Source organism: Leucopleurus acutus (assembly GCF_964270905.1).
Source record: "Leucopleurus acutus genome assembly, chromosome: 11".
Lineage (NCBI taxonomy): Eukaryota > Metazoa > Chordata > Mammalia > Artiodactyla > Delphinidae > Leucopleurus > Leucopleurus acutus.
Window position 1 is genome coordinate 8,377,893 of NC_139152.1, and position 72,089 is coordinate 8,449,981.

The 72,089-nt window shown below is 37.0% G+C and overlaps 1 protein-coding gene across 2 annotated transcripts; it reads right to left on the bottom strand.

Annotated features, from left to right (window-relative positions):
• Positions 1-10,924: 10,924 nt before the first annotated feature.
• Positions 10,925-52,385, bottom strand: LOC309969288 (pregnancy zone protein-like). Of its 2 annotated transcripts, none has more exons than XM_082850992.1 (36): positions 52,227-52,385; positions 50,010-50,190; positions 49,077-49,230; positions 48,877-48,929; positions 48,293-48,313; positions 47,663-47,831; positions 46,296-46,380; positions 44,054-44,177; positions 42,275-42,389; positions 40,539-40,648; positions 38,992-39,153; positions 38,180-38,407; positions 36,811-36,874; positions 34,226-34,368; positions 31,299-31,448; positions 28,864-29,028; positions 26,766-26,865; positions 23,878-24,040; positions 23,264-23,492; positions 22,633-22,759; positions 22,313-22,434; positions 22,043-22,094; positions 19,993-20,076; positions 19,282-19,458; positions 18,907-18,994; positions 17,154-17,310; positions 16,698-16,772; positions 16,239-16,416; positions 15,582-15,805; positions 14,449-14,667; positions 14,147-14,277; positions 13,687-13,777; positions 13,074-13,142; positions 12,567-12,669; positions 11,733-11,774; positions 10,925-11,097 (listed from the first exon to the last, which is right to left on the bottom strand). In XM_082850992.1, the coding sequence occupies exons 1-36, from the start codon at positions 52,307-52,309 to the stop codon at positions 11,075-11,077; spliced, it is 4,461 nt and encodes a 1,486-aa protein (XP_082707118.1). In that variant the 5' UTR covers positions 52,310-52,385; the 3' UTR covers positions 10,925-11,074. The 2 variants fall into 2 exon arrangements, with proteins under 2 accessions (XP_082707118.1, XP_082707119.1); XM_082850993.1 differs by having other exon boundaries at positions 11,719-11,774.
• Positions 52,386-72,089: the final 19,704 nt, after the last annotated feature.

Consider the following 72,089-nt stretch of genomic DNA (forward strand, 5'->3'; position numbering starts at 1 on the left):
GTGTCCAGATAACATTTATTCAATATTGCACCAGAATATTTCTCTCTGCTTTGTGTTGGCTTTACAATCATGTTATCTTCTTTTAAGTTAAAAATATTTTATCACTTTGATTAAATAATAGGTAATAAAGGATTGCTTCCCCTGTTTAATCTAGATAGCAGTTGCAATTTAGCAACTCTCTTTTTCCTTCCAAGATTGAATCCTAAATTAAAAACAATTAAAGCATAGTTTTCATTATATTTATTAATTAGCTTATTAGTGTTGTAAGAGATACATGGGAAAAATGATCAAATTGGAAGATACACTCAGCCTTCCCTAGGTTAAGTTTGTATAGGTAGAATATTATTAATATAAATATTTCAGAAATTGTACCTTTTATGTGAAGGTTCTGGAGATTTGTCAATGTCTTCCCTGATAATAGTATATACTTAAGAAAATGTTTTCTTAAGAAAACATTGATGAAAACTATAAAATAGCTATGTGCAGTATGACTACAGAAAATTTTGCCATCCTTCATGTGATGTTATTGGTTACTGTGATAAATTAAGTAATTTTATTATCAAGCAGGTATCTGCTTCTTGATGCTTGCTGAAGGATTCTGGAAAGGATTCTACTACATCCTCTGAACTTTGATACCTCAGAGAATAGACTCTTGGATTCAGGTTTCTGAGCTGTTATTCCTTAGACAACTTTCAGACTGTACTAGTGGATCAAGACAGGATTTCCATGACTCTTTTTACTTTAAAAACAAATGTAGTGTATATATGTCCATGCCACTCTCTCATTTTGTCACAGCTTACCCTTCCCCCTCCCCGTATCCTCAAGTCCATTCTCTAGTAGGCCTGTGTCTTTATTCCCATCTTGCCCCTAGGTTCTTCATGACCTTATTTTTTTCTTAGATTCCATATCTATATGTTAGCATACGGTATTTGTTTTTCTATTTCTGACTTACTTCACTCTGTATGACAGACTCTAGGTCCATCCACCTCACTACAAATAACTCAATTTCATTTCTTTTTATGGCTGAGTAATATTCCATTGTATATGTGTGCCACATCTTTATCCATTCATCTGTCGATGGACACTTAAGTTGCTTCCATGTCCTGACTATTGTAAATAGAGCTGCAATAAACATTTTGGTACATGACTCTTTTTGAATTATGGTTTTCTCAGGGTATATGCCCAGTAGTGGGATTGCTGGGTCATATGGTAGTTCTATTTGTAGTTTTTTAAGGAACCTCCATACTGTTCTCCATACTGGCTGTGTCAATTTACATTCCTACCACCAGTGCAAGAGGGTTCCCTTTTCTCCACACCCTCTCCAGCATTTATTGTTTCTAGATTTTTTGATGATGGCCATTCTGACTGGTGTGAGATGATATCTCATTGTAGTTTTGATTTGCATTTCTCTAATGATTAATGATGTTGAGCATTCTTTCATGTGTTTGTTGGCAATCTGTATAACTTCTTTGGAGAAATGTCTATTTAGTTTTTCTGCCCATTTTTGGATTGGGTTGTTTGTTTTTTTGATATTGAGCTGCATGAGCTGCTTGTAAATTTCGGAGATTAATCCTTTATCAGTTGCTTCATTTGCAAATATTTTCTCCCATTCTAAGTGTTGTCTTTTTGTCTTGTTTATGGCTTCCTTTGCTGTGCAAAAGCTTTTAAGTTTCATTAGGTCCCATTTGTTTATTTTTGTTTTTGTTTCCATTTCTCTAGGAAGTGGGTCAAAAAGGATCTTGCTGTGATTTATGTCATAGAGTGTTCTGCCTATGTTTTCCTCTAAGAGTTTGATAGTTTCTGGCCTTACATTTAGGTCTTTAATCCATTTTGAGCTTATTTTTGTGTATGGTGTTAGAGAGTGTTCTAATTTCATTCTTTTACATGTAGCTGTCCAGTTTTCCCAGCACCACTTATTGAAGAGGCTGTCTTTTCTCCACTGTACGTTTTTGCCTCCTTTGTCAATGATAAGGTGACCATATGTGCGTGGGTTTGTCTTTGGGCTTTCTATCCTGTTCCATTGATCTATATTTCTGTTTTTGTGCCAGTACCATACTGTCTTGATTTATATAGCTTTGTAGTATAGTCTGAAGTCTGGAAGCCTGATTCCTCCAGCTCCATTTTTCTTTCTCAAGATTGCTGTGGCTATTCGGGGTCTTTTGTGTTTCCATACAAATTGTGAAATTTTTTGTTCTAGTTCCGTGGAAAATGCCAGTGGTAGTTTGATAGGGATTGCATTGAATCTGTAGATTGCTTTGGGTAGTACAGTCATTTTCACAATGTTGATTCTTCCAATCAAGGAACATGGTATATTTCTCCATCTATTTGTATCATCTTTAATTTGTTTCATCAGTGTCTTATAATTTTCTGCATACAGGTCTTTTGTCGCCTTAGGTAGGTTTATTCCTAGGTATTTTATTCTTTTGTTGCAATGGTAAATGGGAGTGTTTCCTTAATTTCTCTTTCAGATTTTTCAACATTAGTGTATAGGAATGCAAGAGATTTCTGTGCATTAAGTTTGTATCCTGCTACTTTACCAAATTCATTGATTAGCTCTAGCAGTTTTCTGGTAGCATCTTTCACATTATCTCTGTATAGTATCATGTTATCTGCAAACAGTGACAGCTTTACTTCTTCTTTTCTGATTTGGATTCCTTTTATTTCTTTTTATTCTCTGATTGCTGTGGCTAAAACTTCCAAAACTATGTTGAATAATAGTGGTGAGAGTGGGAAATCTTGTCTTCTTCCTGAACTTAGTGGAAATGGTTTCAGTTTTTCACCATTGAGGACGATATTGGCTGTGGGTTTGTCATATATGGCCTTTATTATGTTGAGGTAAGTTCCCTCTATGCCTGCTTTCTGGAGGGTTTTTATCATAAATGGGTGTTGAATTTTGTCAAAAGCTTTCTCTGCATCTATTGAGATGATCATATGGTTTTTCTCCTTCAATTTGTTAATATGGTTTATCACATTGATTGATTTGTGTATACTGAAGAAGCCTTGCATTCCTGGGGTAAACCCCACTTGATCATGGTGTAGGATCCTTTAATGTGCTGTTGGATTCTGTTTGCTAGTATTTTGTTGAGGATTTTTACATCTATGTTCATCAGTGATATTGGCCTGTAGTTTTCTTTCTTTGTGACATCTTTGTCTGGTTTTGGTATCAGGATGATGGTGGCCTCGTAGAATGAGTTTGGGAGTGTTCCTCCCTCTGCTATATTTTGGAAGAGTTTGAGAAGGATAGGTGTTAGCTCTTCTCTAAATGTTTGATAGAATTTTCCTGTGAAGCCATCTGGTCCTGGGCTTTTGTTTGTTGGAAGATTTTCAATCACAGTTTCAATTTCAGTGCTTGTGTTTGGTCTGTTTATATTTTCTATTTCTTCCTGGTTCAGTCTCGGAAGGTTGTGTATTTCTAAGAATTTGCCCATTTCTTCCAGGTTGTCCATTTTACTGGCGTACAATTGCTTGTAGTAATCTCTCATGATCCTTTGTTTTTCTGCAATGTCAGTTGTTACTTCTCCTCTTCCATTTCTAATTCTATTGATTTGAGTCTTCTCCCTTTTTTTGTTGATGAGTCTGGCTAATGGTTCATCAACTTTATCTTCTCAAAGAACCAGCTTTCAGTTTTATTGATCTTTGCGATTGTTTCCTTCATTTCTTTTTCATTTATTTCTGATCTGATCTTTATGATTTCTTTCCTTCTGCTAACTTTGGGGTTTTTTTGTTTTTCTTTCTGTAATTGTTTTGGGTGTAAGGTTAGGTTGTTTATTTGAGATGTTTCTTCTTTCTTAAGGTAGGATTGTATTGCTATAAACTTCCCTCTTAGAACTGCTTTTGCTGCATCCCATAGGTTTTGGGTCGTCGTGTTTTCATTGCCATTTGTTTCTAGGTATTTTTTGATTTCCTCTTTGATTTCTTCAGTGATCTCTTGGTTATTAAGTAGTGTATTGTTTAGCCTCTATGTGTTTGTATTTTTTACAGATTTTTTCCTGTAACTGATATCTAGTCTCATATCATTGTGGTTGGAAAAGGTACTTGATATGATTTCAATTTTCTTAAATTTCCCAAGGCTTGATTTGTGACCCAAGATATGATCTATCCTGGAGAATGTTCCATGAGCACTTGAGAAGAAAGTGTATTCTGTTGTTTTTGGATGGAATGTCCTATAAATATCAATTAAGTCCATCTTGTTTAATTTATCATTTAAAGCTAGTGTTTCCTTATTTATTTTCACTTTGGATGATCTGTCCAATGGTGAAAGTAGGATTGTGTGATTGTGTTATGTATGAAATGTATGAAAGTATGATTGGGTTACTGTCAATTTCTCCTTTTATGGCTGTTAGTATTTGCCTTATGTATTGAGGTGCTCTTATGTTGGGCGCATAAATATTTACAATTGTTATATCTTATTCTTAGATTCATCCCTTGATCATTATGTAGTGTCCTTCTTTGTCTCTTGTAATAGTCTTTGTTTTAAAGTCTGTTTTGTCTGATATGAGAATTGCTACTCCAGCTTTCTTTTGATTTCCATTTGCATGGAATATCTTTTTTCCATCCCCTCACTTTCAGTCTGTATGTGTCCCTAGGTCTGAAGTGGGTCTCTTGTAGACAGTATATATATGGGTCTTGTGTTTGTATCCATTCAGCCAGTCTATGTCTTTTGGTTGGAGCATTTAATCCATTTACATTTGAGGTAATTATCGATATGTATGTTCCTATTACCATTTTCTTAATTGTTTGGGGTTTGTTATCGTAGGTCTTTTTCTTCTCTTGTGTTTCCTGCCTAGAGAAGTTCCTTTAGTATTTGTGTAAAGCTGGTTTAGTGGTGCTGAGTTCTCTTAGTTTTTGCTTGTCTGTAAATGTTTTAATTTCTCCATCAAATCTGAATGAGATCCTTGCTGGGTAGAGTAATCTTGCTTGTAGGTTTTTCTCTTTCATCACTTTAAATATGTCCTGCCACTCCCTTCTGGCTTGCAGGGTTTCTGCTGAAAGATCACCTGTTAACCTTATGAGGATTCCCTTGTATGTTATTTGTTGTTTTTCCCTTGCTGCTTTTAGTATTTCTTCTTTGTATTTAATTTTTGATAGTTTGATTAATATGTGTCTTGGCGTTTTTCTCCTTGGATTTATCCTATATGGGACTCTCTGTGCTTCCTGGACTTGATTAACTATTTACTTTCACATATTAGGGAAGTTTTCAACTATAATCTCTTCAAATATTTTCTCAGTACCTTTCTTTTTCTCTTCTTCTTCTAGGACCCCTATAATTCGAATGTTGGTGCGTTTAATGTTATCCCAGAGGTCTCTGAGACTGTCCTCAGTTCTTTTCATTCTTTTTTCTTTAATCTGCTCTGCAGTAGTTATTTCCACTATTTTATCTTCCAGGTCACTTATCCGTTCTTCTGCCTCAGTTATTCTGCTATTGATCCGTTCTAGAGAATTTTTAATTTCATCTATTGCGTTCTCATTTTTTGTTTGCTCTTTAGTTCTTCTAGGTCCTTGTTAAACATTTCTTGTATTTTCTCCATTCTATTTCCAAGATTTTGGATCATCTTTACTATCATTATTCTGAATTGTTTTTCAGGTAGCATGCCTATTTCCTCTTTATGTGTTAGGTCTGGTGGGTTTTTACCTTGCCCCTTCATCTGCTGTGTTTCTCTGTCTTCTCATTTTGCTTAACTTACTGTGTTTGGGGTCTCCTTTTCACAGGCTGCAGGTTCATAGTTCCCGTTGTTTTTGGTGTCTGTCCCCAGTGGCTAATGTTGGTTCAGTGGGTTGTGTAGGCTTCCTGGTGGAGGGGACTAGTGCCTGTGTTCTGGTGGATGAGGCTGGATCTTGTCTTTCTGGTGGGCAGGTCCAAGTCTGGTGGTGTGTTTTGGGGTGTCTGTGACCTTATTATTACTTTAGGCAGCCTCTCTGCTAATGGGCGGGTTTGTGTTCCTGTCTTGCTAGTTGTTTGGCAAAGGGTGTCCAGCAGTATACCTTGCTGGTCGTTGAGTGGAGCTGGGTCTTGGCTTTGAGATGGAAATCTCTGGGAGATTTTTGCCATTTGATATTACATGGAGCTGGGAGGTCTCTGGTATACCAATGTCCTGAACTTGGCTCTCCCACCTCAGAGGCACAGCCCAATGCCTCGGTGGAACACCAAGAGCCTGTCATCCACATGGCTCAGAATAAAAGGGAGAAAAAAAGAAAGAATGAAAAAGGTAAAATAAAATAAATTAAATTAAAGTTATTAAAATAAAAACCAATTATTAAAAACAATTTAAAAAGTAATAAAAAAAAGAAAGAAGAGAGCAACCAAGCCAAAAAACAAATCCACCAGTGATAACAAGTGCTAAAAACTATACTAACAAAAAGAAAAAAAAGAAAAAAAAAACGGACAGAACACTAGGACAAATAGTAAAAGCAAAGCTATACAGACAAAATCTCACACAGAAGCATACACATACACAGTCACAAAAAGAGAAAAAGGGAAAAAAAAATATATATATATATGCTCCCAAAGTCCACCTCCTCAATTTGGGATGATTCGTTATCTATTCAGGTATTCCACAGATGCAGGGTACGTCAGGTTGATTGTGGAGATTTAATCCGCTGCTCCTGAGGCTGCTGGGAGAGATTTCCCTTTCTCTTCTTTGTTCGCACAGCTCCTGGGGTTCAGCTTTGGATTTGGACCCGCCTCTGAGTGTAGGTCGCCTGAGGGTGTCTGTTCTTTGCTCAGACAGGACGGGGTTAAAGGAGCAGCTGCTTCGGGGGCTCTGGCTCACTCAGGCCGGGGGGAGGGAGGGGTACGGAGTGCTGGGCGAGCCTGCGGCGGCAGAGGCCAGCGTGAGGTTGCACCAGCCTGAGGTGCGCCGTGCGTTCTCCCGGGGAAGTTGTCCCTGGATCCCGGGACCCTGGCAGTGGCGGGCTGCACAGGCTCCCAGGAGGGGCGGTGTGGATAGTGACCTGTGCTCGCACACAGGCTTCTTGGTGGTGGCAGCAGTGGCCTTAGCGTCTCATGCCCGTCTCTGGGGTCCGTGCTGATAGCTGCTGCTCGCACCGTCTCAGGAGCTCCTTTAAGTGGCGCTCTGAATCCCCTCTCCTTGCGCACCAGGAAACAAAGAGGCAAGAAAAAGTCTCTTGCCTCTTCGGCAGTTCCAGACCTTTTCCCGGACTCCCTCCCGGCTAGCCGTGGCGCACTTAACCCCTTCATGCTGTGTTCATGCCGCCAACCCCAGTCCTCTCCCTGGGATCCGACTGAAGCCCGAGCCTCAGCTCCCAGCCCCCGCCCGCCCCGGCGGGTGAGCTGACAAGCCTCTCGGGCTGGTGAGTGCCGGTCGGCCCCGATCCTCTGTGCGGGAATCTCTCCGCTTTGCTCTCTGCAACCCTGTGGCTGCGCTCTCCTCCGCGGCCCCAAAGCTTCCCCCCTCCGCCACCCGCAGTCTCCGCCCGCGAAGGGGCTTCCCAGTGTGTGTAAACCTTTCCTCCTTCAAAGCTCCCTCCCACTGGTGCAGGGCCTGTCCCTGTTCTTTTGTCTGTTTTTTCTTTTGCCCTACCCAGGTACGTGGGGGAGTTTCTTGCCTTTTGGGAGGTCTGAGGTCTTCTGCCAGCGTTCAGTAGGTGTTCTGTAGGGTTGTTCCACATGTAGATGTATTTCTGATGTATTTGTGGGGAGGAAGATTAATCTCCGCATCTTACTCTTCCACCATCTTGAAGCTTCTCCCTCCAAATAATGTTTTCAGGCATGGAATTGTCTAAGTGTAGACGAGAGATATGTGTGCTAAACCATCAAAAGCATGAAAACAGCCCCACTCTGCACAAATGGACTGTATCAGAAATTAGAAAGATCAGAATTAATTTGCTTTCTTCTTCCTGCCATTGCTTAGAAGATGGACTATCTATAATGCATCTCTGAAATAATTCTTTTTAAAAAAATCTTTCAGTGGTTTCTATCAACAAATAAGAAATATTGTTCTAGTCTTTCCTTATCTTGTAATTTTATTTTTGCCCTTATCTTTTGTCTCCTTGTATACACTGTATTATTCATTCAACTTATCTTACTATTTATGTCCATGAAATTAATCTCTAATTTTTATTTTGTAGTTCAGGCCAAATTCAGAAATTAAGTCAGAATTAGAATTCACTTCATGTGAAATGAATAAATGAACATAAAATGTGTCTGAATAGGGAAGGCTAAATATTGTAAAAAAGTTGACATTCATAATCATTATAAATTTATTAGTATTCAGTGAATTTCCAAACAATGCTCAATGTGACTATGGGGATAATTCACATCATAAAAAGATATCAAAATTTTACCTGGAATAAATAATAAGCTTAGTATTGCAAATAAAAGGTGAAAACAGAGAAATGAGAATGGACCAGCCAGAGTAATTATTAAAATATTTTATTAAGCCCCAGTAATTCAAATATTTTACTACATGTGAAAGAATAGACTAGCTAATCAATGAAATAGAATAAATCACTTAGAAACAAGTCTTAAAACATATGCTAATTTAATTTGTGATAAAGGAGTCATGTTTTATTAGCAGGGAAATATTGAATTGGTTCATAAATGATAATGGGACTATTAGAAAGCTACATACATGAGAAAAAATGTCAGTTTAGATACTCACTCACCAAACAATAGAAAACAAAATAATTTAAGATGGAATTAAATGTAAAAATTTGAACCAGGACTTTTGCTTCTACACCTGCATGATTTCATCACCACAAAGATCTCTCTAATGCTATCCCTTTGTAAGTCACATCCCTCCCCACTGGCTCTAGCCTCCATAAAGCCTGGAAACCACCAATTTATTTTCCATTTCTATGATTTTGCCATTTCAAGAATGTTATATGAAAGGAATCACACAGTATGACCTTTTGAAATTGTCTTTCTTTTCACTCAGTGTAATGTTTTGGAGATCCATCCAAGTTGTTGCCTGTATCAGTACTTTGTCCCTCTTTATTACCGACTAGTATTTCATAGTATGAATGTACCACAGGTAGTTTAACCTTTCACCTACTGATGGACGTTTTGGTTGTTTCCAATATTTGGAAATATTGTTTTCTTTTCCTCACCTTCCTGTGGGTTACTTGAACATTTTTTAAAATTTCATTTTGATTTATCTATAGTTTCTTTGCTTATACCTCTTTGCATGATTTTTCAGTGTTTTAAAAAACACTGTGGGCAATTAGGAACCAAGATGGTGGAGTAGAAGGACGTGCGTTCACTTCTTCTTGTGAGAACACCAGAATCACAACTAGCTGCTGGACACTCATCGACAGGAAGACACTGGAACTCACCAAAAAAGATACCCCATATCCAAAGACAAAGGAGAAGCCACAATGAGACGGTAGGAGGGGCGCAATCACAGTAAAATAAATCCCATAACTGCTGGGTGGGTGACTCACAGACTGGAGAACACTTATACTACAGAAGTCCACCCACTGGAGTGAAGGTTCTGAGCCCCACGTCAGGTTCTCAACCTGGGGGTTTCGACAATGGGAGGAGGAATTCCCAGAGAATCAGACTTTGAAGGCTAGTGGGATTTGATTGCAGGACTTCAACAGGACTGGGGGAAACAGAGACTCCACTCTTGGAGGGCACACACAAAGTAATGTGCGTATTGGGACCCAGGGGAAGGAGCAGTGACCCCAGGGGAGACTGAACCAGACCTACCTGCTAGTGTTGGAGGGTCTCCTGCAGAGGTGGGTGGTGGCTGTGGCTCACCATGGGGATAAGGACATTGGCAGCAGAAGTTCTGGGAAGTACTCCTTTGGCCCTCCCAGAGTCTGCCATTAGCCCCATCAAAGAGCCCAGGTAGGCTCCAGTGTTGGGTTGCCTCAGGCCAAACAACCAAAAGGGAGGGAACCCAGCCCCACCCATCAGCAGTCAAGTGGACTGAAGTTTTACTGAGCTCTGCCCACCAGAGCAACAGTCAGCTCTACCCACCACCAGTCCCTCCCATCAGGAAACTTGCACAAGCCTCTTAGATAGCCACATACACCAGAGGGCAGACAGCAGAAGCAAGAAGAACTACAATCCTGCAGACTGTGGAACAAAAACCACATTCACAGAAAGATAGACAAGATGAAAAGGCAGAGGGCTATGTACCAGATGAAGGAACAAGATAAAACCCCAGAAAAACAACTAAATGAAGTGGAGATAGGCAACCTTCCAGAAAAAGAATTCAGAATAATGATAGTGAAGATGATCCAGGACCTCGGAAAAAGAATGGAGGCAAAGATTGAGAAGATGCAAGAAATGTTTAGCAAAGCCCTAGAAGAATTAAGGAACAAACAAACAGAGATGAACAATACAATAACTGAAATGAAAACTACACTAGAAGGAATAGCAGAATAACTGAGGCAGAAGAACGGATAAGTGACCTGGAAGACAGAATGGTGGAACTCATTGCCATGTAACAGAATAAAGAAAAAAGGATGAAAAGAACTGAAGACAGCCTAAGAGACCTCTGGGACAACATTAAATGCAACAACATTCGCATTATAGGGGTCCCAGAAGAAGAGACAGATTAAGGACCCAAGAAAATATTTGAAGAGATTATAGTCGAAAACTTTCCTAACATGGGACAGGAAATAGCCACCCAAGTCCAGGAAGCACAGAGAGTCCCATACAGGATAGACCCAAGGAGAAATACGCTGAGACACACAGTAATTAAACTGACAAAAATTAAAGACAAAGAAAAATTATTGAAAGCAGCAAGGGAAAAACGACAAATAACATACAAGGGAACTCCCATAAGGTTAACAGCTGATTTCTCAGCAGAAACTCTACAAGCCAGAAGGGAATGGCATGATATACTTAATGTGATGAAAGGGAAGAACCTACAACCAAGAAAAAACACTGTGGAGAATGGATATGTATTTCAGAAGGGAAATATAACATTGATAAAGAACAAAAGAAAAGATAGAGTTGTAAATGTCATAAATTTATTCGACACACAAATTTCATGTACTTCCAATTCCCGTCCCTTCTTTCTCCCACTATTTTCTCTCCTGATAAGTCTTTGTTCTTCATTTCTGGAAAAGTTCATCTGATGAAGTTTGTAAGTTTCCATCTTCAAGCATTTCCGTGTTCAAATGCTAAACAGTAGAAGAAAAGTTAGAAATATTAGGGAAATTTTGTGATCTAATAAAGGAATAATTTTTCATATTTTAATTATAAATATTTGAACTTAATAAGTTTAATTATTTTTAATGATAAGGTTGTTCTCAGTTTTTTCATGTTTTAAAGTGGAAAGTGGAAGGTCTCACAGCAAGTGTTGTATTGTCAAAGATGAACACTGTCAATCAGCCTAAAGGAAGGTCTTGTAGATCACATCTCTTGTGCTGTGTTATATGGATAATTTATAGTGAACAGTTTCCTGACTTTAACTAGTATAAGTTTAGAAACATCCCAGAAAGGCTGTGGGTAATAAATATATCACCACTGAGTATAGAAACATAAACTAAATATTAGATGATTTCCCTTTTATATGTGGCAAATTCCTGGATTCATCTTCAAACAAGTCAACCCAGACACCAGTAATTATATTTTACTTGCATTTTTTTCTACTGTGAAATTCTATAATACATTTTAGATAGTTCAATTCATAAATGATTTACCAAGGAGTTTTATAATATGGTAAGGATATGCTCAAGAAGCAGCTTTACACAGACAACACATATTGTATTTATTTTCTTTTTGTTGGCATTAGATTTTACTGTTTATACTTTACCAGCACTGCAGGGAACACTGTACTCTTCAATGGTGAATTCCTCTGAAATGCAAAAATGATGAGACAGAGTGAAGACATTCAGTAATAGGCACATGAATGGTTAATTGTAAATAAAGTGTGTAAGCTACGAAAGAAAGTATAAAGCACAGTTACAGAGCCAATAAAAGGACTTACTTCTGTACTAAGCCTTTTGGGATTGGTTAGTGAGGAGCAAGAGAAAATTGGCCTTGGACATAAAGCTGAGGGGCAGATTTCACAAATGGATAACTGTCTTTCTATAGGACACTGTATAGCCCTTTTTCACAACTATGTTTTTCTTATTGGAGTTGTACGTTCCTCTCTGAACCTTTTCTTTTCTAAGAAAGAGTAAAGTTTGAACACTACCAGTATGCTAAGATACTGGTAAGTTTCTACTTCAAAGTCATGAGCAAATGGAAGAATTTCCTGACATATTATACAACGTTTCCCAAAATTTGTGAAACTATCTGAGGCCCAAATCAAAAACAGAACAAATTTTGGGTCTCATAGCACACATTTTTAGTTATTGCCACCCTTCTTTTCTTTCTGGAATAATTCAGTCCAGAAAAAACGTCATAGGGGAATTTAGAAAAAATTGATCCCCTTATTGCTTTATGATCAATTTATAAGAATGATTCTAATACTTGTTTGGGGGCATAAGACAGATTAATATACAGGAATATGCTTATCCTGTGATCATAAACTCAACTCTTTCTTCCAGTGAAAGATTGTGGAGTTTTCTTTCAGTTAAGGTGACCCTGTCCTAGTTAGTCATCTTTTTCCTTTCAAGGCTCAGCATGTCTGAATCCCACTCACCTGTCTCATAATAATCATAGGCCTTTACGGTAGCTGGTTTTAAATTCTTTATTGGGATGTTTTGTTCCACTGAGAAGGAGAAACTCAAGCTTTGATGGGTTAGCTGGAGAGACAGGAAAACTGAATTGGAATCAAAGATTAACTCAGTTACTCTTTTCTTAAGATAGTATCAAACCCTGTACTTATGCTGTCCTCTGCACCAAAACCTGTGGAAAGAACGAGAGGTTTTAAGACTTGCATAATACACTCAATGACAGATAAAAGAAGGGCAAAAAGACGATTCAATGGACAGTCAAATGTAGTAAATTGAGCTTTGTTGACCTGGCCCAGCTTCGTTTCCCTCTGTAACTATTTTCTTTCCCCACAATTCATAAATGCTATACCAATTCATAAATGCTTTATAATACGATAAGTTGTGTAGGTGAAATACACTCTTTGGAACCTGGGTTGGTTTGTTAGAATCTGTAGTGGTTCTTCCAGATCTAGCAGAATCACAGAGAATCTTACCTCTTCAAAGTAAATCAGGATGTGGTTGGTGCTCACTTCAGTCCTTTGAATCTGAGGCCTTTCTTGGAGCTGTTGACCAAGAGGAAAGGCCAAAGATATGGGATGAGGAACTTGCAGGCTGAGGCAGTTTTCAGGTATTTACGTTCTAAATGGCTTCTCAGAGACATCCAAACACTAATTTTGATTTCTTCAAGAATAATAGTAATAATAATAAAAATAATAAAAGTAATATTTATTAAACCCTCCTTATCTATCTGTCTATCATCTATTTAGAGAGGGAATTATCTTCCAACTATATTAAAAAAAGGAGAATATATGTATATGCTTACATATGATATAGTCTCCCTTTTTCTTTTTGTACATAGTTGGAAGATAATTCAATGCACTACACATTCCTAGAAGTCTCAGGGCCTGCTGGAACATTATTAACCATGTTTATGATTTATATCTTATAGTTGAGACCACATAGCTAGGATGCCCACTTTTAAAATGATGGAAACACACACTAGAGAAACAAGTTTGAGGGAATAAACCTCTTGGAGAACTGAATCAACAAAATAAAATTGACAGCATTTGCCATGACTTTGCTATCTGTAAGAAACTTAGGGTTTACCTTTTTCACTGATGCTTTCACAGGTATGAAGCCTGATACCATCTTCACATCAACAATGACCATGTTGGAGCTGGGTCGTTCCCCAGTATAACTATGAAGTCAAGGCATAGGGACAAGGCAGTCAAACAAAATTCTTTGGAATTCATTCAAGACAGAAGTCTCTCCTCTTTTATTTCTACCGTTCCTTATCCCTGGCTACCACTCAGCTTTGCCATCTACTCTATTTTCTTCTGCTATAGTTGTTTGGAAAACTCATTATGAATGCATACTCTGCAGGTATGGTAACATCATATTCTCAATGTTAAGGCTTTTCAGTAAGAGTGAAGAAAATTTTCTTTTAAATAACTATTGCAAGAATTTCTTGTTTATTATGTATGACCTTGGACAGTGAAGATCCCCTGCACAAGAAACTCTATTTCACTATATTCTACAAAATGTCTCATAGTGGTTTAGGATTTACCTAATGTTGATGAGAATCTGGACTTTGCTGTGAGCACTGACTCCATCACAATTCTTGGGGAGAGTATCAACTTTCAGAGTAAAGGGAGATTTTCCTTCTTTCTTGGGCAGGATATTATATCTCAGGGATGTCTAAAACAAATTGAAAAAAAATCATTTATTTTTACACTCAAATAGTTTATCTCTTCTACGTGATTTATACCTCCCCTTAGGACATGTTTCTTTTTCTATTTTGAAGTTCAAATGGAATTCTTGAGACTTGTTCTCCCATTTGTGGCATCGCCTGAACCCTGGCAGTCTCACCTGGAGGTACACACATCCCGACCCTGACACTGCCATGCTGTACTCCCCTGGAACCTCTGGCAAAGCGACCTCCTGCAGCAATAGGCGATTGCCTTCATCTACTTGGAATTCTTCAGAGAAGGTCTCTGAAGACTTGATGGTGACTGTAGCCGCTTTCTCCCTTTTAGTGAAAGTTGCTGCTCCATACTTGGAGAGCGCTTGGAGAGCTACCACTGTATCCTGAAAAAAGATGGGTTCAGAAAGCACAGGAGAGGAAGGTAACAAAATCATACCAGATGTAAACCACATCAACACTGTTCTCAGAGTTATTTAGTCATAAACACAGTTCATTCACTGGATTTCAAGTCAATTCAGACCTGGTTATTAATCATGAACTATTCTAGGAACTTTGGGGGAAATGAAGTTTCCTTGTTCAAGCAGTTTACAGTGTACATATGGGAATGAGACTCAATATTTGACGTAGAGGATATTTCAATAATTATAAATTTATATAACAACATTTGTTGGAAAAATTCAGAGAATGGAGAAGAAATTGGAGCTAGCATAATAAGAAAATGCTGTGAAGAAGGTGTGAAGAAGGTGAGAAGAATGAGGTCTGAATGAGGTCTGAATAATGAGAAAGGTCTGAATAATGAGAAAGGTTTATAAAGACAGAAGAGAGGCATCAGGCAGTACCAGGGACGGAAATGTTGTTGAAGTAAAGACATAGAAAAGAGTGAGCCAATTCCAGAAAAAGAGAAGGGATCAGGCTTTTGGCCATGCCACGCAGCATGAAGGATCTTAGTTCCTTGACCGGGGATCGAAGCTGCACCCCCTGCAGTGGAAGCATGGAGTCTTAACCACTGGACCGCCAGGGAAGTCCCCAAGGGAAGTAATCTTATGAAAACATTGCTCTAGAAAGGTTGATCGACATTAGGGATGAGGATCCACTAAGGAGAGAAAATATGAGAGATTGTGCAGAGGACAGAGAAATAATCCATATATAAAATAATGAGGCTGGAACCTTTCTGGTGATGGAGGAATAGACAAAGTATAAATTAGAAACATTATGCAATTATTCAACTCCTAGAATGTGGTTGTGTCTACATGGGTATTAGTATATTTATTTTTCTTCCTAGAGTCTCTTCACAGACCTGAGTGGAGGAGAAGCCCCCACTGGGGTTTTGTTGCTTGGTGATCCATTTCACAATCCGTGTAGCCACAGACAGGTCTTCTGAAGATGGGGCAGGCTGGGCAGTAAGATAGGCAAGGAGAGTGTAAGCTGTCATCTCCACTTCAACAGAAGGAGCCCGGGGTTGATAATAGAGTGCATTAACTTCTTGAGGTTTCCCAGGCCGTTGCCAGTGGATTGAGTCCTCTTTGAGATAAAAAAGGATACAATCTTAAGCTTAGAGAACATTTTCAAAACCTAATTCATTAATGATCATTATAATTAGAGCTCACCTAGTGAATGGACATACATGAAGTGAAAGTATTAAATAATCACCAATCAAGCTAATCTTTGCCATGAAAGTAAATTGAGGTTCTAGCAAATCACATTGTGTCTTTGTGTCTATTACATACTTGTGTGATATTAGAAGCTGGGCTGTTTAAAGTCTATAATGTGTGAATTGATAAAATGATCCATGTCACCCAGAGAACTTAAGTGTTAGGTCAATAATAAATCATCATCATCTTCTTATAATAATATAATGGATAGAATATAAGCATGATATGTGTGAATTTAATAGGTCCTCTCCCTTTGATCACTGGTGATTTTTGGAAGTCACTTTTGCAGTAGCAGCTCTTACCTTCTTTTACAGCCTCTTTGTCTAGTGATTCAAGCAGCTCACTTCGTTTGGCCTGGTTTCCTGCTAGAGCAAAGGCATAGGCCAATAATGCCTTGGTATAGACAAGACTTCCTTGGGCCTCTGAAGTAGACTCCCAGGCCCTTTCCAGGCAGAATAGGGCACTGCGGACAACTGGGTGCTATAAAGAAGATGGACCTTAAGATAGAACCAGGCTAATGAACTGCCTCCAGGGTAACCCTAGATTCAATGCCCCGAAGTGCCTGTGCAACATCACAATCTGACCAGAGGGTAATTTTCTTTGCAGCTTCCCAAAGGATCTGTCATCCTTTATGCTCTAGTGAAATATACTAATATTAAATAACATGAAAATCACAACTCATTTTCCTCAGACATTCATAGTTCCATGAGTTTTATTCCTTACATTTGTGAGGGGGGTCCAGGGAGTGTGGTAGTACATACAGTGACAGGCAGTGGCTTCTCCAGCAGAGCAATGGTGATGTAGGCAGAGAGCGTCACCTCATCGTCTACCCCACCCTGTAAGGATCAGAGGCAGAGACACTCAAACACTCCAGTATTCATCAGCCAGAATCAGCTAACTCTATTTTCCCCTTGGCCATCTCCACTAGAAAGCATCTTTCCTTGGGCAGTATTATTGATTTTTCCCCTTCTTCCTTCACCCTAAAATTCTTAAATCTGTCCCAAATCACTTTCCCTCACTTCTATTAATGTATTGGAGCTTTGAGGGCATGCTATTTTCTTTCAATACAAACAACTAATTTATTGCTAGGTTTCAGAAGCTTTAGAGTCTACTTTCCTTCTCAGAGCTATGTCACCAGGACTTGAGGAATCAATAGGAGCATCGTACCTCCTACATGTCACTGTCCTCAGGGCCCAGAACAAATTTAAAGGCATCACCTTAATAGCATTGTTTAACAATGATCCAGAACGCTGGAAACAACCATTTTCCTTTTGCTTCTGTGAGAGCCAGGTAAGGGAGTTCATGATGTGCGAGTCCTCCACAAAGATGTATGACTGGGCTTGAGCGAAGGACTTGAATACAAATGCAGTGAGCCTGTCCAGCAAGGAAGAGGTGGAGACCTGAGGACCATCTCACTTTTAAAGCTCACTGTGTGCAGTTGCCTCCAGGTAGCTTCACAGTTCCGTGGAGAAAACTGGTGGCAAAATGATACTTGAATACTGAATATACTCTTATTTGTCCAGCAAACTTCTGAATCTGTTTGAAAATGTCTCAACTTGATGGGTTTCTCCAGAGTCGATACTTTTCACTTTTTTTTCTCATAAAATGTTTGTGAAATGTGGTGCCTTCCCACCACCAAAATTGCCATTTTCTGAATGATTTTACTACATCACAGTCTCTTTCTGTCCTTCCCCTCCTCTCCTCCCTTAATGTAGAAGCTTTTTCCTCTGTCATTTCACATTATGACATTTTCTGCCTTCTATTTCCGTTTTGGGGGATCCTTACTTTACTGCTATTTACTATACTGTCAGAACAGTGAGCTTTCATAGATGAAATGGTGAGATCCTCCACTAGTGATGACACACATAGGAGTTTTTAAAGGATAACAAAATGGGCAGAAGACCTAAATAGACATTTCCCCAAAGAAGATAAACTGATTGACAACAAACACATGAAAGAATGCTCAACATCACTAATCATTAGAGAAATGTAAATCAAAACTACAATGAGTTATCACCTCACACCGGTCAGAATGGCCATCATCAAAATATCTACAAACAATAAATGCTGGAGACGGTGTAGAGAAAAGGGAACCCTCTTGCACTGTTGGGAGGAATGTAAATTGATACAGCCACTATGGAGAACAGTATGGAGGTTCCTTAAAAAGCTACAAATAGAACTACCATACAACGCAGCTATCCCACTACTGGGCATATACCCTGAGAAAACCGTAATTCAAAGAGAATCATGTACCACATTGTGCATTGCAGCTTTATTTACAATAGCCAGGACACGGAAGCAACCTAAGTGCCCATCGACAGATAAATGCATAAAGAAGATGTGGCACATATATACAATGGAATATTACTCAGCCATAAAAAGAAACGAAATTGAGTTATTTGTAGTGAGGTGGATGGACCTAGAGTCTGTCATACAGAGTGAAGTAAGTCAGAAAGAGAAAAACAAATACCATATGCTAACACATATATATGGAATCTAAAAAAAAAAAAAAGGCTCTGAAGAACCTAGGGGCAGGACAGGAATAAAGATGCAGACGTAGAGAATGGACCTGGGGACACAGGGAGTGGGAAGGGTAAGCTGGGATGAAGTGAGAGAGTGGCATGGACATATATACACTACCAAATGTAAAATAGATAGCTAGTGGGAAGCAGCCTCATAGCACAGGAAGATCAGCTCCATGCTTTGTGACCACCTAGAGGGGTAGGATAGGGAGGGTGGGAGGGAGACTCAAGAGGGAGGAGATATGGGGATATATGTACATGTATAGTTGATTCACTTTGTTATAAAGCAGAAACGAACACACCATTGTAAAGCAATTATACTCCAATTAAGAAAAAAAAAAAGGGTAACAAATTTCTATGCATGAACTCCAGGTATCAGAGAATAGCTATTTCCAGAATTCTGAAATACTGTGGCTCTACAGAGAACATATGGAAATAATTATCTTACCAAGTGTTCCCCTGACTTCTACTATGACGATCCCCAAAGGTGCTGTAAGAACCATCGCTGTGCTTATAATTCAACTGTCTTTGGTAACCTGAAGAGGAAGTTTGCATAGATTTATGAAATAGCAGAGACATTGGAGAATGAATCAGGGTCTTCCTCAAAACTGGTTGAGGTGTCACAGGGAAACTACTATGTTACTACGAAGTCTCCAAGACTTGATGATACCATCGAATTTCCTGGTTGTATAGTGGGACAACTTGTTGGATATCACAGCAACAATAATTATTAAATCTTAATCAAAGGGATGTTGACTTGAGTTCACTGGAGGAGATATTTAGGGAATCAGTTAATGTGTTTCCTTTTGGGGTAATCTCTCACCACTGATGAGGTGGCTGATGGCTGTGGACTTGATCTTCTCTGTCAGCAGCCCTGTCTCATTCAGGTAGTTCAGAACATAGATGTTAGGGGCAAAAAGGACCATATTCTGCTCTCCACAACCATAGGGCATCTGGAGAAGATTCTGAAGATTTTGCATTGCAGAGCCTAGTATATCACCTGGGGAATGAAAGATATTAAAAAAAAATCAGAGGAACTCAGAGCTGATTTATGTTGGGATAAGAAGATAGATTACTAACTAAGTGAGAAGTCAAATCATATATAAAGGGGTGGAAAAGAAAGCATAAGAGGTGAAGGAAAACAAGAAATAGAAAGGAAAGAGAAATGAGGGAACAATAAAGTAGATAGTTCAAGGACGGAAAAAACAGGAAAAAATCTGAATGGTAGGATACATCTTTCTGATGAGCCACAAATCTGGTAAAAAACAATTATTTTTCAGTCTATTAGGAAGCATCACTACCTAGCCGGTCTCTTGAAGATGAGGGCACAAAGAGATGGCCCTTTTTACTTTTTAGAGTGTGTCAAGGTATAAGATGTAGCACAACATCTATTCAACAGTGCAGTCCTTAGCTTGGTGTTCTTTCTCTCAATCCAACGCCTAGACTCAGACAGTTCATTAGTAAGGGATGGTGAGGCCCCATGCACTAGAATTATGGGGATGGACAACTGCTTCTTTCGGGCTGGGAGACTCACCCAAAACTGAATGTGTTGCCCTGGCAGAGCCTTCAACCACATTTGAAGGAAGTTTTAGTGACAACTTTTCAGGTTCTCCGGTTTCTAATGAAACAAGACAAATATATATAAGGGAGGGAAAAATGAGAGAAACGTTCTAGATTTATTTGAATTTTTTTCATCTATATGATCAAGATCCAACATCTCATTTCTCTTGGTCATTATATAATCTCTTTGATGCAATCCAAGTTTCTCCTAAAGCCACAATTCATCTCACAGTGAAGTTCATATTAATCATATATATTTGTGTTAAATTTCTATAGATTTCCTTATAAGTGTATACCTTATGTTATATTTATTTCTTTCTCTTCATTGTTTATGTTAATTTCTACTATAGTTGTGGTTGTAAAAAAATCATATTCACTCCATAAATATGTATTAAGTGTGTACCATAATCTGTATTATGTACCAGATTCCGTTTTAAGTGCAATGATATAGCAATTTGCAAAAGAAATTTCCCGACATCCTAGAGTTTTCATTTTGATGGGAGTAATAAAATAACAAATATTTAGTGTGATAGATACCGGTAAGTTCTATAGAAAAAAATGAAGCAGATTAAGTGCTTATATGGGTGAGCTAGTGAGGCAAGGCAAATCAGGAAGTACAGGGTGTGGGGAGAAGGTTCCCAATGATAAAGCTCATTGATTAAAAAATCATAGGTGACTGACACTAAGTAAGTCAGGGAGTAAAATTTATAGATATCTAAGGGAAGAGACTTGCAGGAAGAAGGAACAAAATGTGAAAAGACTCCAGAGATTAGAGTATGCTGGGTGTGTTCTAAAATCAGATTAGAGGAGCAGGGTGAGTAGGGGAGAGGGTAACAGGATATGAAGTCATGAGGATAGAAAGGCTTTCTAGGTGATGCTGGAGACATAGTCTTTAACTTTGAGGGATATGGGAGACTCGTGGAAAACTTTGAACAAAGGAGGGACATGATCTGAAATATGCTTTAAATGATCCCTCTTGTTGTATAGGAACAGGGGGAGATGACCAGGAGTCCAGTTAGGAGGGGACTGAGTTGGTCCAAGAGAGAAAGGTCTAGAGTAAGAGTGGACATGATGAAAAGTGGACAGATTTCAGATATATTTAAAGGTTCAACCAGCTAGATTTGGGAATGGATTGGGTGTGGAGTAGAAGAGAAAGGACATAATAATGGATGACTCCAAAATTTTTTATCTCCAGCAAGTAGAAGAATGGAATTTCCATCATCTGAGATGGAGAAAATTGTAGGAGGAGCAGGCTTATGGGGACTAAGCAGAGGTTCAGTTTTGAACATGCTAGTTTTGAGATACCTCTTAGACCTCCAGGCTTAGAAATGCAGATGATAAGTGAGCAGCTGAATACATGAGTCTGAGTTTAGGAAAGAGGTGTGGACCAAAGATGTATATTTTGTGGTCTCTGGTACAAAGTTGTTATTGAAGTTCTGTGACTAGATGAGATTATCAGGGGATACTTATATAGAGAAGAGAAGAGATCTGTAGACTAAGTGCTGTTCTCTAGATGATTTTAGATAGTGCAGAGTTGAATATTTTAATACTAATTTTTTAATGACTGTGTGAATATTTAAATGGTAGTTTTAAGTGTAATAGAAAAAGATTGGTTTTCTGTATATGTTAATGACCTAAAGTTCTTCTTAAAATAACTTGTTTAAATAAAAACATGAGTGCACTTCAACTATTAACAGAATAACCAATAGTACTAGTGCCACAAAGATATTTCAATAGTTTGAAAATTGTGTTGGAAGAAGTTTGGGAAGCACAGGCGTATTTGGAAGGAATCCTGTCCTATGGTCATCAGCTTTAGTCTTCATTATTAGGTGAGTCTCTTAACTTCTCTATGTCTTTATCAGGAAAAGATTGTTCTCCATCAAATGTCCTTTGATTTGCACATGGGATAGTATACTTGTTTCCTCTTTTTCCCCCAGAGGAAACATGCCCCAAAGAGCATTTCACAACTATATACTTTGGCAAGTGGCTTAACAAAAGAATTTTATCTATTTTTTGACACTTACCTGAAGCACAAAGAAGTGTGTTGAAAGTTTCCTCCTTTTCTATTCCTTCAGGCTTTGTATTGAAAGAAAAAAAATCAAAAAGAAAAGTGATAGTGAATGTAGATAGTGATAGAGAAAAAGCAATCACTTTAGGAGAAAAACTGTTAGTGAAAACTTGAGTTGTGGACATATTCATATTCTTGGGAATGAAATGTCACTGTCGCATACCTATTAGATAATGTGATTTACATAATAAGGCCTCTGAGGCTCAGAGAAAGTAGACCCGCATACCTCAACAAATAAGGACTTGACTACAGTGTCCTTCTGTCCAGGTGCTGGGACGTGGGGCACCTCATTGTCACACAGTTCCTGAGACGGCAGGGCTTCTGCAGTAGCTGTGAAATTCACCTTTCCTGGGGAATAAGATTCTTAAGGAGTTAAACAGTGATTCTATAAACGGTTTCTTCTTTTTAAGCCTCTCCAATATTTATAACGGTTTTCTTTCAATCGATCATTGTCAAAGGAGGAGAAAAAAACATGCATCTGAGTGAGAATGAAAGCAAATCATTACAACATAAGAAGTAGGATTTGTGAACAACTTTACCACTCACCCAGTGACTTTGGCGTAACAGCCCAGGACACAGTTTTCTGCTTATTTCCACAGACACAGTGAGATTCTTCATTCTTTTCTACTGGGATGGCCAAGAAGGCAGGAGAGACCTCCAGCTGCACGCTGACCTGTCCCCCATTCCCACCCACAAATTTGAGAAAGAACACAGGGAAAAGGTCAGTAACAGGGGGAAGAAGCTTAAAGGGACGATGCATACTAATTGAGAGGCTTTGAGAAACTGCTCAAACAAGGTAAATCCTGTCAAATATTTTGTAGTTTAGATGTTTGCCATTAGGACTTTGAAAAACTGTCAGGAATCAGGATAAATACTCAGGATTTAGGCTTGTGCCAACACAGGGAAGAGATATTTTCTTTAGTTAGAGTGAAAAAATAATCAGGGGGAAGTAATATCTGAAATCAGGAATACACAAATAATGCAGAGTCCTGAATAAATATAACCTTACCACCTCAGACCTGTTGGGGAGCTTTGTTCTTAGTACTTACTCCATTCTAAAATTAGGCTACATCGTGTTCAATTATGACTTACTAGGAGATTACCTGGGAAATCTAGGTAATGAACGGTGATTTTGTTCCTTCCTTCTACTCTTGCTTACGTCGAGAAGTGCCCTTACCCGAATGCAATGGGACACATAGCTGAATGCAGTGGCTTTGAGTGTGAAGGCTTCTCCTCGAACCACAGAGTAGGGAAGAGTGAGTTCCAGGAAGAAGGGCTGGAAGGTTGTAAGAGAGATGGTGGGGGAGAGGCCAAGCCCTGCTGTTCCAGACAAGCAGAGTGCGCCAGCCTTCCACTCCGTGATGGTGTCAGGGACCTTCACTGCCAACTCACTTCTACCCGATATGCTAGGGAGGGGAAAAAGAGGAGGAGAGTCAATGAGTCCCCTTTAGCAAGCACCACAGCTGATCCTAGAGCATGAAAACTTAGTGTGCTAAATGTTAAACTTGATATAAGGTTTGGTGTTCATAATGAGGTCTCTGAAAGTTTTTTTTTTTTCTTTTTAGGGTCGAGGGTAGCTTCCTACTTTCTGTTATTTTAAGTATCTCAGGACCAAATTAGAAAAAGAAGATTGCATTGTTTAGCTATGAGATAAATGAACTGTGAATCTAAATAACTACCAGAAAAGAGCGGAGCAGAACGGAAAGGATCAGGAACCAATGATCACACCAGAATTATAGAGGAGGATTCAAATCCTTTTATGAACTCAATTCTGGGCAACACACAACTTACTCGAGTGCCACCAAGTCCCAGATCCAGGTCTCAGGGAAATACTTCCGGACTGTCTCTTTCACTTCCACAGCTGGAGGGTTTTCTCTCTCTACCATTGGATAAGCTATCCCTGCATTTCCACGTGCTAGAGCAGAGACTTCTGGGCCCATTGGACCCAATTGACCTGTCGAGAGAAAACACACAGGGCCCAACATAAGCCTCAATTTTATCAATTTCTTACAGCTGCCTTATTTATCAAGTAGAATAAGATCATATGCTCAGGGAATGTTTATTATTAGAACAATTTAACCTACCGGCTTCTTACTTCGTTCACTCATCTACGTGTCCTATTGGAAGGCTAAATCCTATTGCTTCATCAAATGGTTTAAAGGTAACTGTATTTTTCTCTAGAAGTGAAAACAAATGTAGCTCTCCCTAAGCTGAGTTTTCAACTGGTGAAGGCAAAAATAAAGAGTAATTTAAAACAACAAATACTGCTTATACCCTGACGGGATGATCATGTGTTCTCCATTTGCAGTGAGAATCAAACAAGAGGAACTGATAGTAGCTACAGCAAGAGGATTTCAGGAATTTTTTTTAACAGTTAATAAGATTTGAAGACATAAACAATGATATAGTAAAGTATGGGTTATAGACAACAGAGACTCAATAAAGGACAGAAAATAAACTTTAGATTGGCCAGAAAAGACTTTACAAAGCAGAACTTAAGAAGACCATGAAAGGATGAGAATCACAGGGGAATGAAGAAGGCATTCCAAGGAAACAGCTACACATGTATGTACACAGAGGTCAGAAGCAATGCTCCAAAGGGATAACAAAAAACCCCTCAGGAGTAGAATGTCTATCTCGGGGCAGGGTGGGGGCATTTAACATAGCTGAGTAAATAGTAGGTGTACTTATATAATAAAACACCATGAAGGTTAGGACAAATAAGTTAGATCTGTTAAGGAGGCAGGAGTTAGGTTGATTTTTAAAAGTGATAAAAGCAACTATACTCCAATAAAAATTAATTTTTTAAAAAACTGACCTGCCAGAGATCAGAAGACATATAAAGATAGTATGTATAAATATATAAATATAAACATACATAAAATAATAGCATTGAACATGCTCTTTTAAAACCTTAAATATGATGACCTATGAATTCTGGAAGTAGCGATTATGTCTGAGAAATAAATGACATCACAGAAGCAATGTTGAAGGGTGATGCGCCTTTCACGGTATAGAGGCTGGATTGAAGTGGAGAAAGATGGAAGGCAAGGAAGGTAAATTATAGTGGCTTTTTAGTACTTTGGTTATGAAACAATGAAGGACAGGACTAAGATGATGTAACTGAACAGGAAAAGGAAAGAATGGAGAGGTGACGAATACCAAATGTAAAATTTGTCTAGAGTGTTACAGAATATCTGTGATAAGAATGTAATGATGGTAGTTTGTTTTCAGGTTTTTCTGGATCATTCCACCTACATGTTTTCACTTAAGATTGAAAAGAAATACAGTTGGTATTAAGAGGGATGTGAAAATAAAGTAATAATAATGTTTTTTAGTTTTTTTAACCAAAAAACACTGTTATATGGAATCATGATTATGTTTTTTTTAATTTATGCTCATGATACCTGTGACTTTGGTGTTGTCATTCTGACTTTCAACTGAGCCTCAAAAATGTTAAATGAGTCTGCAAAATTTTTTTTTTTTTGGCCACACCACGTGGCATGTGGGATCCTTAGCTCCCCAACCAGAGATCGAACCTGTGTCCCCTTCAGTGGAAGAGTCTTAATCACTGGACAGCCAGGAAAGTCCCTGAGTCTGCAAATTTTCAAAGTTATATGTGTCATACCAGATAAAGGTATGATGAAAACTTGTTTTTTTTTTACTACACGAATTTGTTTCTGTGGAGGGAATATTCTTATTCATTCCTCTACTTTCATAACTTTACTCTTTGTCTTCCTAGGCAAATAATTTCTTCTGTATTAAATGTGTTTAATTTATTTTTTAAAAACACTTTATACCACCAAATTTCTTATTACAAAATGGATTAGTAGCCATCCCAGCATGCCTCTAGACACTTCTCTAGGCCTGTTAGCAGCAGAAAAGAAAATAGTCAGAGCTAGAACCTTTTCAACTTTCCCTCTTTTCTAGGTGTACCTGAGACACACAAAGAGACTAAGTATATTCACCAAAAGCTGAATTATTCTATTTTGTTCAATATGTCAAAATCACTCTGATTTCCATAAAAGAATATGACAGAGGCAAACAATATCTATATAATCCTTCACATTTCTCAGCATCCCTTGCAGGTAGGGCAATGAGATATATGCCACTTCCACTGCTGGCCATAAAAGTCATGTGCAAATCTATTCCTTCTTCCCCGTGGTAGTAACCTTGAAAGGCACATTGGAGATGGAGTCACAAGATGAAAGCTCAATGAACCTCCCTGACAGTGACTGGTCAGGAGGTGTTCTGAACAGCTACTGGACTCACAAGCAGTGTTTGTGAAAGGAAAAAATAAACTGTTATATACTTAGCCTCTGAGACGTGGGGGTTTGTTTGTTACTGCAATATAATGTATCTTATCCTGACTAATTTAGGTATTGAAGCCACAGTGGGTAAAGAGGATTTAAAGTACCAAGACTACTGAAGACTGTAACAGAAAAGTATTTGATTTGGATGAGAGACAGAGAGAGAGAGAGAGAGAGAGGGAAAGAAATAATAATGGCTTAAAAATTATTTTTTCTGGGGAAAAGTATTATATGAAGAAAATTTACCGAGAAGTTGCTGCGGAGTTACAACATTCAGTACTTTAAAAAATGGCTTTTTATCCCAACCCAACGCAGCAAAGCATCACTTTTCTTCTATTATTTTAGCAGATAAATAATTCTCACCCTTACCTCCTGCATAGATCATAGATGCTCCTGGATATGGCTGAAGCAGCTGACAAAAATGTGGCTTGTGGATTTTTGAGTTGGTAAAAATATTTAATCCTACAGACTGGAGGAAAAATAATTATTAAAGCATACTGGCAATCCAGTCTGGAGACTAGAATATTTCCTTACGTTTGTATTATACTCTTACTATTATTATACATATAGCTCATAGGATCATCATGAAAATTCCACACAATGGAGAAGAGAGGTATTTTATAAGTATGAAAAGTATATCATATAAGTATGAAATATAAGTATGAAAAGTATATCATATAAGTATGAAAATGGGGTCAAAGAAAGTCCAGATCATCCAGTTAGTGAATGGGAGCTGGGATTAGGATCCACTTCTGATTCCTATTTCTGAATTTTGTCTCCTATGCGCTGATGCCTCTTTAATTATCTTTTGCCTCCAAGAAACTTGAGTATTTTAATTTTGGATGTTTTTCTTTCCTTCCTTCCCCCCCCCCACCAAACGAAACATTAACTTTGTGGCAGAGAGTAATTTTTTGTTTCTTTTCCATTGAACTTGTAGGGCTGTATATTGGAGATTTTTCTTTCTAAATAGATTTATTTATTTATTTATTTATTTTTGGCTGCGTTGGGTCTTTGTTGCTGTGCGCAGACTTTCTCTAGTTGCAGAGAGCGGGGGCTACTCTTTGTTGCGGTGCGTGGGCTTCTCATTGCAGTGGCTTCTCTTGTTGTGGAGCACAGGCTCTAGGCATGCAGGCTTCAGTAGTTGTGGCACATGGGCTTAGTTGCTCCGTGGCATGCGGTATCTTCCCCTACCAGGGCTCGAACCTGTGTCTACTGTGTTGACAGGCTGTGCCACTATGCCACCAGGGAAGTCCTGGGGATTTTTCTTCACAGTCAGTACACTTTGTTTTCTTTATGTTTTATTGGAAAATATTGTTTTGTTTATGTTTTATTGGAAAATATTCCTTTGCCTGAATATCTATGTTCAACTCATCCCTTTTGTGATTTATCCTTTCCTTTTTTCTTTCTCACTGTCTTTTAAGTATCTTGAATCTCTGCATGCAAAACACAATCGCAGATGTCCACAGTAGCCTGATTCCTAGAGCCCCCCTGTTCCAAGCTTCCTCTTTCTTTGATATTAGTCACAAATACTACTTGCTGTCCTATCTCAGAGTACTTGGGAAACTGTGGGACACTGAAGCACAGTTGTCAGTGGTGGCAGGGATATGGAATGGGGAGAAAGAAGTCAGAAAGACATATTTAAAGATGCTGCAGTTAGCTAATAAACCAAGTCTTGTTTTTCTCCCTCTGCCACCGTCTGATTTATGATTCTGGAGGCTCCAGAAGAGGGAGGTTTAAATTGTTCTCAGCTAAGCTGCAGACCTCATCAGCTAAGCTGATGTATGCTTTCCTCAAGGTATAATGAGAGTTTTCAGTCATTTTTGGTAGAGATAAGATTTAATCTCACAACCTGGATAAACTTCCTTTTCATAACTCTGCCTGATTAAAGATACACATTTGAGCTAACGTACCTAAGGCAAGCTAACGTTTCTACTCCAAGTTTTGTAAATCTTTTCTTTATGAACAGCTACTTTCAGTTTTCCTGAAATTTTACTGCACTGAAGGTGTTGGCTGAAGTAATGTACTTTGTGTATTTAGTCATTTACTCAATCATTTATTTTTGTGAAAATGACTATTATAATGGCTGCCAATAGGGTACTCACCTTTCCAAGGGTGTCAGAGGTGCTATGGGAAATATTTTGGTTTTCTCACATATTGGAATCTCTGAGAATCACTGAGAGGGGAATATGACAGTGATAACTAGTTTTGGGATCAACTTGGTTAAAGTTGTGACCCTAAAAGTATACCCCTTGCTGTTTAAAATGCCAGAGAAATCCATGATTGACTCTCTGTGTGTATACAAAGTTCTCTATGCCTCTGAGATTTCAATATTTTTCTGTTAATCACAGGTTTTCTTTTTGGTGAATGAGAGGAAGATCAGATTTTAGAGCTTAGAAATCTGTTTGTTCTCCATCTTAACAAAGACTTAGAAATCAAATTTGGTTATGTTTTTAGGAAGAAGAATTACCTTAAAGATACTGTAAACATCATCATCACTCAGGACCTGCTTTGGTGTGTAAATGATTCCATTGTGAGTTATATCTTCTGCATTGATGCATTCTTCCCCATCTTCATTCATGGGACCTCCATATCTAACACTAAGGACCCTCTTTACTGGTAGCAAATCATAGACCTGCAAAATAGAGAGAACAAAGGAAAAACTCTTATTTATTTTATTTTATTTTATTTTGAGTGTGATAATGTTCAATCTGGACTTTAAGAGATCATGGTGCTTATTTAACACTCCCATACCAACATTATAAAAAGTGACACAGAAATCATGGGGAGATATTAAGGGTTATGGATCCTAATGCTCTTCTTGTACAAAAGAAATTAATACATAAGATATCAAATTAATTGATCAAAGACTCACAGCGCATTTTGGCTGAGTAAGTATAAAACTCAAGTCTCTTTGTCTCCCAGCCCAAACGCCTACTTTTAAAAGAAAGCAAAAATGTGGACAGTACAGAGAAACATCATGAAAGAATAAAAGTCATTCATACCCATCACCCAGTAACAACCTCTGTAAATACTTAATTCATTCCCTTTTCCCATTTTATATGATTAAGTTCTTACCAAGTTTTTTTTTTAAGTCTACTATTTTAAGACCAATTTTAACTTGGAAAAAAACTAGGTACAGGGGTAACCTAGAAATAAATCCATTCCAGTTCAGTTTTCACCCAGAGCCTAGCATAAGGCTACCTGCTCAGTCATATAGTGTTCATTAAACACACAGTGACTCCATGCAGACCTGCTGTCATCTCTTATCTAAGCTACTACAATAGCCTCCTAACTGTTTTCATTCTTGCTCCCATACTCTGAGTGGCAAACAAGATCTTCTTACCAAATAAATCTAAATCACTAAATCACTCTCCCGCTTAAAACTCCTCAGTGATTTACCACTACATTTGCTGTCAACTCCTAACTCCACTGCAAGCTCACAGCACTTGTCATGATCTTCTTTACTTTCCATCCCACCTACCACCTCTACCATCCTCTTCTCTCACCATTACGTATAAGGTCATTACCTTTTCCTCTTTGAACACTGCAGACTTATTCTGACCACAAGACCTACAGGCACGCTGCTTTCATTCTTTGTAATGCCTGCCCCTACCCCCCATTATCTGACAATCTAAGAAGACACCACTAATGACTATATCAAAAATTGTTCAACTCTTTTCTTTAGCTCAACATCCTGTTTATTCCTTAAATGATACTTATCAAAATTTAGAACTATTATATGTTTATATGTTTTTGTTGCTTGCTTGTTTAATAACTCACAAGACTATACGTCTAAAATGGTCAAAGACCACATCTGATCGTTCACCATAAAAACTCCTATTCCTGGAGCAGTATCTATCCCGTAATCCAGACGCAGGGGATATTCGTTAAACAAATAAATGGACAATGAAGATTGTAAACTGTTGGGCCCTTTTGGAAGTTCTTCATTATAAGAAACATCTTTAAAAGACAAGTTTGGTTGGAAACTCTCTTTTGTCCGTACTTAAAGCCAATGAGTAAGTGCCTGTTTTTTTAGAGAAGACTTAAAAACCTGGCATTTCACATACTATCTTGAATTGTGGTGTGTTAGACATGGCATTGAATAAAATTTGGTTCAAATCCCACCTTTCAAATATAATTTTGGGGCTTCCCTGGTGGCGCAGTGGTTGAGAGTGCGCCTGTCGATGCAGGGGACACGGGTTCGTGCCCCGGTCTGGGAAGATCCCACATGCCGCGGAGCGGCTGGGCCCGTGAGTCATGGCCGCTGAGCATGTGCGTCCGGAGCCTGTGCTCCGCGGCGGGAGAGGCCCTATATATATATATATATATATATATATATATATATATAGTTTTGGCATGTTCTTTCTATAGTTGCTTAATTTATGCTGGCTGTGTTTTCTTCATTCATAAAATTAAGGTAATAATATCCACGTTAAGGAATTATTATTCATTTATTCGTTCATTAAAAATGTGTTGAGGGACTTCCCTGGTGGTCCAGTGGTTAGGACTCCACACTCTCACTACCGAGTGCGTGGGTTCAATCCCTGGTCAGGGAACTAGGATCCCGCAAGCCATGCAGTGTGGCCCTCCCCCACTGCCAAAAAACAAAAAAAAGAAATGTCTTTTACATGTAAGGACTGTGCTAGGCACAGGGAATGTAGTAGTGAACGAGTCTGCTCACTCTTTGATATGTTATAGCAGAGAATGAAGTAAGATGATCTGTGTGAAGCACCCTGTGCAATGTCTTTTTTGGAACTGAATTGAATCCAAACTCATATGTGACTTACTACACTATGCCTGACACTGTGAAGAACTTGTCCTTTGCAGTTATAACTTCCAGCTTCCAAAAATGGTCATATCATGTGTGCATTTTCTGATATGCAAGACTGAAATGGGACTCACTGACTGAGGTGAGACCTCAGCTTCAGGCTTCATTAGCAGGACACTCTGGTCCACTGCACGGAGGGCACAGAGGGAGTAAGCAGCGGCTGTGACCTTCAGGTTGATATCTGAGGCTGGCAGTCCCCGGGCTGAAGAGAAGTTCAAATTTACCTGTAAAGAGGATATGATTATAGCCACACATTTTCTAATTGTTACAATCTTAAAACTCTCTCCTACCCCAGGGTAGGACTAGTCCTTTCCACACTTCCTTTCTCTTCATCCATGTTAGAGAAGGGTTAAGAGGTGAATCTGCCTGACGACTACCAGTTAACCATCTCTGGAATAAACTGGAAATGTGGTTCGATTAACTCAGGTTTCCCACTCTCTTTATAACCAGTGAAATATAAATTGATGTTGATCACAGTAAAAGAGAATCTTGAGTGGGAATTGGAATGCACACGCTAACAAAGATACATACCTATCTCCATGCAGTGTTTTTGTGATGAATGTGTGCAGTTTGCACGGGGCTGTGAAAAATCCTATTCCACCTCTAAGACCAGCCAACGAAGTCTCCTTCAGTTGGCCCTCTTAATCACCTGGCATTCTATAGCTGTGTAGTACTGTTTATCAGGATCAGGAATTTACTCATTAATTTAAAAAACTAAACATCTAATATGCATCCTAAGAGTAAATTCATTGACAATATTCAAAGGACTGTGAATAAAGAATGAGAACTACAAAATAATGAAAAATGTGCGTAATTTTTTTCAGAGTTTTGACTGGTTTGGCCAGTAGAAATTCATCGGCAAGTGAATCTATTGGTTCCTTATGTTTATGTTAGAATTTTTTGAGTAGAATCTTGAGTAAATTATAAAATAATTTGGAATTTAGTTACTGCAGTAGCATCCGTTAAGCTTCCAGGTTCTTGAACTGAAAGCTGATTTGGACTGCAATGAAATAGTACATTCCGTTAAATAATATTTGACTTGGATTGCTGGATTTAACTATGATAATCTGCTATGTGGTCTATTGAATTAATGTAACACTTTGGATTCATGTATATCATAAGACATATGAAAAAAATTAATTGATTTATCCTCAAGGTGCAGTAGTATTCATCTCTATAGTTCAATATATTATGAAAACACCGCTTTTGGAGAATTCTATTTTAAATATGTTTGTTTTTATTTTTAGAAAATTTAAGTTCATTAAAATATGTTTGTGAATGTCCATACCAAATGAACAAGTGAGTTATTTGAGATTATAATCACTGAAAATACTCCTAACCAAGAAATGGATATGCTTGAAAATGTAACATGTTCTACTGATATGAGAACCAGAAAAGAACTTTAAGGCATATTTTGAGAGCCTGTACCTATCCATATTAATCAATGTTATCCTTAATGAATAATTATTTCCAGTTAGGAACAACAATTTAAACTGTTACATAGTATTTAATCTGTATAATAAACCTGTCATTATTAAAATAAGAAAGTGGTATATGGATGGTGAATAGAAAACAGGTTTCTTCTTTCCAACAAAGATCAAAAAATTATTTAAAGTATATTGGTTTAAAGAAACACAGGTCTCAGACAGACCTGGATCTTTCCTCACATTCTCAACCCACTTCTTACTCTGCTCATCATCCTGTCAGGATGTCTCACTTCTAGGGTCCTTAATTGTTAACTTTAGTAACTCTCTAACTTTTAAACACATAGTCAACTTTCTTCTGAATACTGCGAAAATCTTCATCTATATTTATCATAGCTTATCTCCATCTCTGATCAATGATAAGTGAAAAGATATTTGATGTGAAGTGATTGAATATAATGTCCATGGACTTTTGCTTCTATGTGGAAGTTTTATGATATGACACAGAAGCTGTCATATGTTTTTGCACCAGAGTGAAGCCACTGCTGGGATGAGTAAAGTGTGCTGAAAGCTGTAGCATAAGATGGGCATTCCAAGGTTTAACAAAAAACTAACTACCCATGATTAGCAATAAAGACATTGAAGCTTGAAGCAAAAGTCTCTTCTAGGTTTATATGAAACACACAGAACATCCAAACAGAACACAAATGATGCTATTGGACATCTGTCCAGGTTTAATAGCATTCTTTAGTAAGATGGAGTTGAAAATTTATTCAGAATCCACTGTGTATTTTCTTAGATCATTGTATGTTACAAAGGACAATCTAAATGTAATTCTCATTGCAGAAATGTTCACTTCCCGTAAATGCATATTGTTTTAATCTTCATAAAACTCATGTCAGAGTCCTTGTAGGTATATTTTAAAAAATATATCTGAAGTCTGTGGATCCTAGTTGATTGTTAATGTTAAGATTACCCAGAAAATTCTGTTGGGATAAAGCTTATTAATATCTCAGTAGGCTTCTCATTACAGCTATGCATTCTTTGGAAATATAAGAAGATCCCATATGCAACTTAGATTTTTATGCTATAGTCATTATTAGAGTGCCCAGGCTATGTTTCTCAAAATGGGATACACACATATACCCCTGTTCTGTTTCAAATTCAAAGTGAATTTAACTCACAATAAATTACTGATTTCTGCAGTAGTACATGGAGGCGTGTCAGGGGGATATGATAGAATAAAACTGACATCACTGTGAAGCATCATTTTTAATTGAAAATTTGGGGAACAAACATTTCAAAATTAAAACTATTAAAGGTTAATTGTAGAATATATTTTGAATTCCACATGAATTTTCAGATAAAGCAAGAGAAAAAATTGTGCTAATGGCCACCTGCTTTGAACTACTCCTCTAGACCTCCCGGGGCTTAGCGTCAATCTTTCCTTTAGAGGTCCTTTGGCAGAAAGTTTTAGGAGCACTACGTGGCAGTTTTTAAATGTACATAAGGTCCTTATTTTCCATACTTCAAAAGGGGAGATGAAGAAAAGGACTGGACTTAAACAAAACACCCACCTTATTGGGAAAACAGTTTTCAATCTCGAGTTTCTCAGTATCTGCAATAACTTCTCCATTAGGTAAAATAGTATAAATAAGCAACTGGGCTGTAGGAGCAATGTCTGATTCCACTTGAAAGGAGAAGGAAAATACCCCTTTCACTGGAGAGTAAAGAAAGTTCAAGATCATAGATTAGGAAGAGGGAAGAGTTTCAATTTTATAAAGAAGAGGTTCTCAAATTATTTAACTTATTTACATTTGGAGCATATTGAAGTAAGACTTGCATTTGTACCATTTTGTGTGCATTAGTATTCAATAAATATATGCTGAACTAATGACATTTTCCCTTAAAGATGTAGGTTAAATTGTTCATTTCCTCTGCGGAAGTAGAAAAGAACATTTAGTGAATGTCTCTATTTTTAAATTAAAAAAAAGACGTTAAGAATTCAAGAGAGAAGAACTTTTAGACACCTTTAATGATCTCTATCTATGATCCAGTCAGCACAGTTCTTGTCATATGCATGAGGCCAAGTCAAAGAATGCAGCATAGTCTCTACCTTCAGGCCATTTAAAACACAGCCGAGATACAGGTACAAATAATCACATACAAAACAGCATGCCTCCGATTTTTATAAAAGAATTCAATGCATTTATCTTAGTGGTTACTTTCTGTGTGAATTACATAGTGTTTAGTTCATGTATCTGCTTAATCTTCTCATAAATGTTCTGTTTTATCTTTGTAGCATAAATTTCTTTAAAAACTATAGCCTTCCTGTATCTATAGAAGATCTGAGGGCAGCTTGTGGTGAAAATACACAAAAACAGCAGGGTCAAAATAAATTTGAAGCAATGATACTGAAACCATATGAAATTGGACTTCTCAAGCAGGGTTAAACAGAGGCAGGAATAAATTTTATTAAGAAGCTATAACAGGGCTTCCCTGGTGGCTCAGTGGTTAAGAATCCGCCTGCCAATTCAGGCAACATGGGTTCGAGCCCTGATCCCGGAAGATCCCACATGCCGCAGAGCAACTAAGCCCGTGCGCCACCACTACTGAGCCTGCGCTCTAGAGCCCATGAGCCACAACTACTGAAGCCCGCGCGCCTAGAGCCCGTGCTCCACAGTAAGAGAAGCCACCACAATGAGAAGCCCGCACACCGCAATGAAGAGTAGCCCCCGCTCACCGCAACTAGAGAAAGACCATGCGCAGCAATGAAGAACCAATGCAGCCAAAAATAAATAAATAAATAAAAATAAAGTTCCCTTTAAAAAAAAAAAAGCTATAACAGATGGTTAAACACTAGAGTGCTTAAATTTAACACTGAGTTTCCCAGAAATCAAAGACAAATGGAAAAGCAACCATTTACATAGTCATCATCAAATAAAATGAAGTGTATTTTTTCTTAGAGAGACACTTCCTTCTCCCCATTTCACCTCTCAAGATACTCAGTATACTATATAGAATTTAAACTCTATTACAGGAACTGATTTTGAAGAAATTGCCTTAGGAGGCAGTTTGATTTTTGATATGCTATTAGGAACAATCTTACCTGCTCTAGAAAAACCAATACAATGATCAATCCCATAAAAATCAATGATTAAATGGAGAATTAGAGGGACTGTCCATATCTGAGTGCCTGAATTCAATTTTTTTAAGCAATAAAAAAAACTTTTAGCAAGAGAGATTTTACAATACATATTCTTTATTTTTTCTTGGAAGTAGTGACTCGCCTTGGGTGAATGGGCTTTTTGATCTTTCTAAATATGCTTTGTTAATAAATATTGCTTTAGTAAAATGATAGCCTATAACTATTCAAATGAACAGAAAAAAAGGAAGCTACTTATGAGATTTAGCCTGGGGACATGTAACAAAGAGACTAAATGTACTTATCTTTTCATAATAGATTATTTCTTGAAAAGTTAGTTATTCTTCCTGGGATAACAGATATCAATGGCTATTTATGATTCAAGAAAATCTAGAAGGAGAGTGTGATCTAAAAGAGAGAGGTAGGAATATAAGAGAGATTTGAAGATGGTGTGTTGTTGGCATTGAAGATGGAAGAAGAGGCCATAAACCAAGGAATGCAGGAGGTCTTTGGAAGATGGAAAAGGTGAGGAAACAAGTAACCTCCTAGAGTTCCGGAAGGAATGTAGTTCTGCTCACAACTTGATGTTAGCCCGTAAGACTTCTGATCTACAGAATTATAAGATGATAAATTTGTGTGGTTTTTAGCCAGAGAGCTTCCTACAGAAGCAATAGGAAACTAATACAAAAACATACAGAGTAAAATTTTTCTTTGGAGATTTTCTGCATTTTTCTATTATTTTCTGCATTTAAAAAATTTAATAATAAAATGAATATATTTTACTTTAGAAATAAAATTTACAATATAGAAATGCTATAAAAAAGTTCTAAATGGACTAAAATGAACCTAGTATCCTTTTATCAGCTTCCTCAACTTTGGTTGATGGAAGAAAGCTGGTGACCATTTCCTCCAATGTAAGAAATAGCTTCATCTTGCTAAAACGTTTAGGATTTGACAATTTGAGAGAAAAAATAGGAAAATAGGAAAAAAAAAATAGGAAATCCTGAAAGTACTTACTCTCTCCTTGTTTAATGGGCAACACATGGGCTCCTGACTGATTGATGCTTCCTCTTGCTTTGATCTGAAGGCAGAGGGAAATACATGTATTATCATTTTAAAGGGTACTTATTAAACTTACTTAAACATATGTATAATACACAAATAAGTAATAACTCACTACTTCAACCCAGAAGTTGTTTTTGTTCACTAAATTTCTCTTTCAATATTTTCCTATACATAGAGTTTAAATAATAAACTTTACTTCAAACAACATACTTTAAATAAGAAACATAAAATTTTACAATGCTTTAGAATTTTACTTAATGTTACTACTTATCTTGAATATTAATATTTTAAATTTACATATTCTTTCAACAAATATTTTAAGCATCTATTATGTGCAAAGCAATATATAGTGAAGGCAGGTATAAAATATATGTAAGTATTCTCTATTGTTGCCTCTATTTAAAAAAAAAAAACAACTAGAAGTATTTACACTCTCTATGTGCCAGGTACTGAACTAAATAATTTAGTTTTAAGATGTTTATTTAGTTTTGACTATAACTCTATGAAGTAAGTATAAATACTATCTTCAGTATTCAGATGAGATGATTGACATTTCTCTTTACAAATGAGATTAAGTAAATTACCTGAGGTCCCATAACTAGGAAGCAATAAAGCTAAGATTCTAACTTACTGTCAATTTTTTCACTTTTTTATAGAATTAAAAAAATACTATTTATAGTTAATGTTCCTATACAGAATTTCGTACACATAAGTTTTTCTTCTTAAAAAGACTTACTTGGAAAAATACCAGCTTTGAATATTTTAAATTTTTGTACATCAGTAGGTATACTGACCTGAAAAGGATCATATCAATTTATAATATGCCTGTCAATGTACTTTTCCCTGCAGTTACACCAGTTCTTGAACTTTGTAAATTATTTAGAACCTTTATAGGAATAAAATACTACTGCTTTATTCTTTTAATTTTCACTTCTCCAATTAATGTTAAATTGACATTTTTCCAGAAGATTGTTTATAATTTTTATTTCCTATTGGCTAAGTTCTTGATTTTTATCCTTCGCTTATTTATCTACTGGGTTCTAGGAAAAACAATCTTTTTTGTCTAACAAGGCATTTGTCTTAAGCTCTTTCCTCTTCCATTCAATAATTTTCCATTGGAACTCAGAAAAAAAAAAAAGTTTTTAAAAGTTTCAGTGGAGACCGGAATATAAATGAAAAATTAAAGCATTAATTTGTTAGGAAACAACTTCTCTTCACTCATAAAAACATTATATTGATATAAAGAGCATTACTTAGATAGGAACTCTATCTTTTTAGGGTCTACATAATTAGGAAGAGCTACACTGGCCTTTATTCTTACCAAATAATAGAAGGTTAATTCTTTTTCATCATTCAGAATCTGTCCATTCAGGATGTAGTGTGCCCGAATCTCCTGGGTTTGCCCACAGGCCATGGTACCAGCCACAGGTTCAAGGTGAACATAACTCTTGCTTGGGGAAAAAATATGCTTTACAGTGTGCTGTGCTGGTGTGTGAAATTCTTCAAGCCACCAGTTATCAAAACAGAGTTTACTCTGCTTGTAAGTGACCTAATGGATAGAATAAAGGTCTTAAGTAGGTTATTTGTTATTAACATATATTATGTATATATTGGTCACTCTGTCATTTACTGAAGATTTTATTAAGAATCATGCTTACTTGGTTTCATTATAGGCTGCCTTCCCAAATAAAGCATAATCTCTAAAAACTTTCCCTTAAATTTATTTAAGTTTACACCATACTGATTTAGTAGGTATTATTCACTCATAATCAAGATCAATTACTTTTTCTTCATACCCTTAACACAAAACAAAAATAGTGGTATAACAAGGAAACAAGGCAAAATCTAATTTGTAATAAAATTGTTGAATTTTCAAGAGACTATCAAAATGTTCTAATATTTAAATGTCTCCTGAAACTAGATCATGCTGTAAACAGAGTCTATCTAAAGTAAAAGTTTCTGACAGAGAATTTTTCATTTCTTATTGTTTAGTTCTCCACATTGCTTAATTTCTGCTTTAGTCTTATCACCTTTTCTTTTCTCTCTGGAGTTCACCTGCTTCCCATGTACCCTTAAATTCTGTGGCCCCAGTGATCTGTGTCTTTTTAGTCCCAGATGCCCCTTCCCACTTACCAAAACTGAAATGAAAGAAGATGTGAAATTACTGGTATCAATGGAAATGTTCACCAAACCATGCTCATTCGTAGTAAAGCTGGCATGGTATGCAAGTACATCCACGTTGACAACTACAGTTTTATTGGGGATTGGCTGATCCTTCTCATCAACTAGAAGAACCTAGAAATAGGAAAGTGATAGCTGGTTCCGGGTGTTATATAGCAATAACATTTTCTACTCTGTCGTATTCGCCTCTTGACGCCTTGGCCACTGTCACTTAACGAAGATCTTAGAATATGAAAATAAGATTTGTTTTCTGGGCTCTAAAATATTTTTCTTTTTGACATTTATATTTAGATAACTTATGAGCATTCAACTGAGAACAGCCAATAGTGGACTCATGATGTTACCTTCCCAAATTTTCTTCATCTCTGGTGTTCTCTATCTCAGTATATAGGGCTTCTATCCATCTGGTAATTTATGCAGGAATATGTAGGGCCTTATTTTTTTGGTCATGTTCTCTCTTTCACTGCCTATATATAACAGTGCCTATATCTAACCCATTGCCAAATGCTAACCCTTCCCCTGCTAAACATCTTTTATTCCTATTTACTTCTCTCCAAATCTACTGCTTCCATTCCAGTTAAAACCACAATATTTTTTCCCGTCCGGTTTCCTATATCTTTCTATTTAAGTTTATGCAGTCCCCCCTCTGCTGCTCTGTCCTTGCTTCAAACCATTCTCTATACAGTTTAAACTACACTGCTCATGTCATTCTCCCTAAAACTTTCAGTAACTTCTCAATCCAAAATTCTGAACATAACCTAAAACACACTTGGTTCTTTGATCCTGAAAAAGCTGTTGTACACCTACAGCCTTGGCTGTTCTCTCATCTTTCTTAAATTTCTGGCCAAGTCATATTTATCCTCCAAGTCTTCAGTTTTCTCATGCTTTTCTCTTGACCTGAAATGGTCTTGCCCCATTATTAATTTCTTGCCAATTTGATACAAAATACTGGAATACCTTAAGATAATATCAAATTCATATACATCAATAAAATGAGGAAATTGCCTGTAGACTGTCAATTCAAAGATTAGTTACTACAAAATAAAATGTAAAATGCCTAGAAATCTTACATTTCCTTGATAGTTTACTAAATTGGATATCAGTCTTATAATTTAGCAATATTATTATGAATATTGAGCCTTGAAACTAAAAAAAAATTAAAAAACTAACAATAATAAAAACACTAAATGAAAATATCTTATTCTTTCTATAGAAAATTATATTATAAAATCATTGTTTATAAAGAGGCAATCAAAGAGTATGCAGCCAAACTATACAGGAAAAGTGTATTATAAAGGTGTGTTAGGAAGTTAATTAGTAAGAATATGCTTTTTTGGGGGGATTCTGTGACAATATTTGCCTTTCAAATTTGTTATATTCTTTTCTTACTCTAAATAAATATTCATTTTTATAATAAATTTTGATTTTGTGATATAAAAATTTGTTTTCTTAAAAGCCACATCCCCCCAATTATGATTATATTGAAAAGATTACTTTACCTGCCCAAAGAAAGGGAGCCCACGTCTGTAATGTGAATCCACTTTAGTAAATTTCAGTTTGCTTAAGGTGTTTGTGATTTTACATGATCCATGTCCAGTTAATTCCAACCCTGAAAAATAATTCAGTGAAGCTGAACTGTTCCATATATTCAGCTCACCTCATACTTCCATCCCATTTTCACTCCATTATAACAAAATACCATCCATATACTCTTTCCTTAGTCTTTCCAGAATTTCTCATGCTTAGAAAATCATTGTTATCCATACTTCCTCAATTCTCTGTTTTCACAAATATTCTGCTTGTTCCACACATGTTCTTGAGAAGTTGTTCACCTCATCTCCTCTGGGATCTTGCTGTATCTTTGTGTCTATTTCACATCCACGTCTTCCCCCAACAACTTTCTGCATACATCTTGATTCTTCACATTGGCCTAAAAATATTCTTAAATTTCTATCACAAACTACTTCCCCAGCAAAAACATTCTTTTTACCACGTGGTGAAAAGTATAGCCAATACCCGGTGCTCTTCCATTCAGTGAAGTGTGATCTGTATTTTAACCCCATCATCTAAAGCACCGCTCTATCAAGTCTAAAAGATCCTTTATTTTCCCCCAATATGGTATTCTCATCTCAGACCCCATTAAAATGAACTCTCAGAATTACTTCATACATAAGTATCACTGAAACCCTACCAGTGGCATCTAAGAAATTGTCCTTATTTCCCCTAACCTTGTGACTTCTAGTTTTATTTTGCTGACTTATCTGATACTATTTCCTAACTGCAGTTGTTTCTGGTCTTGGGCCCCTCGTTTTCTGCCTCTAGCCTCAATTTAGCAATGCCAAGTGAGCTCACTTTCAGAACACTTGCATTTACTCTTAGGAGGATCTGGACACAATGAGAATGGTTTCAGATTTACATTTCTCGTTCTGATTTTGTTCTGGCTTCCTTTTGAAATTGTCAAAATGAATTTCACTTTGACATGAATGGAATGAATCAACTTCCATTTTGATATTCCAATCTGTGATGAATGATCTTTGACACATTCTCATCACCATAGCTCTTTCTCATCTTTTCCTTATCTTGGTTAATGACATTTCTCAATGGCCCCCAAGTTGTAGTCTTTGGGGTCACCTTTGAATAGTATTCTGATGTATCACATTGTAACACATTTTTCGTCTAGCCTGTCCTTCTCATGCCTACTGGAATTAACTTTTTAAAACAAATCAATTTATTTAGGTCATTCTCCTTAAATATATTTGAAGATATCCAATGTTTTTCATAATAAAGTCTGATCTCTTTAGTACATGATTTACTTTTCTAAACACCTTAGCACCAGCCTACTTTTTTAAGATTCTTCTGGGACTGAACGCATTTGTTTTATGCCTATTACGCTTTCCTGGTCCATCACTATCTTTCAAAATACTATCCATTCTATTCAAATCTGCTCAAATGTTACTTTGCAAAGCCTTCTTCAGCTCTATATTAGAATTAACTCTCTCCATGCTCATTTGGCCCTTATTTTTTACATTTCCTGTGGAAATTTTATTACGGTTGTATATAATACATGCATACATATATACATAGCCATATATATAATTTCTCTTTAGATTCCTAATTCCTTGAAGGCAGAGACCATGTCATTGTCATAGTCCCCAGAAACCATAAAGCATTTTACATGGAATGGAAGTTTGATAAATGTTTAATAAATTAATAACTATTTAAAAATAATACAAACCTGTTCCCTCCTCTCTGACCTTGGCTTCCACTAGTAATTTCATGTCATATCCTTTTTGTCTCAGATGAAATATTTTACTTTTTACTAGTTGTGTGAAACAGCCTTCCTCGTCTGCCTGAAGAGAAAGGAAGAGAATTCCTGGGTCCTCTGATTTGTGATTTAAAAAGTCAGTTACCAACCTATGAACATTTTGTGTTGGCCACAGAAGGAAATTTTACAAATGTTCTGACCAGCTTTTGGGTGCTTATCTTTTCCCAAGCCTCCAAATGATACAAAATTTCTTCATTAATCATTGAGTTAATCATTGACAACCTTTGCCTTCTCCCCTCTCTTCCAAAAGCCTATCCAATTTCTGTCATATTAAACTTCCTAGAGTTTCCCCAATGTGCCATGGTATTTTGTAATTCTATCTCTTTGTGTGTGTGTGTATGTTGTTCCTCAAATAACATTCTTTCTTCCATTCCCATCTTGGCCAACAGTTACTGCTCTCCTAAACTCAGCTCAGACATAACATGTTCTAAGGAGCCTCTGTAATGACCTCCACCTAAATATCCACTAGGGACTGTATTTTCTTAACTGTGATATCTAGGTCATTAAAAAAAAAAACATATATTCATTGACTAGATGAATCATTATAGCAATTAGATCTCTAAACTAAACGTCGGGTTTCCTATTATAATAAAGATTTGTTTTCATTTTTGTACTTATTTACATGAAAATATTTATTGCATAATTAAATTTAATCTTATTTAATGTACTTATATGCAGATATCATGACTCATTTGAAAATAGAAATTAATCCTAGTCTCCCTGATAATAATAAGGATTTTGGCAGCTAGATTTCTCTCATGTTTATCTTGCTTATCGATGTTTATCTTTTTTTTTTTTTTTTTTTTGGCGGTACGCGGGCCTCTCCCTGTTGTGGCCTCTCCCGTTGCGGATGCGCAGGCTCAGCGGCCATGGCTCACGGGCCCAGCCGCTCAGCGGCATGTGGGATCCTCCCGGACCGGGGCACGAACCCGTGTCCCCTGCATCGGCAGGCGGACTCTCAACCACTGTGCCACCAGGGAAGCTCTCGATGTTTATCTTGAACTTCATCATCATATTCACCACCCTAGCCTTTCATTTATTTGGTCTCTACAACTTTGATAACTTGCTTTTCCACACCCTTATAGTGTCCGCTCACATTGCCACACCCTGGACTTTTATATACTCTTCCCCTGAAATCAGTATTCATACATTTCATTTTTTAATACGTGTCCTACTGCTGTTTCCTTTAGTTATTCTTGCTCCACTTTCTCTCTGATGTACTCGAGGCCTCCAGTTCATCATGCCTCTCAGTCCCCCTCTCCTCAACCTGAGGCTGGTTTCAGTCTCTGCTATGCAGGGTAGATTCCATAGGGTGTCATTTGATTCTCCCACTAGCCCAATTCTTAATATCTGTCACATTCTTCTTCTATTATATTTGATAAAAGCCAACTTTGGAGACTTCCACATCCTTTTATGCCCATATACCTGGCATGTCAATTGCGGTCAGAAGGAAATTACAAAACTGGCCAAATAAATACCAGTATAAATCCATGAGCCCCACCTTCAAGTTGGTTCCGATCATTGCCAGGCAATCTTAAAATGTGTCCCTTACTCCACACTTCTCCTAGGTGACTATTTCAAACACTACTCTCATATTGTATTGTATTGTACTGTATTCCCTATTCTATTATCAGCCACAAGAAAACAAGATCTGGTGTTACTGTCCTGGGGAGAGTGATTTCCATATACCTGTTGACTAAATTCTTCACAGATACTTTGTGAATGTTTTCCATGGCAGGTAGAACTGTATCGTGAATATCTTCTGCACACGTTAATTGTCACCAGACCACGGACAGGCTTTCCATATGTGTATCTATAACAGTAAAGAGTCATACAAAAAATACTTAACATAAATAACTCAGATGTTCTTCACAGGATTTGATCCATTCATATACCCATCTTACTCAGTGACAGCAATTGTATTTCCTTCCAAAGCATTTGTACTTTAGAAGCACTTATTCTGAAACTGTGTCTTAATTATCTACAACTCTAAGAGAAAATACTTACTGAATACTGAAATACTTTTTGAAACTCCTCCAAATGGAAAAGTAACAATGCAGTTTTTTCTCAGATCTTCCTTCCCTCTCAGCTGAAGTTTTACTTCAGCTGAGAGGGAAGGAAGATCTGAGAAAAAACTGCCTTATTTCCTTCTTTCTCTGCTGTCAGATTATCTAGGTTATGCTTCTACCTTTGCCAATACCTCCTAAGTTGTTATAGGAAAAAAATTAGGGAAGCATACACAGTGTATTTCTAAGTCCTCCCTAACTCATGTATATTTTAAGAGGATAAATGAGGAATTAAATGGGAAAGCACTAGCTATAGAACAGAAACATTATAAGTGAACAGTATCATGATGACAGTCGGATTCTGCCAAATATGATGGAGACATGTGATGTGGTATGGTCTGAATATTTATGTCCCCCCAAAATTCACTTGTTGAAATTCTAAACCCCCAAAGATGATAGTATTAGGAGGTGAGGCCTTTGGGAGGAGGGTGAAGTTCTCATGCATGTGTTAGTGCCTTTATAAAAGAGGCTCCAGAGAGATCTCTTGTCCCTTCCTCCATGTAAGGACACAAGGAGAAGACACCAGTTATGAACCAGAAAGAGGACCTTCACCAGAACTTGACCATGTTGGCATCTTGATCTTGGATTTACCTGCCTCTAGAACTGTGAACAATAAATTTCTGTTGTTAATAAGCTCCCCAGTCTGTGGTATTTTGTTATGGCAGCTTGAACAGACTAAGACATGATGTGAAGCTGAACTTAGTCTATTGTTTCTTAAAGTATGCTTCATGGACCACCCACATTGAAATTCCCTGAGATATGCAGTGATAGTCAGAGTCCCAAATCCTTCCTCAGATTTATGACTGGAATCTCTAGAGGTGGAGCTGAGGAATCTACATTTTAACTAAGAACGTCCATAGATTCTGATGCAGACTTAGATTAGAGACTTATTGCCCAAACTGTGAAGCCCCAAGCTTCCTCTTTTTATAGTCTCCCCCTCCAAAAAAAGTGCTGATAAAGTAATAAATTATTTACTAAATTTAATCACTTTGTCGAATCTTATCTTTAAATCTGAATCAAAAGCCTTTCCCTCTGATGGAAAAATTTATAGCATCAGAGCTGGTGAGAAGAATGAAAACATGTTTTACATGCTGTTTTTAGAAGCAAGAAGTACAATCAACCTCCTTGGTGCATGTAGGGGGTGCTCTACTGCACTAAAAGGTAATCAGGGAAGAAATAAATGACATGTAGTTTTAATTCTACCTTATATATCCAGCCTTTAAGATAGAGGGTCTACTGAGCTTCTTTCTAGCTTTCCATAGTTTAAGAAATTGGGAACTATAAAATAATGGAGATAATAGGACATGGAATAACATGGAATCTATGAGCATGGGCTCCAGAGTTGGATGACCCAGGTTCAATTTAAACCAGTGTCTGGGATATAGAAATATAGAAATGCTTCATGAAGCTAGATTTTTTTTTTTTTTACTTTCAGAGGCAATATAGAATAGTGGTGAAGAGTTCAGGGTCTGGAGTGGACTGTTGGATTTAAATTCCAGTCTTCTGGAATTTACTGTCTGTAGGAACTTGAACAAGTTATTTTATCCTTTAAGTGTTGCAGTTTCCTCATTTGTAAAATGAGGATAATTATCCCCTTCTCATAGGGTTAGTGTAAGAAAAAAAATGTAAATAAGTGCAAGGCACTTAAAACATTGCCTGGCACATTTTAAGTGCTCAGTTAATAATTTTTATTATTAGCAGTAAAAGTGTTGTATGCCACCACCCCTGCTCCCTAGTCTGAGTTCAGACAAGTTGGGGAGAGAGTCATTCCTTTGCTAATTAAAATACTTCAAAGTCCAGTGATCATTATGGGCAATACAAATAAAGTAGGGAAAAAGAAATGAGGTGAAAAAAATGTAACTCACAGACTGCAGACGGATACCACAAATTCATCATCTAGAAAACCAATAGTCTTAGGCATTTTCACTTGGACTTCAAATTTGGGCAAAACTGTTATCAACAAAAGAGAAAAAAAATGGTGAGAGTGGGCAGGAGGTCCTGTAAGCATTAGTAATGATTCTGCTACAGAACCTTGTAACAAAGGGTCACATAAAGTGATTTCAATTACAGTAAGGGGCAGCAGGGCCACTATTGGCAAAGGAGATGCCGTCATAACCATGGGCAGTTGGTACCATGTTAACTTGGTTAAGCTGGTATTATGGTTCCTAGAATCTCCTTCTCTGAATTTGTCCAAGATTTCAAAGGTGGGAGGAAAGTAGCATCATTAATCTCTGAAGATCCCCATGGTTAGACGCGGTTACAGGTACAGAGGGGCCAGCAGTTTCCAGTTTGTCCTTATTTTTTCCCTCTCTGTGTCCAGCTCTCTTCCTCCCAACTTCTAAACCCTGCTGACTCACAGAGACCCTAGGCCCACCATCAGCACCTGGTTATAGAAATACTGGAGTGGTAGGTAGGGAGAGGTAACAGTCTTCCATTGATTCTCCTGTCAGTTTCCCTTCGTGTTCCACTCTGGCATCTGAAGGTGCCCTTGTGAGTTCTGATCTGTCCATCCCCACCAATGCTTCAGGAGGACTGGTTAGTAATTTCCTCTGATCTACTATCTCCTCCTGTTGGACTCTGACTTTTCCAGCCTCTCTCACAGTTGTGTATAAGGCTTGTTATTTCTATAATGAATCCCTGTTCTATAATTCTCATGGCAGTTCTGGTGAGTTCTGGGAATCCTGTTTTTGTGATAGGTCTCCTTATCCATGGCATGATATATTTAACTTAAGTTAGAAAATCCGCATAACTGATAACTAATAAGATGGTTTCAATGTCTGATTACTATTATTAGAGTAGATTACATGTAGGTCACACAAAGCCAGGTTGTAATCCCAGGAAATACCTCCTGTTATAAGATATAGATCACGAGATGCATGTAGATAACATAATGTATTGGTTAACAATTGATGTTTGAATAGGGTCAGATGGAACTATTAAAATTTCTCTTGCTTCTTGTTGGCTCTGTGATTTTGGTAAATTAGTAACTTTTCTAGTATTAATATGTTCGTTTGTAAACTGGAGAAGGTATAGGATCTGCATCAGAGGGCTACTTTAAGGATTAAATGAGATAGTGCATGAAACGTGCTTAGCAAATAGTTAAATAAATAAAAAGCCTTGCTGATTTTCAACTATTATATGCTAGATTTTTGCTTGTCACCTACATGTAAAAATGATCCAATCTTTCATTCTCTAATGTCATAAATATCTTGGACACATGCAGAATTCTTACCATATTCATTCACCTCGAAAGAGTGCTCTATTTTTTTCCCTGACTCCTTCTGCAGTATGACCTTGTAGGGACCCAGCGTGGGCTCCACAGAGAGTGGGAAAGAGAGCTGCTTGAGTCCCCAGTGCAAATTGACACTGTGCCATTGGAAAATCCGGTTCTTCTTGGGATTCTATAGGTAAAAACATCACAAGTTCATAGAAGCAACTGAAATATATAATTTTGAGTAGAGGAACAGCTTTTCAGGGAGAGTGACATTGGGAGGTGGACAATTAGCTGATTGGTAAATTGGCACCAGAGGTCTTAGCAAAGGTTTCTAGGAATTCTAGACTGAGCAAAGGACATCTTTCCCAGCTATGCGATATGACAGCTGATAGCACCTCTTTTTGAGATTATGCATACCCATCTTGTTTAGAAATATTGGAAGAGCCACTAACTTGCATCATCTCAGGGAATTTTGTTCCTTCATTTATATCTTATCTACTCTCCCCAGGATTTAAGAGAGACAGGGAAAACAGTGTTTTATTTAGTTTTGGTGAAGTGCTGGTGGGGAAGGTGGAGGTGGAGCGAGGCAAGTTAACACAACTGGCAGTGAGTCCTCATCCCAACCGAGATACACAATACATTACCTACCTCAATATAAACCACTGGGAACTGAAAAGAAAGAGATAGTATGAGTGTGAGATAGAGTTTAGAAAGAGAACACCATGACATTAGCATTAATACAGTATCGGGACCAGAGGAAGTAAGCCTGTTCATTTCTTGTCCAAATGAGGAAATGTGGCTCCATTTCATTCACAATACTTTATATGTTTAGTTTGGGACATACGCCTCTTAAGAAGTCATGACTTCCCTTTAATGAAATAATGTACAATTGAGAAACCTACATTTAGGTAAAAAGGTCCTAATAATAGTTTATTTTGCAGATGATGTTTATCTCTGAGAAATTCTCCATTTCTCTAGGAGAGAAATGAAATGCACTTATTTTCTTCAGTTCAATGAAAATAATTGAGTCTTTAAGGGCATAATTTTAACTGAATATTTAATTTGTTTAAAAAATGTAGTTGATGAACTGATCTCCCTTATTCTCCAGCAGCGATACACTTTTGAGATCTTTCTGTGATAGATTTATCTCATATTGGTCTCGGTTCTCCAAAAGAATAGGTTTTACAATTTTGCCTGTTTCTGCCAATCTTACCCACTGTTGTGACACTCACCATTTCATTCAAAGGGTGAAAATTGACATCCACAGAGACAATGCGGAATCTCACTGAAACATAGAGATTTTTCTCATGAAACCCTCCAGTGGGAACTCAGGGTGGTAAGACAGATACCAACGTGCCAGGATTTCCATAAATTAATAGAGAACCACACTTCCAACCCTTCAAATTGCTTTTGCTCATTTGGTTCTTTATACCTGTTTGTCCTGGTTTGTAGATGGGTTTGTCTGTCTGAACAAAGACAAGGCTTTCTGCTTTTGTTATGTGAATCCACTTCCTCTTTATGAAGTGCTGGGTTGGCCCTTTCACCTGCACAGTAATGAACGCTGAGGAAGATGATGACTCCGGAATCTGTAAAACCGAAATGAGCTGAAGAATCTGCCCAGATCCACTTCTGAATGTCTCAGCCTTTGTGATTTTCTCATTTCTCTGGTTAGTCCCGTGAAAATTAGTAAGGGATAGGGTCAAAGGTGATGTCCCCTCTTTTTATAGATTATTATGATCGTGTAACATGACAGCAACGAATCGTTGATTTGACTAAAGGAAAAATGTCATTGCAATAAAATGAACTAATTCTTCAACCAGTTATGACAATGAAGGCAATAACAAGCTCACATTTTCACAGCAATATGGTAGTATTAAAATAATTATTAAATTTTATTTTTCAACGGTCAAAAACAGCATTACATATTATTGTTGGCAGTAAGCTGGTATGATTAACTATTTAATACTTTAAGTTAATTAAAGGTTACAGGGACAGTACATTAACCATCAACCATCTGCGAGATCATAGAGAAGTCACTTAACTTTATGAATCTATGTGTTTATATCTGTAATGGCATGAACATTATTTTCCTTAGAAGTTTACTTTAAGAGCAAAGATAATAATGGTTATAGAAGTCCTTCCTATAACCATTATTATCTTTTGTATGTTGCACCAGTTCTGTTTGTAAATATTATGTAAGTATATTCAGTAGAACTTTTATTTTTAGACTCTAATTTGAAATTTGCTCTGTACTCCTCATTTTTTTCTTCCTTTTGCTTTTTTATTGTTGGGGGTCAGAATGCAAGGCATCAACTAACATGCTCTCTCTTTAATGCTCTCCCTTTTCCCAAGGAGGGATACTGACCATGAAGGAGCTGCAGTAGAAGGAGTGCTTCGCCCCCAGGTCTGTGAGGAGATTCCTGCTCTGCATCTCATACTCCAGAGTTACTGTCAGTTCCACTGTCTCATTCAGGTGATTAAGCACGACACAGGCCTTCTCGGTAACCCCAGCATACAGCTGTGATGGGACCAGGACCAGGTACTGCCTGCGGAGAAGAGGGGTCTGGGTCAACCATGGAAGAGTTAAAAAGACATCATTACTGTGGTTGTTTTCTAGATGATCTTTGCTATCGCCACCAATCAGAGAGCAGAGCCAGATTTCAACAGGAGTGGAGAGGAGTATATTCTTCAAAGACCAATCCAGAAGGCCTTAGAAACTCAGAAAGCCCCTGCCAAGTTAAACATCAGTATGCTTCTCCTATACTGTGGAAATGTTCACTCTCGATATTAGTAAACCTATTCATAAGTTATGGATAAGCACTCCGTGAGTTGTTATATATTTTGTATAGAAATAATTTTCAAATTTAGAAACTTTCAATGAATCAAGTAAATGTGATCAGACACACGCATGCGCACGCACACATGCACACACACAAATATTATTCAGAAACCCTGCTGTTCATGACAACATAAATGGGCCTTGAGGGCATTATGCTAAGTGAACTGAACCAGATAGAGAAAGACAAATACTGATGGTATCTCTTACAGCATGCGGAGTCTTTAAAAAAAAGTCAAACTCAGAGACATAGAGTAGAAAAATGGTTACCAGGGAATGGGGGATGGAGGAAAATAGGGATAGGTTGGTAGAAGGACACAAACTTTCATTTGTAAGTTGAATAAGTTCTGTCTGAGGATGTACTATATAACATGGTGACTATAGTTGAAAACATTGTATAACTGAAATTATATAATTGAAATTTGCTATGAGAACAGAACTTAAGTGTTCTCACCCCCCCAAATAAATATTTGAGAGATAGATGTGTTAGATTAATCGTTAGATTAATCTATGGACAGATTAATTAAACTCAATGGGGAGAATCCTTTCACAATATATATGTGTGTACACTTCAAATCTCTTACAATTTTAATTCTCAGTTATATGTAAATAAACCCCCAAAAAACGTTAAATTTTTTTTAGTAACAAACAATATTATTAATCAGTTAATGATCATTGAAACCAGTAAGAAAACCTATCCACATGTGGTCTTGGGTTTCATAGGGATGATATCACAAACCTCTTTGTTCCAGGAAACATTAAGAGATAACGATAATACGTGGAGAGGAGCTGAATCGTTTTTCACTACTGTTTCAGAAGCAACCTTAGCTCTTTTCTTTCTTCCACTCTCTAGAGATGGAAGAAAAGCTAGGCTAATCATCAGACATATTACCATATACATGCAGAAGAAAATATTCTCCTGTTGCGGTTTGCCCATCGTTTACAATCACCTAAATGTGCTGCACTTTGTGATATTCTGCTGGCCCATGACTCTCTCTCTTTCTGAAGTGTCCTGGTCTAGCTGGAAAACTTCTATTGGCTTCATAAGACTCATCTCAAAAGCAACTTTCTTACGTGGACTTTGGTGATGCCTCTTCCCTTGTATCAGTTCCCATGAAGAGTTAGGTTATCTCTGAGTATTCTCACAGAATCCTACAATGCCTGGTTCTGTTTTTGCATTTTATTTCATTCGCTGTGCACCATCTCTCTATCTCTCTCTTTTTTATACTATGAGGTACTAAGGGCAGGGGCCACATTTTGTTAATCTGTATATTCTCAAATCTAATGCCAGCCCTTAAAGTTTTGCTGAAGGATTGAGTGAAATGACACACAAACCCTGGCTTGTCTGTAAGTCATGCATCCATCTTGGGAATACCTGCTTGGGGAAGATACAGACACTGAGTCACTTTACAATGGCCAAGACACTGCAGCCTTTTGCACCAGTCAAAAAAGAATTTATCTTTTTTTGGTAGGAATTCTATATTCTTATTTGATGAATGTTGCAGAATTCTATAATCTTATTTGGTAAATGTTTCACAAATGTTACTACCCTATATCTCTGAGTTTTCTAGAACTGGAGTATGCCTTTTACCACCTGTGCACTAACAATTTATCAACACTTCTGAGCTTTTTCAACAACAGATAATTTCAGAAGGAATCAGGAAATAAATAAAAAGACAGACATCAAGAAGCTGATAACACAATGGGAAGAGGAGGGCAACAGACTTTTCTGGAAATGTTGCTTACGGTTTGGAGGTAGCTGAAGCATCTCTGGGAAGGAGCAAGGAAAGCAGAATCAAGACTGGATTAGGCAGCTGACATCCCCTCATGGTGGAGAGAGGAAGAGGAAAGAATGGGGCTCTTGAGTCCTTGATTCCTTGAACTCTGTTCTTGTTCCAGAATCACTGGTTTTTATTTTGCCTAATGGGCAGTAAAAGTAAATGGCTAACCATTTATTTTTGTAACATATTAACTACTTCCAGTATAAAAAAATCAATTGCAGATCACGTTCATCCACTTGCTCAAATTTTCTAAGTGCCTGAAAAATAGTACGTTGAGGCTACATTAGCTCTGGCTATTAATCAACACGTTAAATATCTTTAAGAAAAAACAAAGTAAATGACATGATTTGATGAAATCAATCAATACTCTTGATCTTTTTCTTTTTTAACAAGAGCTATTTATGTAAATACATATCCCAAATCTCTTCTTGGTAGACCAGGGAGCATCACATATTCTCCCAAGCTTCATCCAATACAGTTATTTAATGAAAAAAGAAATAAAATTTGTCACAGATTTTAAACAAAGTATGAAGATAATCTCTCCTTTGTTTAAAAGCTTAGCTTTTGCTTTTTACAACTATCCTTATATTTGTTTGTTTATAAAGAAAATGAACCCATGTAATGCATTTTTATAGTTTCTTAGTTCATTTAACATCTAGAATATAAAGCCAATAAATTTATTTTATCCTCTAAGGAAATAATCTTTATGTGATGAACATTCTTATTATTTTACCATGAGAAATATAAACATTTTATCAATAGTGATCATCATCCTATTTGCTTTTCTAAGGAGATGGGATGTTAGAATTTATTTTTATGGAATTCTGAAAATTAAAAAGATCCACACTATTCCATTAGTGTAACTAGGACTCCACAAAATTCAAGTGTGTGTGTTTTGAATAGAGAACTGGTTTAAACTATAAAATGCAATATGAGGAGAAACAAGCACTCCCCTGGATGAGGTATATTTAGTTCTTGACATACATTTTTGTGTATGATCTGAAAGAGTGAGAAATGAAGATACCATACATGACAGTCCTCAGTGAACTATAAAACTACAGATTTGTAAGATATTAAAATTCACTATTTACACTATTTACAATAGCCAGGACATGGAAGCAACCTAAATGTCCATCAACAGAGGAATGGATAAAGAAGATGTGGTACATATATACAATGGAGTATTAGCCATAAAAAAATAAATCGTGCCATTTGCAGCAACATGGATAGACCTAGAGATTGTCATACTGAGTGAAGTAAGTCAGAGAAAGACAAATATCATACGATATCACTTATATGTGGAATCTAAAAAAATGGTACAAACGAACTTACAAAACAGAAATAGAGTCACAGCTGTAGAAAACAAACTTAAGGTTAAGGGGTGGGGGAGGGATAATTTGGGAGACTGGGACTGACATACACACACTACTATATATAAAATAGATAACTAATAAGAACCTGCCATATAGCACAGGGAACTCTACTCAGTGCTCCATAATGACCTATATGGGAACAGAATCTAAAAAAGAGTGGATATATGTATATGTATGACTGAATCACTTTGCTGTACACATGAAACTAACACAACATTGTAAATCAACTATACTCCAATAAAAATTAAAAATAAATAAAATGCCAATCATGATAATATTTATTTATTTATTATTTATTTTTTATGGCCGCGTTGGGTCTTAACTGCAGCACGCCGGATCTTCGTTGAGGCATGTGGGCTCTTTGTTGTGGTGAGCGGGCTTCTCTCTAGCTGTGGTGTGCAGGTTTTCTCTTCTCTAGTTGTGGCGCGCGGGCTTCAGGGCGCGTGGGCTCTGTAGTTTGCAGCACACAGGCTCTAGTTGAGGCACAAGAGCTCAGTAGTTGCGGCATGCAGGCTTAGTTGCCCCGTGGGATCTTAATTCCCTGACTAGGGATCGAACCCATGTCGCCTGCAATCTAAGGCAGATTCTTTACCACTGGACCACCAGGGAAGTCCCCCAATCATGATGATAGACTATGAGTGGTATAATGCCAGGTCAGAGTAAAATGTAATAATACATTGTGCGAGCCCTTGGTAGTTGGCAAATGCTTGCTGAATGAATATAAAACTCTTCTGCTTCAATTTGGTTTCCTCTCTCGTTAGAAACTTTATGCTCTCTCCACTTCCATCCTGCACTCCCACACTGCCATAAATAAATATCTTCATTCTCTGCCAGCTTAATATGGAATAAATTAATTTACAATAAATAATAAATGACTTTTAAGAAGTCTCTATGTTACTTTTCACAGGCATAATTATACTTTTTGGATATATACCAAGCCTATATTTTGGCCAAATGCCTAATGACTAAGTATAAAAATCCACATTTGGATGAAGCAAAATCACCATTGTAGTTTAAACTTCTGGAATAGAAGAATAAATCTGAAGTATTATCAAAACTTTACTGTTGTGATTTTTAATTGAAAATATTAGTAGATACATTTAAAATATTTATTGTAGAACATAAACAATATGTTCTCAGAATTCTCAGCTAAGGCTTACATATTCCTGTGGCCTTCAACTCTTTTTTCCTTGTATTCCCTAAAAGAATTTTATTAAGCATGTAACCCTGCACACATACTTGATTTCTAAAACTTCTCTTTACCAGTAAGATAACAAAAAGTGTATTATAAATACTGACATTTAAAAAATAAACTGTAATACAATTTTTAAAATGTATCCAATGAAATGTAAATACTGCAGTCATTTATTGCTTACCATCATCCATTTGAAACATACATGAAGTCTTCTTTTACAATTTGGAAATCTTACATCATTCTTATTTTTCCTTGATCTTGGATTTCCATTCTAATTCCCCAGATAATTTTATCCTGGTATTTTATGCTTCAATATACTTTAAATGTCACTCTATCATACATTACTGAAACTAAAGATAATCGAAACTGTAAAAGAGGTTCTTGTACCTGTACAGTTCTGAGTAGTAATAAACTTTACTGGATCAAGTTATCATTACAAGTATTGTTAATATATTCTTTATTTTAAATAAATTTATTTTATTTATTTATTTAGTTTTGACTGCATTGGGTCTTCATTGCTGCATGTGGGCTTTCTCTACTTGTGGTGAGCGGGGGCTACTCTTTGTTGTGGCATGCGGGCTTCTCATTGCGGTGGCTTCTCTTGCTGTGGAGTCCTGGCTCTAGGCACGTGGGCTCAGCAGTTGTGGCACGTGGGCTCAGTAGTTGTGGCTCACCAACTCTAGAGCATAGGCTCAGTAGTTGTAGCACACAGGTGAGTTGCTCCGCAGCATGTGGGATCTTCCCAGACCAGGTCTTGAACCTGTGTCCCCTGCATTGGCAGGCATATTATTAGCCTCTGTGCCACCAGGGAAGTCCCTGTCAATATATTCTTTATCAAAACTGTATATATATATATATATACTGTGTGTGTATATATATATATATATATATATGTACATGTATATATATATATACATATATATATATATATACACTATTATCTCAATGTATGTTAAACACAAGAAAAAATCTTATTTGACAATCATTTCTTAATGAAATTAAATGTATATTCCATCCTTCTGGCTCCCCCAATCAGACCATGTGTCTTTGGATGAATATTAATTGCTGCTAGACTGACACAAGTTTCAACTATCTATTTTTTTTGCCATGTTTTCTATTCTACTCTATTTTATTCTAGAATATTCCTATCTAAGTCCTATCCTATAGATGTAAGCACCAAGAAATCTTGTTCACATAAAGAGAGAGAAATGTGAGAAGTTCCGTTATAACATTATCATTTAAATATTTAGGTGTCTAATTTATAAGCCAAAGGTCACACTGTAATCATCATTAAAGAAGAATTTTAATTACCTATCAGCTGATAAATCAAATATGATCTCCTTAATTCTATTGAAAGCAAAGCACTGGAAGCTAGGTCAATTGCAAAAGGGTTTGGGATTCAGTCACTAGAGTCATTCTCATTCTCAGTGTCTCGAAAGAATGCAAAAAAGGCTTACCAGCGCTTATAAATGGTTACTAATTGTTACTGTCTTACTTAAAGACACCTGATATACTCAAGAACTTTGGGGAGATTGAAATATTATTCATTTCAATATACTTTTGTCAATAGAAAACCTCATAACGTGTTTTTTGTTAGTGTCAAAACTATGACTTGCACATGTAGCTGATTAAATTTCTAGAAAGCATCTACCAATAATCTGATTTGCAAAGCCAGGTGTCATTGTCCAGATAATCAGTAAAATTAGTTTTATGACCGATAGGAAAAATATTATTTCATTTTTAATTGTAATAAACCCACAAATATATATTCTTATGATAATTATCCCATTTCTGAGTTCTAAGATAAGGTAAAGAATTTTACTGGGTATTTGCTACCTGGATTCAATGTTTCTTTCCATGCTCTCTATTTTATTATTATGCAACTCTCAGGGGCAATACAAACATTGACAAGAGTTGAGGAAGGAAGAGGTGAGGCTTAAAATGAAAATTTTTAGTATTCCTGCCATCCACCACCACAATACGAATGAGCACAGAAAATTCCAAACTGAGCGAAAGTACCCATTTTTAATGTCATGCTTTTTTTTATACCAGAAATATGTTTAAGACAGATGGATGTATGAGGCCTACAATGGGCTTATGATTCCCTGATTTAAGAGACTTTGTGCAAATATCAATATTTTGAATATCTTTTTGTAAAAGACAAGCAAGTTTTTCACTCCAAGATATATCTAAAATACATATTGTAAGTAAATATTCATATATTAAAATAAATACACAAGTCATGTCTTGATTGAATTATCAACATTATGATAGTGATCTTATATAATTATTATCTACAAAGATCATAAGATTATTGATCATGCACAGTTTTAGGGATTCCAAAATGATGTTGAAATAGGTTGAGGCCAAAACTGAACCTTAACGGCAGATTCTAGCCAAATGTCAAAGATCAATGTTACAGTATTCCAACTTTTAATAGTAGGTAGCCACTTAACTCACATGAATGAAAATATAGTCATGAAATTCCAGTCATCGGTTTAATAGGCACTCAATAAATATTTGTCGAGTGAAAGAACAAATAAAACAAATTGGTATCATTTCTTGTCTAAAGTAATGTTCATATAATCAGGGAAAACATCTGGAAAAGAAACAATCTGAAGTACAATATGGGAATATTCTAACTGACCTAAAAGCAGGATGACATAGCAGTTAAGAGAATAGACTCAATTGTCAAACTCCTGGGAATGGATCCCAGGTTCGTCACTTACTGTACCATCTTGGACAAATTACATAATCTCTCAGTGCTTCAGCTCATATATAAAGTTGACTTAAGAGTAGCTCTCCAAGGATTAGATTACATTAGTTAACACACTTAAAAGTACTTAGAAAGTATCTGTCATAGAGTGAGTGCTATATAAATGTTCGTTATTGTTAGTAAAACTGGCTTTCCAGTTTTTTATCTTAGAAACTCTTTTTTTGTGCAGGGGACATTTGTTGTACATAACTGATGTGTAAGATTCATGGTTTTGAGCACCAAGTGTAAATGACTGAGCCAAGAAATTCCCACACAAAGAGTAAAATTGCACACACCAAATCATTCACTAAAGCAAAAATTAATAGTCATAAAACTTGAGATGAACTGAAATGCTTAATAAAAATGAAGACACATGCTGTATATTGCCTTGGTAGAATCTATCTTACACATCTATCAAAATAGGAAGACTTTATCACAACATCAAAAGCTTTAATACTTACTGCTAAATGAAAAGGAACAAAAGCTAAGCTTTGACTATAATAATAGCATTAAATTTTGACATAAACTAGGAAGAGAGGAGAATAAGTAAAAGTGAAAAGAGTTGACTTTGTAATTGCTGATAATTCCGATACTATTTTAATTGTATAAAAAATTGATTTTTTAAAATCTCAAAATGAAGCTATTTAAAAAAAAATTCTATGAAAGACATCATTACCTTTGGACATATTTCTAAACTGTTACTTCCAAAGGAAAATATGTTTACAGAGCATTGAGCAACCATGAGTGGGTGAGAATGGAGGTGTCCTTGTCACTTAGTGTACATTGGGGGAGGTACAGTTGGAATCACTGGCATAAGTAGAATGAAATTGAAAATCACAACACAAATGGGACATTCGTACCGATGTATTTAATGAATAAAAGAAGAAGGAATCTCCTGGCTGTGATAGCTTGATAACTTGCTCCATGATAACTTGCTGATTAACCCTGTGTATATTTCCAAGTATTTCTGTGAGTACTTGGTCTGGTAGAGACCAACTGGAAAATGCTGGGGCTTATATGACACATTTCCATGCTTCGAGGATTTCCCTGCACCAGTTCTGAGAGGCAGGACAAATGATAAAAAGAATATAAGGAATGTGCTCTTTTTCTGTCTTATTAGAAAGACTCACGGTTAATACTAGCATGCTGATTCAGAGATCAGGCCAGTGGACTTGTCAGCCCAGCTGTGCTTCCTCCAGCCCGCTTTATTCAAGACTGTAGTATTATTTTCTTCAGTACGCATAATGAAAAACTGACCTAGTGGCAAAATAATGTTCCATCCAGCCCTGTCTTCTTCCTCTGAGTCATCCGTGGAAGTTTTGTCCAGGAGAATGACATTTTCCATGCCTGCACACCCCTCCCAAACGCTGGTACTCCCCCATCCTCCACCCCTCCAACCTGCTGACTCCTCTTGTCTGTTTCAGTCCTACTGACGCCTCGCTCTCCTTCAGCGCTTGAGAACCCTCCTATCTTAACGACTTGTGCTTTTGTTCCCTTCTCCTCTATTTCTCTTCTCCCAGGTGTTCACACTGCTAACTTCCTTACAATAAATCTTTGCTCATCTATCAACTTCTCAATGAGAAGCAAGTATCATGTCTCATGGGAACATGATTCTTCATTCATTTATTCAACAGATAATTTCCGAGTGCTTGCTATTACTGGATATAGTTCTCATTGCCAAGGAACAGTGAGCAACAAGACGAAATCTCTGCCTTATGTTCCAGCGAGAGGAGCCAGGCAATAAACACAATAGCAAGTGCATTATATAATATGTCAAAAATGACAAGTGCTATGGAAATAAATAGAGCAAGGGAGATCAGTAGTGCCCCAAAATAGAAAGTTTAGATGCTGTGGTCAGCATAGCACTTGTCACTTTCTGATAGTAGAATATTTCTATATAATTATTTTTTGAGGTAGTATTAAAATAAAGATTTTGTAAGATGATAAAACTCTATTTGAGTCCAGCTAGCTTATTCCATATCCAGTGAATGACCAGAGAGTCAAAGGTCAATTGAAGGTCAGTTTAAGTAGTAAACAGGTTTATGTTTTCATGACTGATTTTGCAAGAAAATGATAGTGGATAGTGATAATTAATAGTAAATAATAAAAATGTGAACTTGAGAGACGCTAATCTGAAATTTCCTAGAAAGAAAATAAGCAGACATTTTTAAGGAACCACTCAAAAAAATAAGTTTATTGTTTTGGGGGAATGCTGCCCTATTTTGAAAATCTAAAAGGGACCCCTCAGTTCCCAAGGTGACATAAAAGAGCTCCAAGCTAGAGAAGAGAGGAGATGTTGGGAGAACAGTAAGTTAGACATGGCCTTATGCTCCTTCGCCAACTACTGGGCTGACTCAACGGGGGACAAATTACATCATGGAGAGTGCACCTCCTTAGGGTGTGGAAAATCCAGGAAGAGCTGCTGCCTGACTTCTGATCTGGGGCTTCTGAGAACAGCAAGCCCACTGAAGCTCTTCGTGTCAGGAGGCAAGGCAAGGCAAGGACAAGCAAGATGGTAGCTTTGATACAGGAAAGAAGAGCATCCCTTCCCCTCCTTCCACCCCTTACACACACCAGCTTTCCAAGGCAGATCTCAAGGAGTGCACAAGAATTCCAGACTTTGCACAGATTCCTGTGGGGATTTATTTGGACTCAAGGTTTTGAGATGACAAAATGTTGCCATGTTTTAAGTGTTTAAAATAAATTTCAGAAGATCCTCTTAAGCATTTCATTTCACATCTTTCCCTTAGTAATCAATCTAACATTTATTATTATTATTATTATTAGACATACTCATCATATCAGAAGCAGAAAAAAGGTCTATTTGTCAAAAATGTAAAGTAACAAAAGTAGGTTTTATTTCGTTAATTTTCTGTTGACAAACCAACTGACAAATTTACTACAAGAATCAGAGGCAAGCAACTCTCGAGAGGCTCTTGGAAGCAAGCTGGCTACTGTTTACAGTTAAATCGGGGGTTTGTATTTAATGTTTTTCTGTAAACTGTAATCTCTCTCCTATTTTGCTGTAATACCTCTTCAGGATTTAATCAGTACTGAGTGATTGTACGTATTAGATACCATGTATTTTATATTTCATTTGTTCTCTTGGAAGAATTAGATTATATATTATCTGAAAAAATAAAACTACAGTGCCCACTAATGTGAGATATTAAGGGGCAGTGGTGGAAATTCTGGATTGTAAGTGTTTAGAATTAACCATTAAAAATTTTAGCATTGGGATTGGAAAAGGAGAGGCTATAGGTGAGATAACAGAGGGACTATTAAGGAAATTAGAACTTTTTTGAGGCTGAAAGAAAAGTCCAGGAACCAAAACAATTGTACCTTTAGAGTAATGCTTCCTAATGCAAAACAAATAAATAATTTCATGAAAATGTAAAATAAACAAAAATACACGGTTAAAATAGTGTAATAAACGACTAAAATAATAAACCACTTAAACTGAAAAATAAAAAGAGAAGCGATAGAATAAGATTTAGCTAAAGAAGAAAGTCACACAGGTGCTTCCCAACGCCATCAGGCGGGAAATGTTCCTGTAGTTTCTCCATGACACACCTTGATTGAAACCGACAAGTTTGAAAATAATAGCTAAATAAAAGACAAAGCAAATCGTATCTCCTTCCACTGAATGCATGTCTGGTGGTGAGAGGTTTCCAAACAGATATAGCAGCTCCACCTACATGGAAGATGGCTGACAGACACTTTATTTTCGCCTCATTTCCTGCTCCACTGTTTACAGCCTCAGGGTTGTGTTAAATTGAACAGTTATCCCTAAACTGTGTATGCTGTCTATCGGAGGAAGACAGCAACTCCATTATTGCATTTGATAGCAGCCTTTGTAGAGGCCAGGGCTAGAAGGGGCTGGGGAGAGGGGAAAGGGGAAATGTATCTGGGTATCGAAGGAAGTTTGATGACATCCTGATGTGTAACAAAATGCCTGCATCTGAAGGTGGATTTGAGTTTTGTTATGCTGCAATATTTCACAGGATTATAGAAACAAGCAGTGGGACTGTTAAGCACAGCAGATTCAGCCAAGATCAGTGCTCTTCAAACAATTTTAACTGTGACTGCAGTAAGAAATGCAGTTAACATACATACACGTGTATGTACATACAACTGAAAACAGTGATAGCTGAGCAATATTTCAACAGTTATGTGCAATGCGCACTGACATTGCTAGCTGGGATTTCCTAAATTGATTTCAAGATCTGTTAAGAGGTTGGAATCCCCAGTTTGAAAAACACCGCCCTAGATGAAAGACTGTGGGAGGAAAGCACTGGGAATTGAGATAAGTACTAATGACCACAAATAGACCTATAGGTATAGGTCTTGGAAAAGTATTCAACCCACCTATGTGTATATCAAGCGAACAAAACCAAGGGAAATCTACAAGCCTTTTAGCAAGTGAGTCTGGAAAGATTGCTGTTTGTTTGAGGATAAAGATGCAAAAAAATGGAAATACAAAAAAAATCGAAATATCAAGAAAAAATGACCAGAAAATTTAAGACTCAGAGGAAGAGCTTAAAAGTTTTTAAAAATAATTTACTAGATAAATTAGACAGAAATTTAAACTTAAAACTTCATCACCAACAAGAATCAATACAACAATTACTCAAGTGCATGTTTATTTATAAAGTGACAATGGAAAAGAAGATAAGAGAAATAAATATATTCAAATATACTGAGCTGAAATAACATCATTAAAATTATCAAATATTACTTTAAAATTAAAAATTGATAAATCTGGCTCAAGGTAGAACTACTGACATAGATAATAAGTATGAGTTAAGATCAAAATGATAATGAAGTTAAAGGAATTTGAAAAGAGATGGTTTTGATGTTCAGAGAAAGATGATCCCAAATAAATGTAACCTGTGTCTTCCACAGCATCCTAACGAATGGAAAAAGTATTATTAGGAATATAGATGTCACACTTTGCTTTTAAACTGATCCTTCTCAAACTCTTCCAAAAAATTGCAGAGGAAGGAACACTCCCAAACTCATTCTATGAGGCCACCATCACCCTGATACCAAACCAGACAAAGATACTACAAAAAAAGAACATTACAGACCAATATTACTGGTGAATATAGATGCAAAAATCCTCAACAAAATACTAGCAAACAGAATCCAACTAGCAAACAAAATACTAGCAAACAGAATCCAACAGGACATTAAAAGGATCATACACCATCATCAAATGGGGTTTACCCAGGAATGCAAGGATTCTTCAGTATATGCAAATCAATTAATGTGATACACCATATTAACAAATTGAAGGATAAAAACCATATGATCATCTCAACAGATGCAGAAAAGGCTTTTGACAAAATTCAGCACCATTTATGATAAAAACTCTCCAGAAAGTACGCATAGAGGGAACTTACCTCAACATAATAAAGGCCATATACGACAAACCCAGAGCAAACATCATTCTCAATGATGAAAAACTGAAAGCATGTTCTCTAAGATCAGGAACAAGACAAGGATGTCCACTCTTGCCACTATTGTTCAACGTAGTTTTGGAAGTCCTAGCCACAGCAATCAGAGAAGAAAAAGAAAAAAAAGAATACAAATTGGAAAAGAAGAAGTAAAACTCACTGTTTGCAGATGACATGGTACTATACATAGAGAATCCTAAAGATGCCACGAGAAAACTTCTAGAGCTAATCAATGAATTCGGTAAAGCTACAAGGTACAAAATTAACACAAAGAAATCTCTTGCATTCCTATACACTAACAGATCAGAAAGAAAAATTAAGGAAACAATCCCATTTATCATTGCAACAAAATGAATAAAATACCTAGGAATAAACCTACCTGAGGAGGTAAAAACCTGTACTCAGAAAACTATAAGACACTGATGAAAGAAATCAAAGGCGACACAAACAGATAGAGAGATATACCATGTTCTTGGATTGGAAGAATGAATATTGTGAAAATGACTATACTATACAAAGCAATCTACAGATTCAATGCAATCCCTATCAAATTACCAATGGCATTTTTTACAGAACTAGAACAAAAAAATTTACAATCTGTATGGAGACACAGAAGACCCCGAATAGACCAAGCAATCTTGAGGGGAAAAAAAAATGGAGCTGGAGAAATCAGGCTCCCTGACTTCAGACTATACTGCAAAGCTACAGTAATCAAGACAGTATGGTACTGGCACAAAAACAGAAATATAGATCAATGGAACAGGATAGAAAGCCCAGAGATAAACCCATGCACATATGGTCACCTTATCTTTGACAAAGGAGGCAAAAATGTACAATGGAGAAAAGACAGCCTCTTCAATAAGTGGCGCTGGGAAAACTAGACAGCTACATATAAAAGAATGAAATTAGAACACTCCTTAACACCATACACAAAAATAAAATTAAAATGGATTAAAGACCTAAATGTAAGACCAGACACTATAAAACTCTCAGAGGAAAACATAGGAAGAACAGTCTTTGACATAAATCACAGCAAGATCTTTTTTGACCTGCCTCTTAGAGTAATGGAAATAAAAACAAAAATAAACAAATGAAACTTCAAAGCTTTTGCACAGCAAAGGAGACCATAAACAAGACAAAAAACAACCCTCAGAATGAGAGAAAATGTTTGCAAACGAATCAACAGACAAAGGATTAATCTCCAAAATATATAAACAGCTCATGCAGCTCAATATTAAAAAAACAAATAAGTCAATCAAAAAATGGGCAGAAGACCTAAATAGACCTTTCTCCAGAGAAGACATACGGATGGCCAAGAGGCACATGAAAAGCTGCTGGGCATCAGTAATTATTAGAGAAATGCAAATCAAAACTACAATGAGGTATCACCTCTCACTGGTTAGAAGGGCATCATCAGAAAAATCTACAAACAGCAAATGCTGGAGAGGATGTGGAGAAAAGGAAACCCTCTTGCACTGTTGGTGGGAATGTAAATTGATACAGCCACTATGGGGAACAGTATGGAGGTTAGTTGAAAAACTAAAACAGAACTACCATATGACCCAGCAATCCCACTACTGGCCATATAACTGGAAAACCATAATTCAAAAAGATGTATGCACCCCAATGTTCACTGCAGCACTATTTACAATAGTCAGGTCATGGAAACAACCTAAATGCCCATCAACAGATGAATGGATAAAGAAGATATGGTACATATATACAATGGAATATTACTCAGCCATAGAAAGGAACGAAATTGGGTCATTTGTAGAGACGTGGACGGACCTAGAGAATGTCATACAGAGTGAAGTAAGTCAGAAAGAGAAAAACAAATATCGTATATTAATGCATATATGTGGAACCTAGAAAAATGGTACAGATGAACCAGTTTGCAAGGCAGAAATAGAGACACAGATGTAGAGAACAAACATGGACACCAAGGGTTGAAAGCAGGGGTCGAGGTGGGGTTGGTGGTGTGAATTGGGAGATTGGGATTGACATATATACAGTAATATGTATAAAACAGATAACTAATAAGAACATGCTGTATAAAAAATAAGTAAATTAAATTAAATTTAAAAAAGTAAACCACCTTCCCCATGACACCTGTAGCAGACACAGACAGCCAAGGCTCTTCCCAGATACCTTCCATACTTTCACTAGTTCTTTGCACCCACCCCCAGCTTCATCGTGCTTTGCTTCTAAGTTTGCATCTGTGAACTTTTTCAGAGGTTTGTCTTGGGCTCCTTGACAAGTTCCTAGGGATTTACGTCTGCCTTGGGTGTTGTCCATCACCAGCGACTCCCTGGTGCTGGAGTATGAAAGCTTAGCTTCCTTTCCTAAAAGTGGGACAAACTCTGAAGTGTAATTGATGCTACGGATCTTCCTGCCAGATCAGGCTGAAGTTAAGGCTTTGTCCAAAATCGGTTGCCCCCTTGCCTGGCTTCTTCCCTTCTATGCCCTGCTTTCCCCAATTCCTTTTTTTTTTTGGTGTCTTCTGGAGGCACTTTCTTAATAACCCACTGGTTCATTTTTTCCTGTCTCAGGATCAGATTTTGAGGAAGGTGACCTAAGAGAATACCTCCCTTGATAACTAAAATATGAAGCAACCATCATGCTTTCGTTCACTCATTACGTAATTAACTTATTCACTCATTATATAATATTATTCACTCATTACATAATATTTTTCACTCATATAATTCATCCAGTCACTCATTATTACCCAGAACATAACAAGTTTTTTATTATATTGATTTTTTTCAACCTTATTAAAATATGAAGTTTCTACTGGATACATTACTACATCATTCACTATTGATTTGAAAGACGGGGATTTCCATGGAATCATGAATAAATGTTTTTAATAATGTCAAATAGTTTAAGTAAGTTTTAAATTTTATTATAAATAGTTTAATATAAAATAAACATACTCCTTAAAGAAAATTAAGGGAAAGACTCCTAAGATGAAAACAAGTTAGCGATAAACAAATTATAGAAATATTCTAAAACAGTGCATGGCTTGTGTGCTTGAAATCTGTGTATATATTTTCCAAGTAAACTCTCCTTATTGACTCTCCACTTTTTTGCTTCTTTTAAAACTTTACACAGGCTACAATAGGTGTTTTAGAATGTCAACGCCCTGGGAAATACTTCAGATAGTACATAATACTAGATCACACACTGCTAAGTTTTATTACTATTTTTTCAATCAGAGGACACCCTTATTATAAGAAATATGCTTTTGAAAATCTCAATTTAAAACTCATTTAATTCATACTTATCTTGTTAAAAGATGACATGTGTTTTTGTGTACTATTAAGTATAGTCCCCATGTGACCAGAGCATCACTAACTTATAGTATACTCAGTTTGCTAACTTTAAAACTATGAAAATGGAAATATTTTTGTCGGTTTAAAAATATGAGGAGATATTTTCATTAAAGTTATACACACAGAGATTTTTAAAAATATATGTATTTTCCCATCACACTCTTTCAAAATCACCTAATTCAATTTTATATGTCATAGATATTTCTAGTAAAATAATGACCAGATAGCACAAAATTATCAAAATAGGACAAAAAACTTCTTTCTTTATGGGATGACAGCAACTGTCAGTATAAACATAATACTCTTTTCTAGCCAGAGGAAGTGCTATCCTTTACTCTGGTTAGTAAAGGTAACTGCAAATAACCTCCACTTCTAATGCAATGAAGTTTAGAGGTTTGTTTTAGGAGCTTAAAACATCTTTCAAATTTTTGATGAAAAACTTTTTTCTCTATTCAGGTTCCCAATCTCTTTACAGATTTACCTGTGAGTAAATCTTTCAAGAAAGAAAACTGCTTATTGTCTTAAATTTTGTGTTCCAACAAGGATAAACACTTTAAACCAATGCAATGAAACTCCTACTGTAGAATTACAGGACTCAAGGACTATTACTGGTGATTTTCTCATGGGAGTGACCTCCTGCAACCTGAAATCATGCGAGGTAAAAATCTACTCCCAATTTCTTAAGGCCCGCTTTGTTGTCACTGCCTATAAGATAGCAGGCAAATAAATGGTTATCCTGTCCTTGTTCCTGATCTCTGAGTTAAATTTCATTGTTTGCTTTTTCTTTGGTCTTGGCAAATTTGGGCAACAGTGATGACAACACTTAAACTAGGTCAGACTAGGTCCTGGAATAGCATTAATTCCAAATGTAGGATATTTCTGTGCAGGATAAATACTAAATGTGAAGCTGGAACACATAAAGTCAAAAAATGCGTCTGGATAATTTATGGGTCCTCTCTTTAAAATAATCTAAATAGCTAACTTTGCATCAACTTAGCCATCAATAACTTCCCATAAAATTTTTAGCCTGGATTGATGCTGTAGCTTTTGTAATTTCTCAGAGGGCCAGAGAGAGATGAAGGTCTAGATATCAAACTGCAGATCCTAGTCACATACGAAGCTACAACAATCTAAATGTGCTTTGCAATTTTAACACAATGCAATAGTTAATATCACAATATACTTTGTTTTTAAAAGCAACATGACACTGGGTAACTCAAACACTAAAGGTCAATTTTTTTGAAAACTGTATATCCTCAATTGTGTAAGACTCATTATTCATCTTTTGTGCTACATTATAACCCAGCGTCTTAGGCCCTCTACTAGAAAATAGATGGGATGAGGAAAAAGAAACTCATTTTTATGTTTCTGGGCTGTTGGAAGTAGGTAGAGGTTGAAAAGAATCAACCTTTTCAACCTCTGCCTTCTTCAGCTCTTAGCAAGAATCCCAGAAATCTTCCAATTTTGTCCCTAGCCTTATTTCTTGAAATATTTCCTATCAGGAAAGGAAGCATAGTATCAGTTAATAATGTCAGTTGCTAAGGATAATCTTCTTCAGCCTGTTTTCATCATTGTATAATCCCCCCCTTCCCATCTACAGAAAATAGCTCTTCAGCTCCATAGCCCAGGCTCTCCTGTAACTCTTTTATTCACTTGAACTTGTTTTCCTCCCTTCTGGTTTTTTTTTCTTCACTGCAAATAAGTCTATCCAATTCTCGTCTTAAGGCACGATTTTGAATTAATTCTACCTCTGTGCTTTTTCATGCAGCATTCATCTCATCAGAAATGTCTTCTTTTGACTGTAGTAATCTGTGCCTAAGAACTTCTTCTAGACCAAGGAGATGAGAAAAGACTTCTCAGCTTATTTCCATGCCATGCTGATCATTCTATCACTGGGCAATTCTTTAAGCACTAGAGTTCTCTTACCTGTTCTTGATACTCTTGTTTTGTTTTGTTTTTGGTTTTTTTTTTTATTTTTTTGCGGTACGCGGGCCTCTCACTGTTGTGGTCTCTCCCGTTGCGGAGCAGTCTCCGGACGCGCAGGCTCAGCAGCCATGGCTCACGGGCCCAGCCGCTCCGCGGCATGTGGGATCTTCCCGGACCGGGGCACGAACCCGTGTCCCCTGCATCGGCAGGCGGACTCCCAACCACTGCGCCACCAGGGAAGCCCTGTTCTTGATACTCTTTTCTGCTGTTTTACTTATAATTCAACTGTCAGCTTATAAATTCGTATACGTTGTCACTTAGTGATTCCAAAACTTGATTATTATTCCAATCAACCAAGGAATGCTTTAAAAATACAGTTTCCAAGGCTCCCCACCCCAGACTTATTGAAACTAAATCTCTAGCTTTTATGCTACATAATCTATATTTTCAAATCCCTTTGTTGAGTATGATTGACATGCAGAATGCCATATATTTAATGTTCAGAGGACAAGTATATATCTATGGGAAAAAAAATTGAAATGTTTCATGATTTTGTGTATTCTCCTTATATAGGGGGCATGCTAATCTTCTCTGTATCATTCTAATTTTAGTGTATGTGCTGCTGAAGTGAATACTTCAATCTATATTTTTATTTTATATTTCAAGCAAACTTTGTAATGGATTTTAAACGACCGACTTGCTAGGCATGTATTGTGTACCATCAATTTAGATATCCTATAAATTATATTAGTTGAGTTTAATGAAATTTAGATGCACTCACCTTTCTGTCCAGGCTTGTAGATGGGCATCTGTCTGAAAAAGACCATGTTTTCTTGGGGCCTGATTGCTACCAGTCTTCTCTCTTCCTGACTGAGCGTTGCTCCTTTAGCAGAGAATGTAATGAAAGCCAGTCTGGCCTGAGGAAACTAGGGAGCAAATAAATACAAGATTACTGTCTGTTTTATCAAAAAATCCCTCCCTTGGGCTTCCCTGGTGGTGCAGTGGTTGGGAGTCCGCCTGCTGATGCAGGGGATGCGTGTTCGTACCCCGGTCCGGGAAGATCCCACATGCCGCGGAGTGGCTGGGCCCGTGAGCCATGGCCGCTGAGCCTGTGTGTCCGGAGCCTGTGCTCCGCAACGGGAGAGGCCACAACAGTGAGAGGCCCGCGTACCGCAAAAAAAAAAAAAAAAAAAAAAAAAAAAAAAAAAATCCCTCCCACTATGCGTTGGCATCACTAAAAGTTTTTTTTTGTGTGTGTGGTACGCGGGCCTCTCCTGCCGAGAGCACAGGCTCCGGATGCGCAGGCTCAGTGGCCATGGTCACGGGCCCAGCCGCTCCGCGGCATGTGGGATCTTCCCGGACCGGGGCACGAACCCGTGTCCCCCGCATCGGCAGGCGGACTCTCAACCACTGCGCCACCAGGGAAGCCCCTATCTTGTATTTTTATAGGTAATTTCTGATTTATTTTCTATATGATATATTTTTGCATGCCAAATATATTCCGAATATTCTACATTAAGAGAAAATAAGTAACCCCGGACCTCAAATTTTTAATGTAATGAAGATAAGAAAAATAAAGATAATAACCAACACCATTTATTGTTGTTGGAATTACCCTTTATTGCTCCAAATAGTTTATGAATGTAGCAAGGTACATAAAGTGACACTTATTCATTAATTTATTCAGCAAGGGAAACTGCCACCTTGAAGCTATTCTTAGACTGTTCCCTTGAAATGGAGACAGAAAGTCACCTATGTAAACATAAGGCAAGCTGACACCCACTGCTGCTCGGCAAGAATGCAACACAATGTTCACTAGTTGCTTTTTTCTTACTTCCTGCCCTCCCCCCATTACTTTTTTTGAGGTTGCATCTCTTTTTATTCCTTGATAAACAGAGCTTAGGGAAGTGGTGCAGCAATTTGCTTTAGAAACTTAAGAGGACTTCCGGGAGATAAAGAAACCACCTTCCTGTTCACAGTTAGGGAAACTTGTTGAAATGGATTTGTGTGGACTTAAGTAAGCCTTTATCAAGGTCTAGTGATCTGTAAAATAAAGGTCTCCTGGCAGAACACCGAAGTATTACTTTTTTTTTTTTTGCATTGCATTCTCTTTTTTCCTTTTCCAAGAATATTGCCAAGTATTTTGTGTTACTTTATCCCTAGGAATTTGACTCAATACGAAACACTTGAAGACGATCTCATGCTTGCTGTGATTACATCGCATATCACAAAGAAATCTTCCGCTGAGCTCTTCTCTAATATGCCCTTTTACTGTAAATGGCAGGAAATCCATTCCACACTACCAATAGACCAACTCTTTTTTTCCCCTGCAATGCAACTTAACTATACATGTCCTCTTTAAAAACTTTTGAATGGTCCATAATTACCTACAGGATAAATCCCAAACTCATTAGTAAGTTTCTTCTTAAGAAAGTTCTTAAGGTTTCCAACTTTAGCATCCACCACTTCCCCACAGACACTTTTTGTCTTTTTTCCATGAAAACATTAGCATTTTCTTACGTGAGCCACACACGTATATACGTATGTTAGATGTATATACCTGTGCTAAATACTCTGCCTAGAATGTCTCTCTCCATCATGACCTTTCTGCCAGGAATGTACCTCCTGCTTCATGATTCACTTCAAACTTTCATGAATACCCAGATGAAATTACTTTGTGCAGCTTTGAACTCCCGTAACTTAGGTACATATCTTTATTACAGAATTTCATGTTCCACTATAATTGTTTGTTTTGATGTTATATCTGCACTAAGCTGTGAGGATCTTAAAAGCACTGCTGGTATGTTTTATTATGGTTAACTTCCAATGGCTGGAATATTATAGGCCCTTAATGAATGCTAATGGTATTTGAAATCTTTAATAAATCTTTTGAATCCAGTCTGGCTTTTAGCCAATTTATGACGTGTTTGAACTAACCACTTTTTCTTCAGTTTTATTGAGATATAATTATTAACACTGTATAAGTTTAAGGTGTACAACACAATGTTGACATACATGTTGTGGAATGAGTACCACAATAAGTTTAGCTAGCATCTATCATCTGATATAAATACAAAAAATAAGAAAAGTTTTTTCCTTTGTGATGAGAACTCTTAGGATTTATTCTCTGAACTTTCAAATATACCACACAGCAGTGTTAACTGTAGTCATCATGTTGAATATTACATCTCTAGTATTTATTTACCTTATAACTGGAAGCTTGTACTTTTTGACCACCTTCATCCAATTTACCTCCCCTGACTCCTGCCTCTGGTAACTACAAATCCGATCTCTTTTTCTATGAATTTGGCATTTTTGTGTTTGTTTTTAGATTTCACATATAAGTGAAATCATACGGTATTCATCTTTCTCTGTCTGACTTTTTTTCAGTTAGCATAATAATGTCCTCAAAGTCCATCCATTTTGTCACAAATGACATGGTTTCTTTCTTTTTTTGGCTGAATAATGTTCCATTGTATGTATATACCACAAAGAACGAAGTACTCTTGATCTCCAAACTTTTAAAGCAGAAACCCATTTCTTGGGGCGCTTTCTGTCCAAGAATCAGACACTGTTTTTTTGATGCAGAAAGATGCAACTTTCCAACCAATAATGCCTTCAGCTGGGTCCCACTGTTGCACATTCCAGGTAATTAAAAGGAGTAAAGCTAAACATCATCTGATATTCAGAGTGTGGTCAACTTAATGAGGTATTATTTTGGTTTTTTTTTTTTGTTTAACATCTTTATTGGACTATAATTGCTTTACAATGGTGTGTTAGTTTCT

Excerpts from the sequence above, each read along its gene's own strand:
- LOC309969288 (XM_082850992.1), bottom strand. The coding sequence starts at position 52,309 with ATGAGGGGATGTCAGCTGCCTAATCCAGTCTTGATTCTGCTTTCCTTG. Across the intron at positions 26,866-28,863 it reads ATGTTTACAGTATCTTTAAG|TCTGTAGGATTAAATATTTT; the intron begins GTAATTCTTCTT and ends TTTTTCCTCCAG. Across the intron at positions 18,995-19,281 it reads CATCAGCCACCTCATCAGTG|GTTACCAAAGACAGTTGAAT; the intron begins GTGAGAGATTAC and ends CTTCCTCTTCAG.